The sequence below is a fragment of the Nicotiana tabacum genome, chromosome 22, assembly GCF_000715075.1.
Source record: "Nicotiana tabacum cultivar K326 chromosome 22, ASM71507v2, whole genome shotgun sequence".
Lineage (NCBI taxonomy): Eukaryota > Viridiplantae > Streptophyta > Magnoliopsida > Solanales > Solanaceae > Nicotiana > Nicotiana tabacum.
Genome location: NC_134101.1, coordinates 57558233 through 57624157, shown reverse-complemented (window position 1 = coordinate 57624157; position 65925 = coordinate 57558233). Strand labels below are relative to the sequence as shown.

Here is a 65925-nt window from a genome sequence, read left to right as displayed (position 1 = left end):
ACATTAAATCACCCCCTTTAAATATTTTTTATCATTCCCCCACCCACTTATTTACCCACCCTCCCCAATTCTTTTTACAACCATCTTTTAACCTAATCAAAACATTCGATTTCACCCAATTTTCTCTTCTAGGATTCTAAAATCGGCAACCAATCTTCTTCTACAGGGTTATTTTAAAAAGGCAAAACATTCTTATTTACATTTGTACTTGTTCGCACTTGTCATCTCGGTCCTTGTACTCAACGAAATTTCATCCACGCACTTATAATTGTTCAAAATTAATATTTTAAATCTCTCTGACTGTTGACTGAGTCTATGTGGCAGCTTGACAACTGAACTGGACAAAATACATGTATTTCACGCATATATGGAGCGTGAGTATAATTATTTAAACCATAAAATAATTAAAATGATAAAAAAGAAAAAGACAAAAAGCTAAATACAAAGAAAAGCCAATGAGTGTTTTCTCTTTACTTTTTTCCCCCCTCCCCCTTCCCCATTTTTCTCTCTCCTACTCCCTTCTTCAAGTTATTACCTCTTCCCTATTTTAACCCAAAATCCAACTACAATACAACTGTTTTCACCACCTCTCATCCACCACAAATGTTACTCGTCGCCCCAGATTCAAAAATATTCCCAAATTGATAACAACTTATGAAAAAAGTTCTTTCTAAATCCCCCATTTTTGTCCCAGATTCAAAAATATTCCCAAATTGGTAACAACTTATGAAGAAAGTTCTTTTCTAAATCCTCCATTTTCTCCCCCTCCCCCCACCCCCCAGCTTCTGATGCGAGTTTTTGCAAAAAAAAAAAAAAAAAAAAATAGAAAAAGTGCAAAAAGATCTCCGACGAGCCGTTTTTCGGTAGAGGAATCTTAAAAAAACTTAGGGTGAGTTTCCAGTGAGATGGTTTTTAGGAGTCGTTTCGGATCGATTCTTTTTTGTAGTTGATTGGCGGTGCTATGATACAGTATTGGATGTGAAAAAACTTTTTAGGTCAAGGGTGATTGGAGAGGAATTGCAAACTTGGTTGGGCGATTTTTAAAAGTTGAGTTGAAAAAGAAAAAGAAAAATGAAGATTAAAAAAGTGATTACCGATGAAAAACAAGAGTTAGATAAATCCTTTCTCTCGTTGTTTGTATCATAACATTGTAATGTTACTCAGTAGGCTATTTTGAAGGTGATGGTAAATGTGGTGAATTTTGAAAAATAAAGATGGTGAGTGAGGAGGAAGGTGATGAAGTGGATGGTGGAATGGAAAAAGAAAAAATATAATTTTTAAATAATATTAAAAAATAAATTAAATAAGAAAGAAAATCTGATGTGGATACTGATTTGGCATCCACATCAGGGTGTTTGAAGAACACATGCAATTAGAGGGTTTAAAATATTAATTTAGAATAATTATAAGTGTGGATGAAACTTCATTGAGTACAAGGACCAAGATGATAAACGCAAATAAGTATAAGTGTATATTAGGCTATTGTGCATTTTAAAATTTTTGCTTCTTCTTCAATTCCAAGTAAGATTAAATATGTCTGATTGTTCTAGTACTTCTGTTGGGTCGAAAATGAGGTGTTACTACGATCTCGCTTATACTCGTGATAATGCTGATAGGCATTTTTTTAAGTGCTCAAAACCTTATGTAATTTGGTTTCTTTGATTATTATTTTGACAGTTTGTTTATCTTGTCATGGAATGTTTATGTTAATTTTTTGTGTTTTTATCTTTGACTGGAGAAATCATGTGGTTATTTTGAATGGGAGGATGATGAATTACCTCAGAGAGTTAAAAATTTGATTAGCAGTCTTAAAAATAAATTGGATGTTGTTGTAGTTGAAAGAAATCGAAGAAGAAGAAGAAGGATGACTATGATGTTGTTGCTGCTATTGAGGCTCAAACTATAGCCAAATTGAGTCAAAAAGTAGTTGAAAGGAATATTTTGAAGAAGAAATTGGCTGATTATGAAGATGTTTCTGCTATTGATGCTAGAACTATAACAAACTTGAGGAAACAATAGCGCAACAATGAATTTTGATCTGTGACTTATGTGGTTGCTTGGTTGGACTCGTTGCATGGTTGTTGAAGTAAAGTATGAAGTTAGAAACGATTACTAGTTAGTTAATCTGTTTAGGGGATTTTGTTGTTAGTTGAAACAAAGTGTAATATGTGTTGTTGTAATGAAATTTTTATGGTTTAATGTAATAGTTTGCCTATCTCTGTTTTTTGAATTGGCTAATTAATCATTTTTCTGCTGCTACATGAATGTTGGAGTTAACATAGTATATAAAAAAGTACAGATAATAAATACCATTCAATTTGTAAATAGAATGAACAAGACTTAAAAATCTGGAATGATAATGTGGGATACAATTTGATATATTAAACAAGGCTTAAACAAGAATGTTATCATAAATAGTTGTCACAACCAACCGAATTGATAACCACAAATAGGTAATAAGTTTATAGTATCATAACTACCTTAAACCTATAGGTGGTTAACCGCAGAAAGGTACAATTAGTAGCCTACGAATATCACAAATATCACAAGTTATAGATATTAGTCTTTACAAAAATCACCGGGGACTGACATATTTACTGAATAAAAACTAGAATAAACTTCTAAATCATCTCCATTATGCAGGTGCTCCCTTCCCTTTTTTTTCCTTCATCTTGGTCCTTTTCATTTTCACTTCAACTAGTAGCTGACTTGTTGTTATTGCCTCATTTCCCTTCCAGGTGCATTTGATTGGTTTAAAAGGTAGAGAAGTTGGATTTTGTTGTACATGTGTTATCTCCCCTAAACTTGATCTTCCTTGATTCAACATTTTCACCAGCCTGCATTATTTTCCTTGGTTCCAATCTTGTTTGTGTCTCATACATAACCATTGGTCTCAAAGGAGGGTCTTCCTCTTCACCAACTTCTGGTTCATAAACCATGTAGTGTTGTGTTTCAGGCTGGCTCTCAAAGACAGACTGTTGTGATTGTTGAGTTACAACATCCAGATGATATTCATAAATTACTGAGCTTTGGCTGTCCGTTTGACTACAACCTACCCTTTTCTTATTTTGTTGGATTATTCCAGCTAAGTTTTCCTAACAGCCCAATAAAATTCTAACATTAATAATAGGCATACACACAAGAGAAAAGTAAACTTTAAATAATTGATTTACCTTGTGACATCCCCTTGCATTGTGGTTATGTTCACTACAATTGCTGCATGTAACTGGAAGTCCTCTCTTGGAAATACTCCACTCTCCCTTTATCTTCCTTGCCTCTTTTAGCTCACGGTTTCTCTTCACTTTGGGCCTTCCAACCATCTTCACAATTTTAGGTGGTTCTATATGTCGTGAATAATCAATTTTCTAGAACTTTTGCCCTCTCACAAGCATGAACTTGCGCTTATAGGTGAGTAAATAAGCTTCTCTACTGTACCACTAATTGATTTTAGTTAAGGGATCCAGCTTCTTGTGTTGTAATGCTTTGATAGCATGTGGGCATAGGATTCCACTAAAATCGCATAGTCTACATGTGCATCTTTTAGACTCCAAATTTACAGTATGGGTGTCATCACCCTCTCTCTCCCCATAGCCATAACCACCATTAAAAGTCATCACATAGAAATGTGCAATACCTAGGTAGTCATTATACAACTTCAAACATTATGGAATGAAATTACAAGTCCAAGTTAAAGCCTTTGATTCATTTGTTGCCAACATTTCCATGACCTTCACCTTATTTTCTCCAGCATTTTGATTATTGGTTTGTGCCTTTCCATGAGTTTAATGACTCTGTGAAGTTGTTGTCAACCGTTTGGTTCTTGCATTGAGTGTCAAATAAGCTCTGCACCATGCTTTAGGAGGGTATTTGACCAAATCCCTTGCACCATCAAAATAAAGCTCTCCAAACCTTACCAACTGATCATGAAATTCCTTTTCATAGGTGCTCCAGGCACACCACCATAATAGCTTATTCATTTCACCATTCCTCCACTTTTTGTACCAATTGGCTTCAATGTGCCTCACACAGAACCTCTACTTTTCTTCCAAGCCTATTAGTGGTCTCAAGCCATCGTTCTAACCATGCTTCATAGCTTGGAAGCATATGTACATCCTCAAGAACCTTCTCTTCCTTTCAGCCAATGCATCCTTTGATATGTTAATAATAACATCACTCCCAGGATTAGTTTTCTTAATCTCCTGCACATATTCCTTAAGCTTATCATATTTATCTACAAAGCTACCCTCCAGCTTCTCAAGAACCATTCCTTTTGCCCCTTTTAAGCAAAGGAGTTGTTGATATTCAAATTAAAATCATCCTCCATAACCCCTCTCATATCCTTTACCTTATACTTGGGATTATTCCGTAACTTCTTCTTGAAATATACAGTTGAAGTAGTTACACTAACTCTTTTGTTTTTGAAGCATGGATTACAATTGTGGTTTGGGTTCAAAGTTTTAATTTTGAACCCAACAGTCCCATCATCCTCTTATATAAGACATACAAAAGGGCAACCAATATCACAAAGAAGGCGTTATTCTTGTTGAGTTACTTTTTTAACCCACAACCCCTTCTTGGTTTCTATAGCATAGAAATTTACAAACTGTCTAACTTCCTTCATATCCTTAAATGTCATCCCAAGTTCTAATTCCTTGAAGTTGTCTAAACTATTATAACGACCCGACTTGTCGTTTTAAGAATTAACGCCCATTTAGTGACTTAAAGTCTCGAGCAGTTTCATAATATGTATTATGACCCGCGGGTGTGGTCGAGTTTGATTTTCGGAAGATTCGGAATTAAATTGAAAGAACAATTCCTATTTAGAAGCTTAAATGAAAAGAGTTGATCGGAGATTTGACTTATGTGTAAACAACCTTGAATTTCGAATTATGATGATTTCAATAGCTCCGTATGGTAATTTTGGTCGTAGGAGCTTGTCCGGAAAATTATTTGGAAGTCCGTAGTGGAATTTGACTTGAAATGACGAAAATTAAATTTTCAGAAAGTTTGACCGGGAAGTTGACTTTTTGATATCGGGGTCGAAATCCAGTTTCGAAAATTTTTATAGCTCAGTTATGTCATTTATGACTTGTGTACAAAATTTGAGGTCAATCAGACTTGATTTGATAGGTTTCGGCATCGAATATAGAAGTTGGAAATTCTTAAGTTTCATTAAGCTTGAATTGGGGTGTGATTTATGATTAAGCTCGAATATTTGACGTGATTTGAGATTTTGACCAAGTCCGTATAATGTTTTAGGACTTGTTGGTGTATTTGGTTGAGGTCTCGAGGGCCTCGGGTGAGTTTCGGATGGTTAACGGATCAATTTTGGACTTGGCATTCCAGCTGAAGAATGCTGGTTTTCTGTCACTGGTTTCCTTCTACGCGATCGCATAAGAATGTCCGCGATCGCGTAGGCTTGTTTGAGGCAGTGATGATTTTGTTCTTCGCGATTGCGTGAAGAGGGCCGCGATCGCGTAGCTGTGGGAGTTTGTTATTCGCGAACGCGTGAAGAAGGTCGCGTTCGCGTAGAGTAAGTGGAGCAGAAGTAGAGGTCACGCGTTTTGTGCTTCGCGATCGCGTGGGCGAGTCCGCGATCGCGTAGGCTTGTGAGTTTGAGCTTCGCGATCACGTGGAAAAGTGCGCGATCACGTAGGGTTAATTTGGGCAGTGGGAGAATTGTGCTTCGCGATCGCGTGGACAAGTCCGCGATCGCATAGAGCAAATGTCTGGGCAGAGAGTTAAAGTTCTGAAAATGGGACTTCGTCCCATTTTTCATTTTTGACGAATTGGAGCTCGGGGAGAGGCGATTTTCGGGAGATTTTCAAGGAAAACATTAGGGTAAGTGTTCTTAACTCAATTTTGGTTAGATTACCCGAATCCATCGTTGTTCTTAACATTTAATTGGTGATTTAAGTTTAAAAAAATTGAAAACCCTCTTGGATAGATTTGAGGATTTGAGGGTCGAATTGTTATCGGAATTTAGTCATTTTGGTATGGTTGAACTCGTATCAGAATGTGTGTTCGAATTTCATGGAAATTATGTCGGGCTCCGAGAGGCGAGCCCCGCGTTGACTTTTGTTAACTTTTAGAATAAATTTTTAAGTCGACGTTTTATTATCCAGAATTGTTTCCGATGAATTTTAATGAAGTTATACAATTAATTTGGATAGATTCGAGCGGTCCAGAGGTTAATTCAAACAAGAAGGCGATTTTGGAATATCGGCATAACTTCAAAAAGGTAAGTATCTTGCCTAACCTTGAGTGGAAAAAATTTCCCTTAGGCATTGAGTCTTATGTGCAATTTGTGTAATTGAAAACTATGTACGCGAGGTGACGAGTACATACTTGGTTTATATGTGCAATTTATATTGGTTAAGATTCTTAGACGCCCTTATGTATTAAATATAAAATTATTGGCACTTATTAAATCCTTTAATTGTCTTGCCTAAATCCTTATTTTGTTGGATTTATTTTTATATGATGATTTGGTGTGATTGCCACCTTGATTTTTATGTAAAATATTATTTTGTTGAGTTGTTCACTCCCGGATATATTTGTTAAGATTTTGTGCATATTATGGTCGAGCCATGGGCTCCTTATTGTGGAAAATAATATATTGTTGAATCTGGTGGCGAATTGTAATATTTGAGCACTTGATGTGCAATATGTGATAAATTATAAGATTTGAGTAGTTGATGTGTAATTTGTGATAAATTATAATATTTGAGCACTTGATGTGCAAATCTGTGATATGTTGTAATATTTGAGCACTTGAGGTGCAATTTATGAGATGTGATATTGACATGTTATATTGTTGGGAAGTTTTATTCGGGTGTTTGCACGAGGTTTCTGCCGTGCTATTATTACTATTGATTTATGCACATGCGGCGTGACAAGGCGGGCTATATATATATATATATATATATGGGCTTGCGCATGTGGCAAGACAAGGTGAGAATATTATTATGCGTGTGTAGCGAGACAAGGCGGGCATTTACTTTATTATTGCACATGTGGCGAGACAAGGTGGGCTATGTCAGGAATTGAATTGTGATAACTTGTGACAGTCTGGGGGCATTGTTGTTGTTGCATATTTACTTTGGGACTACGAGGCGGTACCTCGGGAGATCCCTTTGTCTTGCATATTTACTTTTGGGACTATGAGATGGTACCTCGGGAGATCCCTTGTTGAGCATTTACTTTTGGGACTACGAGACGGTATCTCGGGAGTGCCCCTTTTGTTGACATCTCTCTATGGTTGCACTTATCTTTGGTTATTTTGTATTTTCGTGATAAGTCAATCCTTGTGATCTGCCGTGATGTATTATTTGATTTTACTATGTGTTTATTTTCTTTGTTGTATTGTGTTGGCTTGGGCTTTTTAGTACGAGACTCTGACGATTTATATTCCTGGTTTTTACCGATTTTTGATGACTGAGTTATTTTATATAAAATAAGTTACTATTATGTTTTAAACTAATAAGTTTTACATCCGAAGTAATAGATTATCTGATATTTTATTTAAATTGAAATGTCATTTTTCTTTACTTAAACTATTTCTAAAATAAGCTCATTTCTTTGTTGAATTCTTACTTGGTTTTAAAAATTATAACCTTACTTTATTGAAAATAAATTAATCGTGCGGATCTTATGTATTGAAATATTTGGTACGAGAGTTGTTCGTGCGGTTGTGATTAGAGATATGGGCACGAGGTGCCGTGAGAATATGAAAGGGGGTAAAGAACCGTATTTTATGATTATGATATGAGATATTTATTTGGAAGAGTTTTATATTCGAAGGATACTTATTTGAAGAAATATATTTGGAGGGTATTTATTTGAAGAGATTATATGTGAAAGACTTGTTTAATTGGTTGTTCTTGTGTTTCTTATTCGTCTGAGTTATAATTATAGTGTTCTTGCTGCCTTACTGTTTATAGCACTAGGGGATTATTGTTACTATCACTGCTATTTATTTTCGATTATTTTAGTATGGCACAGGTTATTTGACTAGTAAGTGTCTTGATTGTACCTCGTCACTACTCCACTGATGTTAGTCTTGATACTTACTGGGTACCGACTGTGGTGTACTCATACTACACTTCTGCACAGAGCCAGGTAAATTGGAGTCAGTTGATCGCTAGCTAGCTGTACAAATCTTGCTGTGGAGACTCAAGGTAAACCTGTTGCTGCGTTCGCAGGCTTCGGAGTCACCTTCCAATATTGTTCTTGCAATGTTTTATCTCTACTTTAAAATAATTATATTTATAGGTTTTCTAGTAACTCAATAGAGCTTATGACTTGTACTACCGGTTTTGGGATTGTAAGTATTGTATAGAGATTTATATTTCGTATTTGTCATTTGTTATTTAATATTGTTATTATTTCAGTAAATGTTAGGCTTACCTAGTCCCTAAGACTAGGTGCCATCACGATACATAACGGAGGAAAAATTGGGTCGTGACAATTATCTGTCACTACTCTCTTCTTTTGAATATTACTACTCTCAAGATGTTCACAGCCATAGTCATGATCAGATTCAGAAAAACCATAAGAACCAATACTATGTTCACAATCACTGACTACTTCAACATCTACACCATAAGTTTCAGTGTGATATTTAATGTCTAGTGCATGGATTGTCAGATCAAACTCATCCACAACAAAAAAATGAATTTCTTTGAACTTCTAACATAAAAGACACTACAGACCCTAATACTATCATCATTTTTAACTATAAAATACCTACGAAAGGCATGTTACCAACAACTATTGAACACCAAAAAACCCTAATTTTGAAGTGAACTCCTAACAAATATTTCTAAACCGCATTAATTTCGAGTCAAACCCAGCCCACATATGCACCATATTCTTGTTATAAACCAACTTAGGATAAAGTATCCAATTACCCCATAATTGAAAACAATGTCGATTTTATCAATCATCGTTTAGTAGTAGGCCACATGCAAAAGAGGGGACAAAGACAAACAAAGTTGGACCACATTAGCCATTAAAGTAAAATATACATTGAAAAGGAGATGACATAAATCGAATAAAGGAATCACATAACACATAACTTAGGTACACCAACGACCCCAACAACATCATAGAAAAACACAACTTTACATCATTAAACTACCATTAAATATATCCTAATAGATACAGAAATTCAATCACATGTGTACTGCAAAGTAGACCAAACCGTACCCCAAAATAATTAATTATAGATGAAAGAATAAAATTGAACGTACCTTTTGGTGTTATATCAGAAATTGGATGGAGCTCTACTTCAATTTCCCCTTCAATCAACTAATCTTTTCCAGTGGAAAAAGCCCTAGTCGTCATTTCTTATTAAGAGAAAGGAAATTGGGAGAATGAAACTAACGAGTAGATTATATTATGTTAAAAGGGTTGGGGAGGTGTCACGACCCCAATTTTTTCCGTAGGATATCGTGACGGCACCGAGTCCCTAGCACTTACTGAATTAATAGAAGATTTCAACCATCAACTGATAAATATGAAATAGAACTCATACGCAACTTACAATCCCAAAACCAATAGTACACGTCATAAGCTCTACCGAGTTTACTAGAAAAATCCCTAAATACAACTATTCGGAAAAGGATTAAACAGTACGAGTACAATATCAGAAGGTGACTCCGAGGCCTACGAACGCTACGACATGTTTACCTTGAGTCTCCACAGCAATGCTCGACTAGCTAGCTAATAATCAACAATATCCGAGGCACCTGGATGTCACGACCCAAACTCCCTCTATATAACGTCGTGACGGTACCTAGTCTCTACGATTAGGTAAGCCTAACAAATTGCGAAAAATAACAAAACGAAAGTAAAACTTGGCAACTAACAGTAGTGGATAAATAAATAACTAGTAACAATGCCGCTCGACATGTACAATAACCAATACTCCATAAATACACAGTCTTCCCAAAATCCGGAGCATCATAAGTCACAAGCTATAGAAGGAAACTAGTATCTCTATACACCAGAGTCTAACAAAAGAAGTACGAAAGGTAAATGACATATGAGAGAATAGAGGGGGACTCCGAGGTCTGCGGACGCGGTAGATGTACCTTGAAGTCTCCGTACAACAACAAGCACTCTCAGCTAGTAGCGGGACTAATAAGAAGCACCTGGATCTGTTGATAAAAAATATGTGCAGAAGAGTAGCATGAGTACACCACAACGGTACCCAGTAAGTGCCAAGCCTAACCTCGGTCGAGTAGTGACGAGGTCAGGTCAGGCCCACTGGTATATAATAAATAAAGCAGGAGAATATACAGTATAATAAGAGACTAGAATTTAACAAAAGGAAACACAACAAGGCAACGGTGCAACACACAGGGGTAAACAACAGGGGATCTCCCGAGATACCGTCTTGTAGTCCCAAAATAAATATACAGGGAGAACTCCCAAGGTACCGCCTCGTAGTCTCAAAAGTAAATGTGCAGGGAGAACTCTCGAGGAACCGCCTCGTAGTCTCAAAAGTAAATATGCAGGGAGAACTCCCGAGGAACCGCCTCGTAGTCTCAAAAGTAAATGTGCAGGGAGAACTCCCGAAGAACCGCCTTGTAGTCTCAAAAGTAAATGTGCAGGGAGAACTCTCGAGGAACTTCCTCGTAGTCTCAAAAGTAAATGTGCAGGGAGAACTCCTGAGGAACCGCCTCGTAGTCTCAAAAGTAAATGTGCAGGGAGAACTCCCGAGGAACCGCCTCGTAGTCTCAAAAGTAAATGTATAGGGAGAACTCCCGAGGAACCGCCTCGTAGTCTCAAAGTAAACACACAGCTCAAACCGACAAATATAACAGTTAATAGCAAGATTTCTACAATTATACTGATAAAGAATAAAGAAAAGCAGAAAATCAACTAGGCATGCTTCACAGAGTTCAAATAAGCAGTTAAAGCACGTAGACATGCGATATTAGACTAAACAAGATAACTACACATATTGGAATAACTCAATTAAGAATGAAAACAGACTAATACTCATTTAAACGATATAACTCAAATTAAAGGAAAAACAGGTTGCTACTCAGTAAAAATAAATCGGGTTTTACAACAAATAGCCCTTGTACGTACTCGTCACCTCACGTACACAACGCTCACATATCACAACAGTTCCAAATCCTAAGGGGATTTCCCCCACACAAGGTTAGGCAAGCCACTTACCTCAAACCAAGCTCAATCAATCGGTAACAATGCCTTTTTCACGAATATTCGACTCCGAATGGCCCAAATCTAGCCAAAATCAATTACATACCATAAATACAACTATAAGAAACTAATCTAATTAATGAAATCAAAGTTAAAGAAAGAAATTAAAAAATTGCCCCAAAAGCCTCCCCGGGCCCACTTATCAGAATCGGGTAAAAGTCACAAAATGTGAACACCCCTTCACTCACGAGTTCACTTGTACCAAAATTATCCAAATCCGATGTCAAAATCCCAATCAAAACCTAAAATCTTGGTTGAAGAACTTCTTTCCATTTTTTCCAAATTTTCACCCCAAATCAGAAATTAAATGATGAAATTAATGATAGATTAGTGGGATATAACCAAAATAGAGTATAGAATCATTACCCAATCGATGTCTCTGAAAATCTCTCAAGATCTCGTCTAATTCCGAGCTCCCAAACTCAAGTTTTGATAAAAATGGCCAAACCCTCGTTTTGAAATGATATAAGTCTGCCCAGTGATTCCTTAATCGCGATAGCGGAAATAGCCACGCGATCGCGAAGAACAACTTTGTTGCCCCAAGATTTAACCCTACACGAACGCGCAAAACACCAAGCGAACGCGATGGGCTGGCTCTCAGACTTACGCGATCGCGACCTTGGCCACGCGTTCACGAAGCACCACTTCACACCACTATGCGTTCGCATCCTTATGCCCATGAACGCGAAGAACAAAACTTCCTCTGCCCAGCTGAGCCTATGCGATCGCGTATAAGGAAACCAGATGCACCAGATCACAGAACTTCAGCCATTTCTCTAAGTCCAAAATGCATCCGATAATGATTCGAAACACACCCGAGGCCCCCAGGACCTCAACCAAAGATACCAACAAGTCCTAAAACACCATACAAACTTAGTCGAGCCCTCAAATCACATCAAACAATACTAAAAACACAAATCACCCTCCGATTCAAGCTTAATGAACTTGAAACTTTAAATTTTTGAAACTGATGCCGAAACATATCAAATCACGTCCGATTGACCTCAAATTTTGCACACAAGTCATATTTGACATTACGAACTACTCCAACTTCCGAAATCGGAATCCGACCCCGATATCAAAAAGTTCACTTCCGGTCAAAATCTCTAAAAATTTGACTTTCGCCAATTCAAGCCTAAATCAACTACAGATCTCCAAAATATAATCCGCACATGCCCCTAAGTCCAAAATCACCCAACGGAGCTAACGGAACTGACGAAACTCCATTCCAGAATCGTCTTCACACTGTTCCGACTACAGTCAAAATCCTAAGGCTTAAGCTTCCGTTAGGGACTAAGTGTCCCAAAACACTCCGAAACCAAAAACAAAACCTCCCGACAAGTAACATAAGCAGAAAAAGATACGGGGAAGCAGTTAATAGGGGATTGGGGCTATTACTCTCAAAACGACCGTCCGGGCCGTTACACTGGATATGCACAAAAATGTGCAGAAGTATAGTATGAGTACACCACAGTGGTACCCAGTAAGTATTAAGACTAACCTCAGTGGAGTAGTGACAAGGGATAATCAAGACACCCACTGGACTAAACAATCTGAACATGTATATATGTAGAACTAGCGGAGAACAATATCAGTATAAGGCTAGGTATGATGACAATAATAATACAACATTTATAAAAGGGACTAAAAGCAACAAATAGCAACGAGACACAACAAGTAATAACACTGTAGAGCAAGCTGAGCACAGTCCAAATCCGGTGAAATCGAAGAAAAGAAGACAAGTGACAACTAGTAGGAACAACCGCTTTCACACCAGTTTTACCCAAGGATTTCCACGAGGTGGAAAACCTCAAAATCATAAATCACGGGTCCCAATTCGTGAACCCTAATCACTTGGCATCTTTTGCCCACATTACAACTCATAGCCGCACGGACGACTCACGTGCCAATAGAACATCCCTCACACAGAACTAAAAAGTCATCCCCCGATCCTGCACCTCGTAACCCGATAAAATTCACAAAAATCGAACACCCATTTTGATACGAGTTCAACCATACTAAAATTATCAAATTCCGATATCAATTCATCCTTCAAATCATCATTTTACATTTTTGAAAGTTTTTCTCAAAATTCTCATTTTCCCAACTCAAACCACTAATTAAAAGATAACAATAATGATGGAATCATGAAATATAATAAATTTCGGGTGAAGAACACTTACCCAGTGATTTTCTTGAAAAACTCACGAAACATCGCTCAAATCCGAGGTCTACAACTCAAGATATGATAAAAATGGCCAAACCCTCAATTTTGGAAAATATATTCTGCTGCCCATGTATTTGCACATTGCGGGGAGAAATACATGCGATCGCGAAAAGGAATAATGGCTGCCACAAAGATGCACTACACGATCGCGAACAAATGCATGCGACCGCGAAGAATGGAACAACTGCTGCCCCAAGAAGTGTACTACGTGATCGCGAACGAGTACATCCGATCGCGAAGGAGAAGAAAAATACCAGCTGTTAAGGCTGTGCTACGCGAACGCGAAACTATGAGCGCGAACGCGAAGAAGGAGGATACACACGTACGCAATCGCCGACTACATCATGCGAACACGAAGAGGAAAAGGACCAGCCCGTCAAACAGATTTTGCGATCGCGACTACACCTATGCGATCGCAGAGAAGGACACCAAACACCAGAAATGCAACATTCCGACACATAAGAAAATGGCCTGTAGCCCATCCGAAGCACACCGGGCCCCCATTCAAATATACCAACTAGTTCCATAACATAACGCGGGCCTACTTGAGTCTCAAATCACATCAAACAACGTCGAAACTACGAATCGCAGCTCGAATCGAACTTATAAACAATCAAATCTTCCAACTTTCAAAACTCGTGCCGAAACATATCAAATCAAACCAGAATGGCATCAAATTTTACATGCAAGTCCCAAATGATATAACAGAGCTAATCCAACTCTCAGAATCGCATTCCGACCAAGATATCACCAAAGTCAACTCTCGGTCAAACCTCTAAACCTTCCAAAACTTCAACTTTCCAATTTTCACTGAAATGCTTCAAATTACCCTACGGACCTCCAAATCTAAATCTGGACGCACGCCGAAGTCCGAAATCACCATACGAAGCTACTGGAATCATCAAAATGTCATTTCGGAGTCATCTACACAAAATTCAAAATTCCGGTCAACTCTTAACGCTTAAGCTTCTAAAACAAGAATCATTCTTCCAAATTGACCCCGAATCATCCGAAAACTGAACTCGGTCACACATGCAAGTCATAACACATAATACGAAGCTGCTTGAGACTTTAGGCCACCGAACGGGACGCAAATTCACAAAATGACCGTTCGGGTCATTACACTCTTCCCCTCTTAAATAAACGTTCGTCCTCGAACGTGCTAAGAACTATTCTGAAGTCGTCAAGTCACTGAGTGGACTTACCATACATACACCCGCGGGTGATACCCCGTCATCCCAATCCATATAGGCCCCACAACACCATCTCAACTAAAATTTATTCCTGCCACCAATACTAATAAGCCTTAGAACCAAATTCCTCACCATCCGATCATTTCCAAAAGACCCGATTCCTCCATCAACACACGGTATTAGCCTCAACCTACTGTAACAACTTATGTCTACACCCACAAGATACAAACACATGATGTAACACACTACACATATGTCCATAACAACATTTCTGATCACAATATCTGTCCATAATCAAACCCATCACCGATAATTAACCTCATATCCGCTTGAACCCTGTTCCAAACCTTCTCAACATTCACAACGATGCAAGAAACATGAATACCTCATAACTATACACCCGAATCAACAAGTCACATCTAACGCCACCTGGGCACACACCTCGTAATCTAAAACTAAGCACAACGCGAATACGACTAAATATGCAAGGAGAAACACATAAGAGAACTATCAAACAAGCCCGACAGGCACCACTCCATATCAGTATCATACTACAAGTCAATTTCACAAGGGAGAATCAAAACATATAAACTAATCGCAAGGATCTTATCCTGATATAACTCCACCGTGGCACGCAGCCGGGTTCAAACACATTGAATCATAAGAAACCATGAGGGTCTCACCCTCAACTCTGAATCACAAGTAGAATACACATCATACCAACCAAAAGCTTCCTCTAATTCAATTTCGCCAATAAAATCACAACACATACTGAACTCCCACACCGGTAGAGCATCTAAATCATAAGTCGTAACCCATCACCTAGAAATCACATCAAAACTACCGAAATGAGTAACATGAAGGCCACTGCTAGTCTCATTGCTCTTAATAATGAATAAAAATAAAATGATAGACACGGGCTACCACTATAGAATCTCCCAACATGGGCAAACACATAAGCAAAGTGCCAAATCACTAAGCTCACCCGTATGTGAAGTAACATATGAGGACTCACCCCAATAAGTAGAACCGAAACAAAATACGAATGATGATCTTCTATAGAAAATCGAAACCATACCCGCGAAACATCATCTGGTGCAGCGGTCTCAGTCCTGCAGTAGAAAACACATCAACGGGTTGGGCCTCCCCTTCTTGGGCGTCTTCTACTCGCCTGACCTGCACTCCAAGCTGGCGGTGTAAGGATATCAGTAAATGGAGAAGAACTCATAGCCTGAATACCCCACTGTGATAGAGTATGGTACAATCTCTCACCATGTGGATGGTATCTCCACATTCAAAGCAACCCCTCCGCTGGCGTGGCTATGGAAGTTGTCCGGTACGGGCACTCTGAGACCCATGGATATATGAAGCACCGTGCGAAGCCTCAAGAGCAAACTGAACTGGCTGACCCAAAAAACCTCTACCATGGCGTACCCTGTCTCCAAAAATAGGGACTAGTATATCCTCCTGGTCCACGAGGCTTGTTAGCCTCCCTGACCTCTCTCTCTTGACCCCGCATGCCCTCTAATCGGCGAGCGATCTCTACCACCTGCTGAAATGGAACATTTGTCTCCAACTCCCGAGCTGTGCCGAACCGGATATCCTAACTGTCACACCTCCTTTTTCCCGAGGGGATAAGGGATATGGGAGTTTTTCCAATTTAAGTGACATTATTCGAAATGAGATTATTTATTTAATTCAGAGTCGCCACTTGGAATAAGTTATGGTGTCCCAAGTCACCGATTTATTTTAAAATCCTAAATCAAGGAAATTGACTCTATTTATGGTTCGCGAACACAGAAGACCAGGTAAGGAATTCTGTTAAGCCGGGAGAAGGTGTGAGGCACTCCCGAGTTCCGTGGTTTTAGCACGGTCGCTCAACTATTAATGATTGGTCTAATTATCTGATTTAATACATGCTTAAAACCTATTGTGCATTTTTAACTTTTAACCGCTTTTAATTATTTATGGAACTTATTTGAACAAGTCGCGATGTCGCACACTCATTTTGTTTTTGTACATATTGCGAATCCCGTCACGTGAAACGCACCCGCGATTTACAACATGCTTATTTTTATTATTATTCAAAGTTGAAGTCAAGTCGCGTGAAACGCACACTTGAATTGGGGTTTACGTATCATGACTATGTCACGGGAACCGTACCCATAGTCACGATAATTTATTATTAATCGCGCCTAAATCAAGCTACGATGTTCGAATATTATTCAATTACTATTTTTTTTTTGACATTATTGTAAGGTCATGAGGTATGTATATTGTTATGGAGGAAATGAAGTAAATTAATTATGAAAAAAAGTTGGCTAGCTTGTGAATGTTTATTTGTTTTGGTTTAGCCCATAAATACGTTAGGGAAGTCCAATTAAAGTCTTACACCAATCATGGCCCAACCTAATCTCTTATAATTTTACTGTTAATCAATATTTGAAACTAGACTAAATTTATGGCTGGAATAGATAGATACAGGCAGGACCAATTTAATCACTAAGATAGGAGATCAAAATGAAACTAAAGTATGCTAAAAATGGAAAGTCATTACTTCATTGAATAAACAAGAAAAGTAACAAATTAATACATATTCATCAATAAAATTAACCATATGAACTACTAAAAAGAAAAATAAATTAATCATAACAAATACTCAACATGAGAACAAATTAATTTTAATACACTCAGATGCGAACTCGATCATATCATACTCAAAGTTAAATTAAAACAGAGTGACCCAAAACATTAATGAGAAAAAATAAAATAGAAAGAGAAGTGAACCTTTGTATTGATGATTGTGGATTTAAATTACAACCACTCAATGATCGGATAGCTCTCAACTGGACCCTTCGGACCACGAAAAACTCGAGCGGCAAATCTCAACTTGCAACCTCAATCGACCTTGCAAAACTGACGATTTAGTGGCTATTTTTGGAGCTTTTTTCTTCTTTTTTTTCTTTTTTCGGGGGGTTAATGATAGCTCAAAATGGCTAAAAAGTGGTCAAGGGCTGGTGGTTTTGGGGTGGTGTAGCTGCTGGATATTTCGAAAGAAAGCTGAAGAAAGAATAAAACGAGTAAAAATTTCTTTATCCTAGAAGAAGAAAAATAAAATTTTCTCAATTCCTTCCTCCCTATTTTTCCTTTCTCTTTCTCCTTTTTTTCATCACATTTCTCTTCTATTTATAGAAAATATTTTCGAAATTTTTAGATTTTTATTTTTTATTTTTTATTTTTTATTATTTGTTTTATTTTTTTATTTTTTAATTAAAAACAATTCCCACTTCTCATTTCTTTTTAAAAAAAAAATAATTCCCCACTTTCCTTTACTTTTATTTTTTAATTTCTCACTTTTTTTACTTTTAATATATTTAAAATCCCACTTTTTTTACTTTTTTTTTTTTATTTCCCACTTATTTTACTTTTCTTTTTTTATTTCCCACTTACTTTTATTTTCTTTTAAAAAACAAAATCAGATACCCTTACTTTTATTTTTTAATTCCAACTTTATTTTACTTTTTATTTTTTAAATTTCCACATTCTTTTACTTTTATTTTTTTAATTTTCCACTTTCTTTTACTTTTTTTATTAAATAATTTCTACCTACTTTTACTTTTACTTTTTAATTTTATATTTCTACTTTTCCTATTTTTTAATTCCCATCCGAAATTTGTTTTTTTAAAAAAATAATATTAAGTTTTATTTATTTTAGGTTTTTAATTCATTTTATTTAAAAATAAAGATAAAAATAATAATAAAAATAATACTAATAGTAATAATTTACCTTTTAGAAGGTATTATATATATATTATATTCTGAAAATATTTACATAGTAGAAGGTGATAAAAATTCAAATATAGTCAAAAATTAGGTGCTCACACTGACTGAGCCCCTCAATGAACCTGCAGACTCGCTCTCTAACTGTAGAAACCAAAACAGGTACATGTCTGGACAAATCGCTGAATCTAACGGCATACTCTGACACCGACATAGTGCCCTAGCGCAGCTGCTCAACTCCGCACGCCACACTTCCCAAAGGGTCTGGGGAACAAACTCTCTCAAGAACACCTCTGAAAACTGAGTCCATGAAAGTGAAGTTGCATCGGCCGGACTACCCAACTCATACACTCGCCACCACTGATATGCCGTTCCCTTAAGCTAGACCGTAGTAAAAGCAACCCCACTGGTCTCCACAATACCCATAGTGTGGAGAATACGGTAGCACTCCCCGAGGAACCCATGCGCATCCTCTGAAGACAAACCACTGAAAGTAGGAGGGTAATACTTCTTGAACCTCGCAAGCCTAAGCTGTTCTTCCTCAGATGCAGCTGCCCTAACCACGAGCCGAACTAGGATAACAGGCTGTGTCGGCATGACACCTGGAACCTGACCAACGTGGACTCGCTACTCCGGAGTACGGGCGGGGGAAGTCTGAGCTCCTTCCCTGATCTATGTAGTAGCTGGTGCAACCAGAATCAACCCCACATGAGCGAATGTACGAAACATGCTCAGGAACCGTGCTAAAGTCTCATGAAGTCCTGGGGTAACAATAGGCGCCTTCGGTACCTGTCCCCCAACAAAAGCTACTGGCGGCTCCTTAACTGCTGCTCTGACAGGTGCTCTAGCTAAAGAACGTGCTCTTCTTTGGCCTGTGCCTCTGCTTCGGCCCTTAGCAACACTGGCTCTGGGGGCAGCGTCGTCGGTAACTGCAGCCCGTGTCCTCACAATTTGTGAGAGAATAAAATGATAAAGGTTCAAACCCCGATATTAATAAACTCGCACGATAAGAATGAAAGAAGTGAAACTATCCTAATAGTTTCGTAGCCTCTCGAATATAAGTATAGACGTCTCCGTACCGATCCGCAAGACTCTACTAAACTCGCTTATGACTCGTAGCACCTATGAACCTAGAGCTCTAATACTAACTTGTCACAACCCCAATTTTCCTCCATAGAATGTCGTGACAGCACCTAGTCCCTATGACTAGGTAAGCTTAACACTTACTGAATTAATAGAAGAATTCAACCATCAACTAATAAATATAAAATAGAAATCTCATACACAACTTATAATCCCAAAATCGGTAGTACAAGTCATAAGTTCTACTGAGTTTACTAGAAAAATTCCTAAATACAAGTGTTCAGAAAAGGATTAAACAAGTACAAGTATATTATCATAGGGTGACTCTAAGGCCTGCGAACGCGACAACAGGTTTACCTTGAGTCTCCAAAGCAATGCTCGACCAACTAGCTAATAATCAACAATATCCGAGGCACCTGGATCTGCACAAAATATGCAGAAGCGTAGTATGAGTACACCATAGCAATACCCAGTAAGTATTAAGACTAACCTCAGTGGAGTAGTAACGAGGGACAGTCAAGACACCCACTGGACTAAACAATCTGAACATGTATACATGTAGAACTAGCGGGGAACAATATCAGTATACGCCTAGGTATGATGACAATAATAATACAACATTTATAAAAGGGACTAAAAGCAACAGATAGCAACGAGACACAACAGGTAATAAAACTGTAGAGTAAGCTGAGCGCAGTCCAAATCCGGTGAAACCGAAGAAAAGAAGACAAGTGATAACTAGCAGGAACAACCGCTTTCACACTAGTTTTACCCAAGGATTTCAACGAGGTGCCAAACCTCAAAGTCACAAATCACGGGTCCCAATTCGTGAACCCTAATCACTTGGCATCTTTTGCCCACATTACAACTCATAACCACACGGATGACTCACTTGCCAATAGAACATCCCTCACACAGAAGGCAAGTATACAAGAGTACGTGTAATGGTCAATGACGTCAGGATTCATCTTTTACAACCGATATGGGTGATTTAACTATGTGTATGCTTGTGTAAGTGTTCTACCACAATTCAAGTCAACAAATAAGAGTAGAGACAATGAATGGCACATAAGAAATGATCACCATGAAATGTATAGTATAATAAAGGCGGCAATGAAGTTTGGAGCAGCGACTAGCACAACAAGATTAGCTACATAGAACTGAGCAAATAGTGCAACACGGAGGGAAACCGTTAATAATATGCCAAGTAAAACAACAATCAAAGACAAATGCACAGAAAAGGGAAATGACAACAAGAGCCCTACCGAGGTACCGCTTCGTAGTCTCAAATCATAAAATGAATCATAACTTTCCTTATCACCGCGGGAACCTTTATATTTACTTTTGAAAATCATTTTTCCGAAATAGCATCCTGCGGTTTATCCCACCTTATCACACTGCATGGCTTCTAGTAGTTCCCCTACTAGCCATGCATTTCAAGCTCTCCTTATCTCACCGCATGCATTTCAACACACAGACCTTATACCAACGCATGCGTACCAATAATAACAATAGCAAGGCAGAAACCTCATGCAACACAATAACAACCGCATGACAGAAACCTCATGTAACAACATAACAATTCTCTCAACAATAACATGTGTTCCAAAACATAACAACTCCAATAAATGACTTTCACAATATGTGCCCACATGCCACAATATTTCATTAAAACAATTTCAATATCACAACCACACATAGCCCTCGGCTCAACGACACTGAATACAATAGCAATAACGATAATAACATGAGAATACGACAAGTAAATCAACTCAAGAACTTCAGAACACAAAGATACGGAAGAACGAGCTCACAAAGAAGGAAACAACAGGGAATAATAGTCTTAACAAGACTAGATCAACAAGGAAGAGATAACGTGTAGCATTGATTCCGCAAAAGTAAAATTCGACGATAAGAGAGATAACACGAATCAATAATTCTAAATAAGGATGAGTCAATAATGACAAGGGATAACAAAACTTCATTTTAGGTTGAGCAATTACGGAAGATATACAACAAATCAATTAAGGATAAGTAATTGCGGAAAAGATAATATAACTTCAATTAAGGATAGGAAATTAGGGAAGGATAGCATGGCAATAGAAGAGGCAACAACTTCAGTTAAGACACATAAAAGTTTAATCGGTAATAAGGGTGGAACATGAAGAAATTAATTTCAAATAAGACACGTAAAGGTGAAACTAGTAAATTGGGGATTTAACATGATAAAACAACTTCATATCTAATAAACATAAGAACCTAAGAGCCCTAAACGATCACATTTCCACAAATAAGCTCGAGCACATACTCGTCATCTCGCGTACACGGCCTTCACATGACACAATTAGCACAAATGACTCAAATCCTAAAGGGTGGTTCCTCCACCAAAGTTAGGCAAGATACTTACCTCAAAGAAGCTAGAACGTTACTCTAAAATGACCTTCTCGAGTAAAACAACCTCCGGACGGCTCAAATCTAGCCAAAATAACTTCAAATCATAAATAAAACTCATAGGAAATAATTTCGGATAATAAAGCTTTGATTTTTAATTAAAACTAAAAAGTCTTCCCCCGATCCCGCACCTCGGCATCCAATAAAATTCACAAAAACCGAACACCCATTCCGATACGAGTTCAACCATACTAAAATTATCAAATTCCGATATCAATTCGTCCTTCAAATCATCATTTTATATTTTTGAAAGTTTTTCTCAAAATCCTCATTTCCCCAACTCAAACCACTAATTAAAAGATAAAAATAAAGATGGAATTACGAAATATAATAAGTTCTGGGTGAAGAACACTTACCCTAATGATTTGCTTGAAAAACCCACAAAACATCGCTCAAATATGAGGTCTACAACTCAAGATATGATAAAAATGGCCAAACCCTCGATTTTGAAAAATATATTCTACTGCCCAGGTATTTGCACATCGCGATCGCGGAGAAACACATGCGATCGCGAAAAGGAATAATGGCTGCCACAAAAATGCACTACGCGATCAAGAACAAATGTATGCGATCGCGAAGAAGGGAACAACTGCTGCCCCAAGAAGTGTACTACGCGATTGCGAAGGAGAAGAAAAATACCAGCTGCTAAGGCTGCGCTACGCGAACGCGAAACTATGAGCGCGAATGCGAAGAAAGAGGATACACACATACGTGATCGCCGGCTACATCATGCGAACGCAAAAAGGGAAAAGGAACATCCCACCAAACAGCCTTCATGATTGCGGCTACACCTACACGATCGCAGAGAAGGACACTAGAAACTAGGAATGCAGCATTTCGAAACATAAGAAAATGGCTCGTAGCCCATCCAAAATACGCCCGGGCCCCCCGGGCCCCCGTCTAAATATACCAACTAGTTCCATAACATAACGCGAACCAACTCGAGGTCTCAAATCACATCAAACAATGTCGAAACTATGAATCATAGCTCGAATCGAACTTATGAACTTTCAAATCTTCCAACTTCCAAAACTCGTGCCGAAACATATCACATCAACCCGAAATGATGTCGAATTTTGCATGCAAGTACCAAATGACATAACGGAGCTGATCCAACTCTCGGAATGGCATTCCGACCCTGATATCATCAAGGTCAACTCTCGGTCAAACCTCTCAACCTTCCAAAACTTCAACCTTTTAATTTTCGCCGAAATGCTTCAAATTACCTTACGGAATTCGAAATCCAAATCCAGACGCACGCCTAAGTCCAAAATCACCATACGAAGCTATTGGAATCTTCAAAACACCATTTCGGAATCGTCTACACAAAAGTCAAAACTCCGGTCAACTCTTACTACTTAAGCTTCTAAAACAAGAATCCTTCTTCCAAATTGACCCTGAATCATCCGAAAACTAAACTCGGCCATAGGGGTGTTCGTCGGTCGGTACAGTACGGTATTTAGATATTTTGGTTTGGTATTTTCGGTATTCGATTTTGTAAAATGCTATACCAATACCGTACCTAATTAAATTCGGTATGGTTCAATTTTTTTCCTTTCGGTTTCGGTTTATTTGGTTCGGTAACTTCGGTTTATTCAGTTTGAATACTAACTAGTGCATAGAGTCATAGACGGTAATATTTTTAATTAAAGTACTCAAAAGTATAAAATAAAAATGTTTGTTGACAAAAGGTTTGTCCAAAATCAACATATACCAACCTAGAGAGAGAAAACTTAGAGAAATATCTTGTTACTTGCTTAGAGTTAATTGATGAACTTAGAGAATAAAGGAAAGTAAAATTTTAGATTTCTTATACTTATGTTATAATTAATAAAATGTGTATTGTGTAATATAATATATATTTCGGTACGATATCGATATTTCGGTATTTCATTTTAAAATACCAAAATACCATACCTAATACCAATATTTTTTAAAAACTTAAACCAAATACCATACCGAATACCAAAATTTTCGATTTCGGTACGGTAATTCGGTATTTACCAAGTTATGCACAGCCCTACTCGGCCACACACGCAAGCCATAACACATAATACGAAGCTGCTTGAGACTTTAAGCCGCCGAACGAGACGCAAATTCTCAACACGACCATTCGGGTCGTAATAGGAGGGTGGGTAAATAAGTGGGTGGGGGGCTGGTAAAAAATATTAAAAGCGGGGATGGTTTAATATTCTACGTGTCAAGTTGTGGAGTTTTCAAGAAAAGAAATGGCCTTCAAAAGACCTGTTAGTGCTAAAGGATAGTAATAAGCTAGTCATATAGTGGCAAGGGGACTGATAAGCTAGTTTGCAAACGGTGGTTACCAATGAGCCATTTCGATTACCATAAGGGTAGTATTGAGCCTTTTCTCTATAAATTATTGGGAACATTTTAAAAGTAAGGTCAAAACTAAACTTGAACTAATCGAAATATAACAAGTTTACCCTCCATTAAAAGTTGGTAGCATTAATACTCATGACGTGACCAAAAGAGCGCATTTTAACCTTTCTGACATAACAGACCCTTTTTAATTTTATTTTTTAAATTCAAATTTCCCCTTTTTAAATTGTCATGTGTCATAGCAAAGGGCATGACTATCCTATTTCGTATAATTCTGGGGCAATTTTGATCATTTTTTGTTTTCTTATTTTTTTAATTTTAAATCTTTTTTAAACCTTATTTAAAATATCATATGTCATAATTAGCACCAATCTTTTTTACTAGATTCCCTTTTCCTCTCTTACTGTTACAAGGATTTAATTCTACAAAATTCATATATCTACATTTTTTAGACTCTTTTTCTCTTTATTCAACCCCCTTTCTCCCCTCCTCCCCCCTTTCAGCCAATACCAATAGCGCTTTTGAAGAATTAGACGTGTCAACATAAAACAAGTGAATTTAACATCAAGTGGAAAAAATACGTCCCATAGAAATTACGGAGATGATAGTGTAGACATCGAAATTTTAACGGATCAAGCCATACAAAATTTGAGCTAAACCCCAAATTCAAGATATTAAAGACGATACTTGAAATTATAAGATTCTATTAGCGTGCTTGGAGGCTACTCGATCAAAACCTAACTTGGAGGCTAATCTACATTAACCCTAGATCACTCCTATAAAAAGGGTTGTGTATTTTCTCTAAAAGACATCTTGAAAATTGAGATCATCTCGAAATACCATAAATTTATGGAATATTCACAAAGATCAAAGACATCAAATATTATCTTTCTCAAAGCCCCCAAAATGATCAACAGTCGTTCTTTATTTTCATGGAGATTAAATACATCCCAAGGAAGTTTACATCATCCTACATTCGAGAAATATGCTGCTTAAACCTTCGAATCACGGAGAACGATCTAGAGAGAAGAATCAAAGGAGAAATAGAATTGTACTCACAATTGATTAGTAAGAATATTTTTCTCTTATTTTATTATTGCAGTTTATTTTTTATATCTTGAAAATTATTGCAAACAAATTGGCACGTCCAGCAGGACCAGTTTCCAACCTTTCATTTCATATATTATTCCAGTATGTAATACCTCTATGCCTTTTATCTCTTCCTCATCCAAATCAAAAACTACAACTTTAAAAATCATTTGTTGCGATGGTCAAGTACTTCAAGTCTCATCTTCAAGTTTCGGCAAGCCTACACCTCGTCAAACCTTGAAGTAGAGGATATTTGTAGACATCAAAAATTTGACGCATCAACTTCACACAAAATTTGGGCTAAATCCTAATTCAAGGCTACAACACGACTCTTGAAATCTTAGGAGTCTATTAGAGTTGCTTGGAGACTACTTTACAAAAACCCTAACTTGAAGACTACTCTACCCAAAACGTTAGCTCTCACATACAAAAGCGGTTACATATTCTCTTTGAAAACATCTTTAAAATGGAGATCATCTCGAAATCCCATAAACTCATGGGATACTCAGAAAGAGATTAAGATGTGGCCGAATAATTTTTGATAATCAAATACTTCAAGAAGATATGCTACATGTTTTCATGGATATCAAATAAATCCAAAAAAGTCCACGTCATCCTACGTTCGAGAAACACACTGCTCCAGCTCTTGAATCACGAAGATAATCTGGAGAGAAAAATCAAGAGAGAAACACAATTGTACTCACAATTGATTAATAAATTACTTTATTCTTTTGTGATTGCAGTTATTTTTGAATGTTGAAATTTTATTGCAAACAAATTGGCATGCCCAGTGGGACCAATTCTGCCTTTTATCTCTTCCTCATGCAAATCAAAAATTACAACTTTCAAAATCATCTATTGTGATGGTCGGATACTTCAAGTTTCATCTTCAAGTTTCAGCAAGCATACACCCCGTCAAACCTTGAAGTAGGGGCATTTGTAGACATCAAAATTTTAATAGATCAAGCCCATACAAAGTTTGGGCTAAATCCTAATTCAAGACTACAACACGACTCTTGAAATCCTAGGAGTCTATTAGGAGTGTTTGGAGGCTATTCTACAAAAACCCTAACTTGAAGACTACTCTGCTCGAAAAGGGCTTACATATTCTCTTTGAAAGCATTTTAAAAATGGAGATCATCTCAAAATCCCATAAACTCACGGGATGCTCAGAAAGAGATTAAGATGTGGCCGAATAATTCTTGATAATCAAATACTTCAAGAAGATCTGCAACATACTTTCGTGGATATTAAATAAATTCAAGGAAGTCCACGTCATCCTACATTCGATAAACATGATGCTCCATCACTCGAATAATGGAGATAATCAGGATAGAAGAATCAAGGGAGAAAACAATTATACTCACAGTTGATTAATAAATTTACTTTATTCTTTTGTGATTGTAGTTATTTTTTGTATGTTGAAAATTTATTGCAAACAAATTGGCACCCCTAGTAGGACCAGTTCTTCCCTTCATCTCTTCCTCCTATAAATCGAAAATTACAAGTTTCAAAGTTATCTGGTGCGACGGTCGAGTACTTCAAGTCTCGCCTTTAAGTTTCGGCAAGCCTATACCTCGACAAACCTTGAAGTAGGTGATAGTATCTAAATAAAGTAATATATGTGTTAATTTTTATTTATAATATTATATATTTTCATCTAAATAAATTTTTATTTGAACAGAATAATGCACATTTAAAAAAAATCAAGAAGCAAAGAAGCTGGCATAAGAAAAAAAATTACAAAGCAATTAAAGGCATCTCATCGCAACGGGACTTAAGCTACAAGTTGAGTGAGAAAAGAAAAGAAAAAGTAATATGTTGCAACGTGAACTCTTTGGCCAATTTACAGATCTATAAATTAAATCTAATGTGTAAAATTCAAGATCATCAGAGGAGAAGGCAAATAACTGTCAAAGTTATTCTCTTTCATCAACTGTGTATGAGCATTTTTATAAAGAAAGAGGTTCTGCTTGTCCTCTTTTTTAGCTTGTGTAAACATTGATATGTGTGGATTTTAACCACTCATAGTACCTTATTGCTTTAGTTTTAGTCCAAAAGTGTTGATTTCTGTTCTCAAAACTAATGAAATTATGCAAATTATAGGGATGTTGGAGAATTGGACTTTAATGAAGAAATTTAACTCAAAAAGGAGTGTTCCGGCTCATAAGGCAAGAAGGAGTGCAGCAGGCCAAAAGTGCGATCCGTAGAAGTAATTCTGTGACCGCAGAAGAATGCGCGAACCGCAGAATTCTCTCTACGGCCGCAGATATGGTGTTGAAGCTTAGATGATGGTGAATCAAAGTGCAGACCGCACATAAATTGTGCGGCCGTAAAATATGGTCGCACTGACAAGAATTCAAAAAATTCTGAGAGTGTGCAAAAACGACCAAGAGTGAAGCCTTGCCAAAAATTACAGCCACAAAAGGAAAAGTGCGGCCATAGAAGCTCAAGTGTAGATGCATACCAAGTTGTGCGGCTGCCGCTGTAACGACCCGATCGGTTATTTTGAGTTCTAGTGAATCATTTGGTGGTTTTAGGTCTTGAGTAGTTTCACTTCATGTTTTATAACTTGTACGCGAGGTTGGAATTAAATTTTGGAAAGTTCGGAGTTGACTCGGAAGGAAAATTCTCAATTCAGAAGCTTTAAGTTGTAAGAGTTTACCAAGGTTTGATTTTTGAGTAAACAACCTCGGAATAGAGATTTAAAGGTTCCAATAGGTTCTTATGATAATTTCGGACTTGGGTGTATGTTAGAGTTGAGTATCGGGTGGTCCGGGAGCATTTCAGTGCTTACTATGGAAAGTTGGCATTTTGAGGGTTTTAGAATTTTAAAAGTTTGGTTTGAATAGGACTTTGGTATTATCGATATCCTTTTGGGATTCCGAGCCTTGGAATAGGTCCGTATCATGATTTTTGACTTGTACGCAAAATTTGGCATCATTCCGAAATGTTTAAGCATGATTCGGACGCATTCATCGAAATTTGAATGTTTAAAAGTTAAAAGAAAGATTGTGATCGTAGATTCATATTTTTAATGTTATATGTGGCGTTTCGAGCCTTTGGACAAGTTTGGTTAAGGTATTGGGACTTGTTGCCATGATTGAATGGGGTCCAAGGGGCCTCGGGTGTGATTCGGGATGGTTTCAGACCATTTCATCTTCTCTTGAAGCTGCTGGTTGGTCGCGATGAAGGGCTCGCGATTGTGTAGTGTTGGTTGGGAGCTTGGTGAAGTTGTACTTTGCGATCACATATGGGGGCTCGCGATCGCGGTGCTTGGTCAGTTGGTTCATCACGTTCGTGTAGAATGAGCCGCGAACGCGAAGTGTTAGTTAGGTGGCCCGGGTTTGGAAGGTTGTTCTTTGTGATCGCAGGGATTAGTTCGCGATCGCGTAAGGTGTTGGTCTGAGGCAGGAAGGCTTGGCCTTTGCGTTCGCGGAACTAGGCTCGTGTTCGCGTAGGTTTTTCAGGCAAAGGTTCACGATCGCGTTTCATTGGTCGCGTTTGCATAGAAGAAATCTGGGGCAAGGCTGGCTTGGCCTTTGCGATCGTGAGGGTACTTCCGCGATCGCAAATAGGAAGGACCTGGGAAGACTTTATTTTTATACGAGATTTGGTTCATTTCTCTCTCATTTTCACTTGGTTGGGCAATTTTTGGAGCTCTTGGAGGGGAGATTTCATCATGTATTATGAGGTAAGTTATCCCCACTTGTTGTGAGCTATATACATGAGTTGTATAAGGATATTATCATTAAAATTTATAGAAATTGTGGGATTTTGGAAGAAATCTAGAATTTGGTATTTTTGGATTTTGACCACGAAATTGGACATGAGATTAGGAATAAACTATATATTCGAGTTCGGGATTTTATGGGTAATGTTTATATTCGAAAAGTTTGGGAATCCAGTCACGTGGGTCGGAGGTTGACTTTGTTGACTTTTCTAGCGGAGTTGGGTAATTGTTATAAATTGATTAATTATGAGTGTTAGAGTATATTTTTATTGGTTTTCATGATTGTTTGACTAGTTTCGGATTGATGGGCATTGGTTTGAGGCGCTAGAGAGATGTTGGAGCCGGTTATGGAACTTCGAAGCGAGGTAAGTCTCCTGTCTAACCTTGTGAGGGGGAATTTACACTGTAGGTGTTATTTTTATTATGTGCTACACGTTGTGGGCGCTACGCACGTATGAGGTGACGAGTGTCCATGCGTACGCTAGAATTCCTGATTATGTCCGGTTAGACTTAGATTCACGTTATGCTTTAATTGTACTATTTGAGTTATTCTTGCATGTTTAATTACTCGAATTTGCATTATGACCAGAGACTAGACTTGCTTTTTTAGCCATTTTGACGAGCTACTTGATTAGCCGTAGAAGTTGTTCCTCCTATATGAATCTCTCCTGCGTTGTGCATATTCATCGAAAAGTTTCCTTAAATTTCATAACTCACACGTATATTCATGGGGTCAAGGGCCCATTAAATCTTCTCATTCTAATGGGATCGGGCCGTTCGCCTCGGCAGGATTATATATCACACTCTTAAGGGATCGGTCCATTCGCTTCGGTAGGATTATGTATCACACTCTTATGGGATTGGGACGTTCGCCTCAGCAGGATATTGTAACACACTCTTATGGGATCGGATTGTTTGCCTCGGCAGGATATTGTAACACACTTTTATGGGATCGGGCCGTTCACACTGGTGAACCTGCAGAAAAATCCATCCGAGTTATTCCAAAAATATACACGCCGGTGGAGATCAGAAGCCGCCAGGGCACAACCTCCGTTGGACGACAGTGAATTAACCAATTATTTCATTAGGGCCCAAAAAGGGATATACTTTGAAAACTTTATGGGAATCATGGGACATAAATTCCCCGTGCTGGTCAAGATGGGAGATTTTTTAGAAGAAGGTATAAAATCTGGTAAAGTACAATCCATGGCTGCACTGCAAGAGGCCAGCAAGGCAATCTAATCAGGGTCAATCGGTAGCGGAAAGAAGAAGAAAGAAGAAGTCTTAACAATTTTTCCTTACTATCAACCCAACCCACATCACGGAAACACTTCCTATTCCCCAAACAACCATTCACCACCACCCGCTTACGCTCCAGTCTATAACACCCAACCATATTACCAACCCCAACCTCAATACAACCCTCCTCGAGCCCATAACAACCCAAACCCACAACGCCCATATACTCCTGTTCAAACCACTACCCACCAAAACCGACCCACTTATGCACCACACCCGCATCCTAATTTTGACGAGAGGGGTCCTAAATATTATACCCCGATTGCTGAGCCTCTGGTCCAATTGTTCAAGAGATTGAGAAGAGCAGGATTGATACATCCAGTGGAAGGAAGGGTTCCTGAGTATCCCTCTAAGTATTTTGATGCAACTAAAAGGTGTGTCTACCATTCCAATGTGCTTGGGCATGATACTGAAAATTGATTTATCAGCGACAACCTGCCATTGCTACAGGGGACTAAGAGAGTCGTGAATACAAAACTGTCCCATGGACATACCAACAAAAGGGGAAGGCCAAGATGACAGTCTTTTCCGCAGCCCACGATATGACTAGGTCAGGGAGATGTTACTCTCCTAAAGATGCAAATTGAGGGAATTTGGGAAGAGAGCAGATTCAAATAAGGAACATAACAGACCCAGAAGCCGCCGAATTCTAGAGGAGAATGTCGACCAAAGAGTACTCCGTGGAGGAGAAGCTGAAGAACACTCTGGCGCAAATATCAATTATGGATTTGCTAATATGGTCCGACAGTCATAAGGATGCCCTGATTAATGTACTAAGTGGGGTAAGTAGGCCAAATAATACCACCAGTGAGGCATTGGCCGCAACAATTGGGAAAATGGTCGAAGCAAATATGATCACTTTCAGAAGAGATGAACTTCTGTCGAAGGCGTAAGTCACAACAAAGCTCTTCATATCATTGTCAAATGTGGGGAAAAAGTGGTGTCCCTAGTGTTGGTTGATGGAGGGTCAGGAGTTAACATTTTTCTGCTCTCTACTCTGCGGAAGTTGGGAATCCATTTGAGGGAAGTCAAGGAAATCCATGTGAGGGTAATGGCTTTTGATGGTTCGTAGAAGGATGTTATCGGAGAAATTTATTTGGCTTTGCAGATTGGGCCGGTTGAATTTCCCATATTATTTCAAGTAATGGATATTTATTCTTCATACAACTTGCTGCTAGGAAGGCCCTGGATACACATGGCAGGGGCCATCCCATCCACTCTACGCCAATGCATGAAATTTGAGTGGGGATGTTAGGAGATCGTGGTCCATGGCGAATAGGGCCAATCAGGTTTTTGTAGCATGATGTCTCGTTTATTGAAGGGCTAGACGGAGTTGCTTTCCATGCAGTGGAAATCATGCAGACCACCGAAGTAGAAGAGATTGAATAAAATTTGGGAATGCAGTTGCCGTATAGATCCAAGATAGATATGAGGGAAATGATGAAATATGGATACAGACCGGGAACATGGTTGGGAGCCAGGTCAGATGAGATCACGTAGCCAATTGAACATAATTGGTAGAAGGGAAGGTCCAACATAGGATATCAGCCTCCGGTAGGGAAAGATCATACAGTTAGCTTTGAGAAAAAAGTTTATGTGCCAGAGCATGTTTCGGGTACGGGCCAGAGTTCAGCACCAGAAGATGATATCATCGATGTAATGGGAAGGTTGTTTGTGAATGTGATTGAAGAATGCTATGAAGGGACTAACATCAAGACACTGACCATCAGGGATGCCAAACCTGGGGAAGAGCTGCGGAATTGGACCGCCAGTCCATCTTTGGTTCGCCGGGGGTCTTGGTAGTGTGGAACTATAAAAGTTTTCTTTTGAAAAGCGCACGGTCAATTACGGTCTGCACCGTGTATGTACCTTTTTGTCATTTGCCTCTTTTGAACGTTTAGACGTTCCTCTTTTGATGAAATAAAAAGAATCATTTTCTTAAAAGTTTGCAACTTTATTTACCGCTTCATTTATACTTAGTTTTTATTTTCAGTAATCAAAATGATAAAAACCCGCGTTCCGCGATTGTGACATGTAACGAAACCGTCGAGCAAAACGACCCAGATTACGAGGAGTATGACGAGAGTATGATGCCAGATAATCTCCCACAAGAGATCGAACAACTTGGAGAGTCAGAAAAAGCCCAACCTCGAAGAAACAGTAGTGGTCAACCTCAAAAGTGAAGAAGACATGAAAGAAACCAGAATCAACATTCATTTAGAAGCCGAGCAGAGGGAAAACTGGTTGAACTCCTCCGACAATACATCGATGTGTTCTCATGGTCATGTGATGACATGCCAGGATTAAGTACTGACATTGTCTCGCATCGACTGCCCACCGATCCTGCCAGACCGTCGGTCAAGCGAAAACCCAGAAAGTTCAAGCCCGATTTTAGTTTGAGGATAAAAGAGGAAGTGACCAAGCAGATAGAGGCGAATATGGTAAGGGTCACCAATTATCCCAGCTGGTTGGCAAATATCATCCCAGTACCCAAGAAAGACGGAAAGATCAAGATATGCGTGGATTACCGAGATCTCAACAAAGCTAGTCCAAAGGACGACTTTCCTCTATAAAATATCCACATCCTCATCGACAACTGTGCGAAGCATGAACTACAGTCGTTTGTGGATTGTTTCGCTGTGTACCACCAGATCTTGATGCACGAGGAAGATGCAGAAAATATAGCCTTCACCACACCTTGGGGAGTTTACTGCTATAGAGTCATGTCATTCGGTCTCAAGAACGCCGGTGCCACCTACATGAGGGCCATGACGACCCTTTTTCATGACATGATTCATAAGGAGATCAAAGTATATATGGATAACGTCATCATCAAGTCTCGAAAAAGTTCAGAGCACTTGGACGATTTGAGGAAAGTTTTCAAGCACCTGCGGAGGTACAACTTGAAATTAAATCCAACAAAATACGCATTCGAGGTCCCTGCTAGAAAACTATTAAGCTTCATTGTAAGCAGGAAAGGGATAGAACTGGACCCATCAAAAATCAATGCCATTTAGGAATTGCCACCACCAATAGTAAGAAAGATGTGATGAGTTTCCTAGGTAGGCTAAATTACATCAGTCATTTCATAGCCCAGTCCACAGTAATATGTGAACCCATTTTCATGTTGCTGAAAAAGGATGCTGTCACAAAATGGACAGAATAGTGCCAGAAAGCCTTCGATAGATTTAAGGAATATTTGTCAAATCTACCAGTGCTGGTTCCCCCAAGCATAGGAAGCCATTATTACTATATCTTTTAGTCTTGGATAATGCCTTCGGCTGTGTATTGGGACAACATGATGAAACTGAGAGAAAAGAGCATGCCATCTACTACTTAAGTAAGAAGTTCACACCATGTGAGGCTAAATACACTTTGATAGAACGCACTTGCTGTACTCTGACTTGGATCGTCCAGAAACTAAGGCATTACGTGTCAGCATACACTATGTATCTGATATCTCGACTCGACCCGCTCAAGTATATCATCCAGAAGCCGATGCCGACCGGAAAGCTAGCTAAATGGAAAATTCTCCTCAGCAAATTTGACATTGTGTACATAACTCAGAAGGCCATCAAGGGGCCTACTTTAGCTGACCATCTCGCAGAGAAACCAGTGGACGGGTATTATGATCCACTCACTATGTATTTTCCCGACGAAGAGGTATTATTTGCTGCAGAAGATATTGCAGAGTCATACCCTAGATGGATAATGTTGTTCGATTGAGCAACAAACTTCAAAGGAGTTAGAATTGGGGCAGTCCTAATTTGGTAATCCGTACAACACTACCTAGCATCGGCAAAGATAAGATTCCCTTGTACCAATAATATGACCGAATACGAAGCATGCATACTTAGGATTAGAACAACAGTTGACGTGAACGCCAAAGAACTTTTGGTCATAGGGGATTCTGATCTATTGATACACCAAGTCCAAGGGGAATGGTCCACCAAAAATGTCAAGATACTTCCATACCTGCACTGCGTAAAAGAGCTATGCAAGAAGTTCACAAAGATTGTGTTCAAGCATGTCCCCAGGATTCAGAACGAGTTCGCCGATGCCCTTGCTACTCTATCATCCATGATTCAACATCCAGACAAGAACTACATCGACCCTATTGAGGTAGAGATTAGGGATCAACATGCCTATTGCTTCCATGTAGATGAAGAGACAGATGGTAAAACATGGTATCACGACATCAGGAGATTCCTTGCAACCAGAGAGTACCCGAAAAATGCTACTATTAGCCAGAAGTGAGCCCTCGGGAGGTTGGCGAATCATGTTTTCCTTAATGTGGAACTCCTGTACAGGAGGACCCCAGACTTGGGTTTGTTGAGATATGTAGATGCCGCTGAGGCAACAAGGTTATTGGAAGAAATTCATGTAGGAACATGTGGACCCCACATGAACGGGTTCACATTTGCGAAGCAAATCTTGAGATCTGGATACTTTTGGATGACTATGGAAAGAGATAGTATCCGCTACGTACAGAAGTGTCACCAGTGCCAGGTTCACGGGGATTTCATCTGGGTTCCGCCGAATGAGTTGATTGTGATGGGTTCATCGTAGCCGTTCACCGCTTGGGGCATGGACGTGATTGGACCTATAGAGCCCGCTGCGTCAAATGGGCACCGCTTCATCTTGGTAGCCATCGACTACTTCACTAAATGGGTTTATGAATCTACCTACAAGGCCTTCACAAAGAAGGTAGTGGCGGATTTCGTTCGAAAAAACATCGTCCGCCAATTTGGAATACCGAAATCGATCATCACTGACAATGCCGCTAACCTCAATAGCGACCTCATGTGAGAAATATGCGAGAAGTTTAGAATCTTCCACCACAATTCCACAGCCTACAAACCACAAATGAATAGGGCAGTTGAGGCAGCCAACAAGAATATCAAGAGGATTCTACGAAAGATAGTGGACAATCATAGGCAATGGCACGAGAGACTATCTTTCACCTTACTGGGTTATCGGACCACCATGAGAACATCCACTTAGGAAATGCCATACATATTAGTGTATGACAATGAAGATGTGATACCCGCAGAGGTCGAGATACCATCTTTAAGGGTCATTCAAGAGGCCAAGTTGGACGATGCAGAGTGGATACGGGTAAGACAGGAGCAACTCATGATCATTGACGAGAAGAGAATAAATGCAGTTTGACATGGTTAGCTATATCCGAACAGGATGGCTAGTGCATTTAACAAAAGGGTGAAGCCTCACCAGTTCACACTGGGGCAGTTGGTCCTGAAGAAATTCTTTCCCCGCTAGGAGGAAGCCAAAGGAAAGTTCGCACCAAATTGGCAAGGTCCTTACATGGTTCACCGAGTACTGTCGGGTGAAGATCTAATCTTGGAAGAAATGGATGGAAGAATTAATACGAAGCCCATCAACTCAGACGCAATCAAGAGATGTTATGGAGGGATACGTAGGCAACCCACGTAGGGTTCGGTTTCTCTCCCTCCTTTATTTTGTAATAGAAAATCCAAACATCATTTTTGTATGTTGCTCTGGAACTACATTAGCTTGATTTCCTCAGAAAGGAATATGTAGGCAATCCTCATCGGATTCAGTCGTCTTTTGTAATTGAACTATATTCTAGCCTGATTCCATTTGGATATGTAGGAAGTCTGATTCAGACTCGGCCATTTCATTCTTAATCCCATAATTTTGCATCTATTGTAATTGAACTATGTCTTGACCTGATTCCATTTGGATACATAGGCTGCTTGAGTCAGGCTCGGTCATCTTCATCATATTTTGTCTTCATCCACGAACTACGTTCGAACCTGATTTCATTTTGGATACGTAGGCAACCTAAAAGCGTTTGGCCATAACCTTAGGAAAAACCTTTGTAATGCATTAGTTCCAATTACGACGCAGTAGCAACGGCAAGCAACCACATTGTTAATCATCGCGAAGGATCGACATCAACAGGACAGAGTTTTCAAGAAGAAATGCTCGTGTGTGGAGAACTTTTCATAGCATGTCATAATTTGGAACGACGACACTTGTATTAAAACAAAGCTTTTCAAAATTGTTTTTCTAAAAAATACAGTAATTTGTTCCACTCGACGAACTTTGCGGCATAGCCATATCAAAGGCCGGGGCAAATCAACACTGTGGTCGACATAAACCAACTTCCCCGCTCCCACTTAGAATTTTACTTTGAGTGCATGGGTCAACAGGAAAACGAAACATTGAGACCATATTGGGGCAAACAACGGATCCACCACTTTCCCAAGATTATCATTCTTTCTCCTTTACTTAATTTTTTTCTGGTACAACAAAAGCTAATCTTTGAATCCTTTGCAGGTACCTCAGAGTCCGACCGCTGATACAGGAAAATCACACTGTATATAGCAAACTGCCTGCTCCATAATTGGAGCACCTTGTACAAAATGAACCGCTGGATTCACCCATTGAAGACCTACACATAGCAAACTATCTGCTTAATCAATCAGAGCACCTTGTACAAAACGAGCCATCGGCTTTACCAATTGAAGTCTTGTATATAGCAAATCACCAGCTCAACTGATCAGAGCGCCCTGTACAAATCAAATGTCGGCTTCGCGAATCGAAGCCTTGTATATAGCAAACTGTTCATTTTGCCAACGGAATAATCCGCACCGCCACTCTGTCATAACAGAGGTCAGAATAGACAGTCGCAAACCTCGTCACCGACATTCTACCAATCGATGGCTGCAACTTAGTTTTGCAGTCAAGAGTATCTCTTGGTCATGTTTTTCTTTCTTTTACTATTACGTTGAATGTTTTGACGTTTTGCTCGTGCAGCTTCTGGCATGATTACGATTTAATTCAATCACTCCCAAGCGGAGGTTATTTTTACATTTTAGTGCAAAGCTCTCCCAACAAGTGGAGACATTTTGTCAGTGCAAATCTCTCCAACAAGCAGAGATGCACTCTACAAGTCAAGCTCTCCAAACAAGCGAAGACACTTTTCAATGCTCCGACAGCTGCGGAACAGTACACATTCCGACTAATAAATTGAGTCGAGTTCAAGTATCCCATCATCTCGATCCCAAATAATGGCTCGCCGGCATCCAGGCATCATCATTCTTGCATCATTTACATCACATCATAATATATACTACATTGCAATACATGAGTATGTGTATATTTCATTTTTGCAGGAACAAATTGTAACGACACGACTGGTAGTTTTGAGCTCTAGCGTGTCGTTCGGTGGTTTGAAGCCTTGATTAGCTTCATATCATGTATTATAACTTGTACGAGTAGTGGAAATTAAATTTCTGGAAGTTCGGAGTTGATTCGGATGGAAATTCCCCATTCAGAAGCTTTAAGTTGGAAGAGTTGACTAAGTTTTAACTTTTGAGTAAACGACCTTGGAATTAGGATTTTAAGGTTCCAATAGGTTTGTATGATGATTTCGGACTTGGGCGTGTGTTCGGGTTGAGTATCGGGTGGTCCGGGAGCATTTCAGCGCTTATTATGAAAAGTTGGCATTTTGAAAGTTTAAGAATTTCTAAAGTTTAATTTGAGGTGAATTTTGGTGTTATCGATGTCTGTTTGGGGTTCCGAGCCTTGGAATAGGTTCGTATCGTGATTAGTGACTTGTATGTAAAGTTTGGCATCATTCCGGAATGTTTAAGTGTAATTCGGACGCGTTCGTCGAAGTTTGAATGTTTGAAACTTAAAAGGAGGATTTGATCATCGATTCATGGTTTTGATATTTTTTGGTGTTATTTGAGGCCTCGAGTAGGTTCATGTTATATTTTAGTAATGGTTTGTGTAATTGGACGGGATCCCGAGGGGCCTCGCGTGTGTTTCAGATATGTTTGGATTGTATCGCGCTCTTATTTGATGTTTCAACGTCGTTTCTTTGGACATAAAGGATACCATATTGAGAAAACTACATTTTATTTATGATTGATTTGAACCATTATATCCGTATCGCAATTACAAAACCATAAAAACAAGAATCGTCGAATTCCGAAGTCGTATGAGAGAGTTATGCCTATTTCTATGCCGGAAAAGATTGCTGGTTTCTGGTGCGAATTTTGTCCTTCGCGAACGCGAAGAAGGAAATTTGGGTTGACTGGTCAACGCGAAAAATTGCTCTTCGCGAACGTGAAAGTGTCCCGCGAAGGTGAAGAACAAAAATTGCCCGGACAGTGTTTTAAATGGACAGACCGAGCATTTTAGTATTTTGAGCATATCTTGAGTTCTAGAGCTCCGTTTGAGGTGATTTTCATGACGCTGTTCTCGTCTCAATAAGGGGGTAAATATTTGACCTTTATTTTGATGTTTTTCTATGATTATTTTCGTTGGTTATCATTTTATTCGTGTTTGGATTGTAGAAATTGAGGTTTTGAGCCCCAAAGTTATGAGATGGTAAGTCCTTTTATTTGAGGGTCAATTCATGGACGAAATTGGATGATTTTTGGAATATAAACTATATAAGTTATGGGTAATAATGGTTTTTGATAATTTTTGAAATCCGGATGGGTGGGCCTGGGGGTTGACTTTGTTGAATTTTCTTGACGATTTGGGAATTTATTTCTAATTGTTAAATTACGAGTATTGGAGTATATTTTGATTGGTTTGATCGTTATTTGACTAGTTTCGGAACGTTTGGCTATGAGTTGAGGTGTTAGAGAGGCGTTGTAGACGGTTATGAAACTTCGGAGCGAGGTAAGTCTCATGTCTAACCTTGTGAGGAGGAAACTACCCCCTAGGCGTTGTAGGTTTTGCAGAAGCGGCAGTGTCGACCGCTAAAGCGAGGTCGCAGAAGCAGACCTCTTGGCCGTAGAAGTGAAAGAAGCCACAGAGGTGGGGAGGACCTCGTATCTGCAAGACCGCAGGTGCGGTTAAGTTTCCGCAGAAGCGGTTAAGTTTCCGCAGAAGCGGAGGTGCTGGCAGAACACTTAAATACAAGGGCTCGCGATTTTGCTTCATTTTAAACATTTTGAGCTCGGGTCTTGGCGATATTTGACAGCATTTACGAGGGATTTCTTGAGGTAAGTCTCTTGTATTCATTTTTGATCAATAATCTTGTTTCCCCATTGAATTTCCCACCTAGTTTGTGTGTATTTAAGGTACGATTTGGGAGTTTGAGGCTCGGGATTTAGAGAGTTTAATTTGGGGTTTTGAGTGGCGACTTGGTGTCGAAATTTGGTAAAGTTGGTATGGTTGGAATCGTGGTCGAATAGGTGTTCATCTTTTGTGACTTTTACCCGATTCCGAGACGTGGGCTCGGATCGACTTTTTGGGCCGACTTTTCAATGCTTTGCTAAAGTCATAGTTTCATTATTTAAATTGGTTTTTTGTAGTTATATTTATAGTATGTAATTATTTTGGCTAGATTCGAGCCGAACGGAGTTGGAAAGTTGAGGGAAAGGCATCCTTATCGACTGATTGAGCGAGATTTGAGGTAAGTGACTTGTCTAACCTTGTGTTGGGGAACCTCCCCTTAGGATTTGGTACTGTTGTAACAATTTGTGATATGTGAGCTCCGTGTACGCGAGGTGACGAGTACCTACATGGGCTAGATGTGGAAATTCCGGTTCTTGCTGAGTAGTCTTCATTTAAATTCCTTAACTGAGTTGCCTTAGCATGTGTAGCTGTCATGTTTAGGTTAGTATCACATGTCTACGTGTCTTAACTTTTACTTGAAATTTGTGCAACATGCTTAGTTGAATTACTTGCGTCCATGATCTTGTGTTCAGTCTTTAACCGTATGATTCCTTACTGTAAATTCGTTGTTCTATATGTTACGACCTGTGTATTTACTTTTGGGACTACGAGGTGGTACCTCGGGAGATCCCCTTGTTGCATATTTACTTTTGGGACTATGAGGCGATACCTCGAGAGATCCCCCTACTGCATATTTACTTTTGGGACTCCGAGGCGGTACCTTGGGAGATCCCCCTGTTACATATTTACTTGTGGGACTACGAGGCTGTATCTCGAGAGATCCCCCTGTTGTGCATTTTTATTTAGGACTACAAGGCGATACCTCAGGAGCTCCACTGTTGTTTACCTCAATTTGCTGTGCTGTTACTTTTCTGAAATTTCTTGTTGTTTATTTCTCAATCATTTCATTGTATTATTATATTCTCTGCCTCATTTCCTTTTATTCCAGTAGGGCCCTGACCTGACCTCGTCACTACTCTACTGAGGTTAGGCTTGGCACTTACTGGGTACCGTTGTGGTGTACTCATACTACACTTTTGCACATCCTTTTGTGCAGATCCAGGTTCTTCCTACCAGGTTAGATACTAGTGAGCTGGACCGTACGTGGAGACTTTAAGGTATATCTGCCAGCGTTCGCAAACCTCGGAGTCCCCCTCTATCCTTAATATGTGGTTTTCCCTTATTCAAGGCTTTATATTCAGTTATTCCACAAATTGTTAGGCTTACCTAGTCTTAGAGACTAGGTGCCATCTCGACATCCTACGGAGAGAAATTGGGATCTTGAAAAGTTGGTATTAGAGCTTTAGGTTCATAGGTGTTATGAGTCATAAGCAGGTTTAGTAGAGTCTCGCAGATTAGTACGGAGACGTCTGCACTTATCTTCAGGAGGCTATGGAACTGTTAGTAATAGCTTCACTGCTTTGATTCCTTATCGTGCGAGATTTTGACTCCGAATTCTAAATTTCTGTTTTTCTATTCTCTCACAGATGGTGAGGACACATACAGCTGGATTGGATGACCAGACACCCGCACCCCTACTAGAGCTGTGAGAGGCCGGGGCCGGGGCCGGGGTATAGGCCGAGGACATCCACGTGGTGTAGCCAGAGCACTCATACAAGCTACTGCAGAGGAGCCACCGGTATCTCCAGTTGGGGGGCAGGCACCCAAGACGCCTGTTACTACATCAGCCCTCCAGGAGACCCTTGCCCAGCTTTTGATCATGTTCAACACCTAAGCTCAAGCAGGATTGATACCACTTGCTCCTGCCATATCTCAGGCCGGGGGAGGAGCACAGACCCCTGCCTCCCATACCCCAGAGTAGCATGTTCATGTCAACCAGGTTCCAGAGATCATACCGATGCAACCGGTAGCTCCAGTTCAGCCCAAGGTTAGGGCAATAGTTTCTGAGGCGGAAAAGCTCAGGCTCGAAAGGTACAAGAAGTATCACCCTCCTACTTTCAGTGGCTTGGATTCAGAGGATGCCCATGGTTTTCTTGAGGGGTGCTACTGTATCATCCGTAGTATGGGTGTTGCGGAGACTAGTGGAGTTTTTTTCACTACGTTCCAGCTTAGAGGAGCGACCTATCAGTGGTGGTGTGCATACACATTAGGTAGTCTGGCTGAGGAAGCTTCACTTACTTGGACTCAGTTCTCAGATATGTTCTTGAGGGAGTATGTCCCTCGGAGTCTCAGGGATGCATGGCGCGTAAAGTTTGAGCAGTTACGCCAGGGTTCTATGACCATGTTAGAGTATGCGGTCTGATTCAGTGATTTGGCTAGGCATACAATAGCCCTAGTTGATACTGTTTGAGAGCGCGTTCGTCGATTTATTGAAGGGCTCAACCCCAGTGTCAGATTTAGCGTGGCCCGAGAGTTGGAGATGGACATCGCATACCAGCAGGTGGTGAGGATCTCCTGGAGATTGGAGGGTATGTTGACTCGGGAGAGAGAGGAGAGGAAGGCCAAGAGGTCTCGAGAGTCTGGCACATATAATGGTACTCGTTCCCCAGCTAGAGCTCGTTAGGGCAGGGGTTATATGGGTCGCCCTGTTCATTCAGCACTTCCAGCTGCCAGCGGTGCTCCGGCCACTCATAGGCCCCAGAATCCCTATTATACACTGCTAGTGTCTAGTGTACCTCATGTACGGGGTGCTTTCAGTGGTCAGTCCAGCCGATCAGGCCCGAGCTAGTCGTAGCAGCCACGTCCTCCGATAGCTTGTTTTGAGTGTGGTGACACTCGTCATGTGTTGAGGGATTGCCCCAGACTCAGGAGGGATGAACCTCCACAGATGTCTCAGGCACCACGTGCTCCACCTGGTCCTCAGGCTATGGTTACAGTACTAGCTACCACCCCACCTGCACAGCCAGCTAGAGGTGGAGGTCAGACAGGTAGAGGTCGCCCTAGAAGGGGAGGCCAGGCCAAATATTATGCCCTTCCTGCTAGGACGGAGGCAGTTGCATCCGATTCTATCATCACAGGTATTGTTCCGGTCTGTCATAGAGATGCATCAGTCTTATTTGATCCAGGCTCCACTTATTCCTATGTGTCCTATTATTTTTCTCCGTATTTGGGTGTATCCCGTGATTCTCTGAGTTCACATGTCTATGTGTCTACACCTGTGGGTGATTCTATTGTTGTTGACCGTGTGTATCTGTCGTGTTTGATTGTTCTTAGTGGTTTTGATACCAGAGTCGATTTATTATGGCTCAGTATGGTGGATTTCGATATTATTTTGGGCATGGACTGGTTGTCACCCTATCATACTATCCTTGATTGTCACGCCAAGATGGTGACATTAGATATGCCAGGTCTACCGTGGCTAGAGTGGAGAGGTACCTTAGATCATGTTCCTAGCAGGGTTGTCTTATTTCTTAAGGCTCAGCGAATGGTTGAGAAGGGGTGTAATGCGTATCTGGCTTATGTGAGGGATTTTAGTGTTGATAATCCTACCGTCAAGTCAGTTCTGATAGTGAGGGACTATTCAGATGTATTTTCGGCGGATCTTCCGGGCATGTCGCCCGACAGGGATATCAACTTTGGCGGTTATTTATTACCGGGAACTCAGTCCATTTCTACCCCACCTTATCATATGGCCCCTGCAGAGTTGAAATAATTAAAGGAACAGTTGCAAGAGTTGCTCGATAAGGGCTTCATTCGGCCCAATGTGTCGCCTTGGGGTGCTCCTGTCTTGTTTGTAAAGAAGAAGGATGATTCTATGTGAATGTGTGTTAATTATCGCTAGTTGAACAAGGTTACAATGAAAAACAGGTATCCATTTCCACGTATTGATGACATATTTGATCAGCTTCAGGGTGCCAGAGTGTTCTCTAAGATCGACTTGCGTTCAGGCTATCATCAGTTGAAGATTCGAAATATCCCAAAGACTGCTTTTAGGACTCGATATGGTCATTACGAGTTCCTTGTGATGTCTTTTGGGCTGACCAACGCACAAGCAACAATTATGCACTTGATGAACAGTGTATTTCAACCCTATCTTGAATCTTTTGTAATTATGTTTATTGACAACATTCTGGTGTACTCCCAGAGTCGGGAGGATCATGAGCAGCACCTGAGGACCGTACTTCAGACCTTGAGAGAAAAGAAGTTGTATGCAAAATTTTCAAAGTGTGAGTTCTGGCGAGATTCAGTGGCATTTTTGGGTCATGTAGTATCGAGTGAGGGGATCAAGGTAGACCTGAAGAAGATTGAAGTAGAGCATAGTTGGCCCAGACCATCCTCAACCACGGAGATCCGGAGTTGTCTTGGCTTGGCGGGGTATTACCGTCGATTTGTAGAGGGTTTCTCGTCTATTGCGGCACCTATGACCAGATTGACCCAGAAGGGCGCTCCGTTCTGGTGGACCGAGGATTGTAAGGAGAGATTTCAAAAGCTCAAGACTACTTTGACTACAACTCCAGTGTTGGTGTTGCCGGCTGGTACGGGGTCATATACAGTGTATTGTGATGCGTCGCGCATTGGTCTCGGCACGGTATTGATGCAGGATGGTAAGGTGATTGCCTACGCGTCTAGAGAGATGAAGGTGCATGAGAAGAACTATCATGTCCACGATCTCGAGTTAGAAGCTATTGTTCATGCCTTGAAGATCTGGCGGCACTACTTGTATGGTGTCTTTTGTGAGGTTTTCACCGATCACCAGAGTCTACATCATATGTTTAAACAGAAGGATCTTAACTTGCGGCAGCGGTGATGGCTAGAGCTGCTTAAGGATTATGACATAACCATTCTCTATCATCCTAGGAAGGCCAATGTGGTGGCCGATGCCTTGAGTCGCAAGGCAGAGAGTTTGGGTAGTTAGCATATTTACCAGTAGCAGAGAGGCCTTTAGCCTTGGATGTTCAGGCCTTGGCCAACCAGTTTGTCAGATTGGATGTTTCTGAGCCGAGCAGAGTTTTGGCTTGTGTGGTTTCTCAGGCTTCTCTTTATAATCATATCAGAGAGCATCAGTATGATGGCCCCCATCTATTTGCCCTTATGGACACGGTTCAGCACGGGGATGCCAAGGAGGTCACCATTGGAGATGACGGTGTATTACAGATACAGGGCAGGCTATGTGTGCCCAATGTAGATGGATTACGTGAGTTGATTCTCCAGGAGGCTCACAATTTGCGGTACTCCATTCAACCAGGTGCCGTGAAGATGTATCAGGACTTGAGGTAGCACTATTGGTAGAGGCGGATGAAGAAGGACGTAGTGGAATATTTATCTCGGTGCCTAAATTGTCAACAGGTAAAGTATGAGCATCAACGACCAGGTGGATTGCTTCAGAAGTTAGAGATTCCAGAGTGGAAATGGGAGTGGATCACTATGGATTTCGTTGTTGGGCTCCCACAGATTCAGTGGAAGTTCGATGCAGTTTGGGTAATTGTGGATAGATTGACCAAGTCAGCTCATTTTATTCTTGTGGTTACTACTTGCTCATCGGAGCAGCTCGCTCAGGTTTACATTCGCGAGATTGTCAGGCTTCATGGTGTACCAGCATCTATCATCTCTGATCAGGATACGCAGTTTACATCACAGTTCTAGAGGGTCGAACAACATGAGTTGGGTACTCGGGTGGAGCTGAGTATAACATTTCACCCTCACACGGGCGGACAGTCCGAGCGCACTATTCAGATATTGGAGGATATGCTTCGTGCGTGTGTGATGGATTTTGGGGGTTCTTGGGATCAGTTCTTGCCACTTGCGGAGTTTGCCTACAACAATAGTTATCAGTTGAGCATTCCTCAGCTACGAAGATCCGGAGTTTTCTTGGCTTGGTAGGGTATTATCGTCGATTTATAGAGGGTTTCTCATCTAATGCAACACCTATGACCAGATTGACCCAGAAGGGCGCTCCGTTTAGGTGGACCGAGGATTATGAGGAGAGCTTTCAAAATCTCAAGACTACTTTGACTACAACCCCAGTGTTGATGTTGCCTGCTAGTTCGGGGTCCTATACAGTGTATTGTGATGCATCGAGCATTGGTCTCGGTGCGGTGTTGATGCAAGACGGTAAGGTGATTGCCTACGCATCTAGACAACTGAAGGTGCATGAGAAGAACTATCTTGTCCACGATCTCGAGTTAGCAACTATTGTTCATGCCTTGAAGATCTAGCTGCATTATTTGTATGGTGTCCCTTGTGAAATTTTCACCGATCACCGGAGTCTACAATATATGTTTAAATAGAAGGATCTTAACTTGCGGCAACAGTGATGGCTGGAGCTGCTTAAGGATTATGACATCACCATTCTCTATTATCCCGTGAAGGTCAATGTGGTGGCCGATGCCTTGAGTCGCAAGGCGGAGAGTTTGGGCAGTTTAGCATATCTACCAGTAGCAGAGAGGCCTTTAGCCTTGGATGTTCAGGCCTTGGCCAACTAGTTTGTCAGATTGGATGTTTTCGAGCCGAGCAGAGTTTTGGCTTGTGTGGTTTCTCAGTCTTCTCTTTATGATCGTATTAGAGAACGTCAGTATGATGACCCCCATTTGCTTGTCCTTATGGACACGGTTCAGCACGGGGATGCCAATGAGGTCACCATAAGAGAATACAGTGTATTACAGATGCAGGGCAGGCTATGTATTCCTAATGTAGATGGATTGCGTGAGTTGATTCTACAGGAGGCTCACAGTTTGCGATACTCCATTCATCCAGGTGCCACGAAGATGTATTAGGACTTAAGGCAACACTATTGGTAGAGGCGGATGAAGAAGGACGTAGTGGAATATGTAGCTCGGTGCCTAAATTGTCAACATGTGAAATATGAGCATCAGCGACCGGGTGGATTGCTTCATAAGTTAGAGACTCCAGAGTGGAAATGGGAGCGGATCACTATGGATTTCGTTGTTGGTCTCCCACAGACTCAGTAGAAGTTCGATGCAGTTTGGGTGATTGTGGATAGATTGACCAAGTCAGCTCGTTTCATTCATGTGGTTACTACTTACTCCTCGGAGCAGCTCGCTCACATTTACATTCGCGAGATTATCAGTCTTCACGGCGTACCGGTATCTATCATCTCTGATCGAGGTGCGCAGTTTATATCACGGTTTTGGAGGGCCGTACAACATGAGTTGGGTACTCGGGTGGAGTTGAGTACATTATTTCAACCTTAGACGGACGGACAGTCCGAGCGCACTATTCAGATATTGGAGGATATGCTCCGTGCGTGTGTTATGGATTTTGGGGGTGCTTGGGATCAGTTCTTGCCACTTGCAGAGTTTTCTTACCACAAAAGTTATCAATCGAGCATTCAGAGGGCTCCGTATGAGGCTTTGTATGGTAGGCGGTGCTGGTTTTCAGTGTGTTGGTTCAGGATGCTTTGGAAAAGGTTAAATTGATTCAGGATCGACTCCGTACAGCCCAGTCCAGACAGAAGTGTTATGCGGATCGGAAGGCTCGCGACGTTGCATTCATGGTTGGGGCGGGTCTTGCTCCGGGTTTCTCCCATGAAGGGTGTTATGAGGTTCGAAAAGAAGGGCAAGTTGAGCCCTAGGTATATTCGAGAGAGTTGGAGAGGTGGCTTACAGACTTACACTACCACCTAGTCTCACCGCAGTTCATCCATTATACCATGTTTCAATGCTCCAGAAGTATCACGGCGATCCATCTCATGTGTTAGACTTCAGCTCAGTCCAGTTGGACAAGGATCTATTCTATGTTGAGGAGCCGATGGCCATTTTGGACAGGCAGGTCCAAAAGTTTAGGTCAAAGAACATCGCGTTAGTGAAGGTGCAGTGAAGGGGTCATCCGGTCGAGGAGGCGACTTGGGAGACCGAGCATGATAAGTGCAGCCGTTATCCTCATATTTTCACCACTTCAAGTATGTCTCTATACTCGTTCGAGGACGAACGTTTGTTTTAAGAGGGGGAGGATGTAATGACCCGGCTGGTCGTTTTGAGAGTATTAGTCCCAAATCCCTATTTATTCCTCCCTCTATTTCATTTTGTGGTTACGTGACTTGCCGGTGGGATTTTGTTTTGGTTTTGGAGTGGAATGGGACACACAGTCCCTAAAACAGAAGTCTAAGTCATAGGAATTGACCGTAGTTTGAATTATGTGAAGACGACTCCGGAATGGAGTTTGGATGGTTCCAATAGCTCCGTAGGGTAATTTTGGTCTTAGGAGCATATTCAGATGTTGAATTGGAGGTCTATAGGTCATTTCAGCGTCAATTGGTGAAAGTGGAAAATTGGATGATTTTTGGGAAGTTTGACCGGGAGTGGACTTTTTGATATCGGGGTCGGTTTCAAATTACAGAAGTTGGAGTAGGTCCGTAATGTCAATTATGACTTGTGTGCAAAATTTGAGGCCAATCTGACTTGATTTGATAGGTTTTGACATCGGATATAGAAGTTTGAAGTTTTAAAGTTCATTAGGCTTGAATCAATGCACAATTCGTAGTTTTTAGCGTTGTTTGATGTGATTTAAAGGCTCGACTAAGTTAATATGATGTTTTAGGACTGGTTGGTATATTTGGTTGAGGTCTCGGGGGCCTCGGGTGAGTTTCGGATGGATAACGGATCGAAATCGGACTTAGAACAAAGCTGGGATTTCCTGCCTTCTGGTTCAATCGCACCTGCAGAACTATTCTCGCAGGTACGCTGCCGCATGTGCGACTGGCTAAGCACAGAAGCGGATTTGGGGGGCTTGGCTTGGGGCTGCGTCGTAGGTGCGTGAAAGTTTCCGCATCTTCGAGCCCGTAGGTGCGAGCCAGGTGCCGCAGAAGGGGTAGTGTCAACCACCAAAGTGAGGCCGCAGAAGCGAAAGAAACCACAGAGGTGGAGAGGATCTCGCATCTAGGAGACCGTTGGTGCGGTTAAGTTTCCGCAGTAGCGGAGGTGCTGACAGAACACTTAAATACAAGGGTTCGCGATTTTGCTTCATTTTAAACATTGTGAGCTCAGGTCTTGGCGCTTTTTAGAGCATTTTCGAGGGATTTATTGAGGTAAGTCTCTTGTACTCATTTTTGATCAATAATCTTATTTCCCATTGATTTTCCCACCTAGTTTGTGTGTATTTAAGGTGGAATTTGGGAGTTTGAGACTAGGAATTTGGAGAGTTTAATTTGGAGATTTGAGTGGTGACTTGGTGTCGGATTTTGGTTAAGTTGGTATGGTTGGACTCGTGGTCGAATGGGTGTTCTTATTTTTTGACTTTTACCCGATTCCGAGACGTGGTCCCGGGTCGACTGTTTGGCCCGAGTTTTCAATTCTTTGCTAAAGTCGTAGTTTCATTATTTAAATTAGTTTCTTATAGTTATATTTATAGTAACTAATTATTTTGGCTAGATTTGTGCCGATCGGAGTCGGAAAGTCGAGGGAAAGGCATCCTTATAGACTGATTGAGCGAGATTTGAGGTAAGTAATTTATCTAACCTTATGTGGGGGAACCTCCACTTAGGATTCGGTACTGTTGTAACTATTTGTGATATGTGAGCGCCATGTACGCGAAGTGACGAGTACGTACACGGGCTAGATGTGGAAATTCCGGTTCTTGCTGAGTAGTCTTCTTTTAAATTCCTTAACTGAGTTGCCTTAGCATGTGTAGCTATCATGTTTAGCTTAGTATCGCATGTCTACGTGTCTTAAATTTTATTTGAAATTTGTGCAATGATATTTGGCTTAATGTATGCATATTTTGATGTATATTGCCTCACATTGTGCTCATGTCTCGTAGATTTCGGATGTATAATTTAATGATTTGTGCTAATTTATGGTATTTCTATGTGTAGGAATCATTCGGTCGCGATTTGGGATGAAAGTGCGCAAATTGGAGCGAAAATGGGAAGAAAAAGCAAAAGTGCACATTTGAGGGCCACATGCAGCATGGGGCGCTGCTGTGGCGCACAAAACAGAAACTTGGGAAGTTGAGTGCCAGGCCAGCACCCTGCGCTGCCCTGGATGCTCAAAACGTGGAAAATGTCCTATTTCGACTAGGACTCGGTTATTTTGACCCCAAGATGCCCCAACTCATATAAAAGCCAACCTAAACCTATTTTGAGGGGGAGGACGCGACTTGGAGAGAAAAACAAAAGTACGAAACACTCAGGAGCACGGATTTGATCAATTCTTCCATCCTTCTTTCTAGTATTCATTGATTTTATGTTTGAAAACATTAGTTTTGATGATTGTATGAATATGAGTGGTTAAGAACCCTATTGTTTTGGGGTCATGGTTGCTACATGAATGTTGACGTTTGAAGTTTGAATTGACGAATTTGATTTTATCATATTGGGTTATTTATTTAATTCTGTTTTTAATTATTTTACTGAGTAGCTAACTATGAAATACTATCTACAAATCTAGAGTTGAACTCGAAGTGGGAATCCTTGATTGCACATAGAATTAAATAGAGCAGGTTCTTGAACCCGGGCATCGGGGCACGGATTCACAATTAGGATAGAAATATACCTGCTTGCCTTGCTTGGTTGAAATGCAGGAAGTGTAAATGCATTCTTGTTAATCTTAATTCCATAGACATATAAGCATTAGGTTAGCTTGAATAGGCGAGTAAGAACTCGACAGATTCTTATGAGTAATATCAACCCTGTCAATCAGCAATCCAGATAAATCAATTAGTCATTTTAAGACAAGAACGCAATATGATTGTTAGCTAGCCTGTGACCCTGGAATATCCTCTCCTACTGATTGTCATCCGAAATTGCTTAAGTGTTGTGGTTGATCTCTAGTTATTTCACTGCTTGATACTTTTTTAACTAGTAAATTAGTCTCTTACACATTTTGTGAGAAATCTCTTGAATCAATAAGTTGTTTGAGTATGAATCAGTCAAAAGTTAATCATAAGTCTTCGTGGGAACGACACTCTACTCACTACTCTATTACTTGACGACCACGTATACTTGCGTGAGTGTATTTGGTCGCAAAAAGTTTTTGGCGCCGTTGTCGGGGACTTAGAAATTAGCTACTTGACTGAGTTAAGCTTTTATTAGTTATTTGTTCAAGTTTTAATTTTTAGTTTGCCCCCTTTGTGTTAACGCAAGCTCTTCTCTTGAATGCGGAGGAGTAGAAGAGCAAACAACCTCCTTCCTCTTGATCTTGAAATTGTACGAACACTTCACAAAGTGGGGAGGGAAGTCGAAGCTAGAACTAGAATAGAAAGAGAGTTGGATATCGTAGTTCAACCACAACCAATAGAGATGGTAGGTAATGAAGAACGCTCGGTGATAGAAGCCGCAAGTCCCAATCTTGCTAATATGACTCAGGCTATTGTGAAGCCTGATATCACGGGGCATTTTGAACTCAAACAGTATATGGTACAACTGATTCAGTCCACATGACAATATGTGGGTCTATCTCATGAAGACCCGCAGAGGCACATTCAGAACTTCTTGGAAATTATGGACACTTACAATTATCCGAACGTTTCCAAGGACTATGTTAGTCTGACACTTTTTCCCTTTTCACTATTGGGGGAAGCTAAGGAATGGTTGCAAAAAGAGCTTGCAAACTCAATCCACACTTGGGATGATCTGGCAAGGAAATTCTTAATCAAGTTTTTCCCCACTAAGAAGACAAAGTCGCTGAGAAGCCAGATTCTTGGGTTCCAACAATGGGATGGCGAAACACTTTGTCAAGCTTGGGAAAGATACAAGAAGCTACTCAGAGACTACCCGCATCATTGTCAGACTGATGAGGTGTTGGGTCATACTTTTGTTGATGGGTTAGACGAGACATCAAAGATGAATCTTGATTCAGCTTGTGGGGGTAGTTTCATGGCAAGGCCGTATATTGAAATCCATCTCCTGCTAAATAACTTCACTACTAATGATCATAATTGGTAAGGAGTTGTCGACTCACAAAGAACAATTAAACAGAAAGCAGCTGACGTAATTGAGCTTGATGACTTCTCACCTATGAGAGCAAATATAGAAAAATTGGCAAATCAAATGAATAGAATGACAATGCACCAAAAAGAACAGATTCAACATGTACAACAGATGTCTAGTTGCTGCGAATTATGTGGTGACAGTCACACGAGTGACATGTGCCCCACGAATTCGGAATCTATCTACTATATAGGGCAACAGAGCAGAGGTCCGATGAATCAACATGCACAATATGGGAACACTTACAATCCAAATTGGAAGAATCATCCTAACTTCTCCTGGGGTGGAAATCAGCCGACTCAGAATCATTATAGGCCCCAAGGAAATTTCAATCAACCTCAAAAGCCACCCCGGCAAATAGAAAAGAGTACGAATGACTTATTGAAGAAGTTGTTGCTTGACAATCAACAACTCATGACCGATTTTAGAAATCTTGAGAGGCAAATGGGGCAGTTAGCGTCGAATCAAAATACTAGACCTGCAGGCGCTCTTGCCAGTGATACAGAAAAGAACCCTCAAGTTAATGTAGTTACACTCAGAAATGGGATGGAATTAGAAGAAGTGCCAAAGAAGAGAAAGGATAATCCTATACCTGAGGGGGAGTTGATTCCTAAAGCAGCACATGAGTCAAAGAAAGAAGATGTAAGTTTAGAGTCGGTGAATGTTGGAAGTCCACCACCACCTTTCCCCCAAAGATTGCAGAAGAGGAATGATGACCGCATGTTCAACAAATTTCTCTCTATGCCGAGCCAGGTTCAATTGAATATTCCATTGGTAGATGTACTTCATGAAATTCCAACGTATGCTAAGTACATCAAGGATATAGTGGCTCACAAGAGGAGATTGACTGAATTTGAGACAGTCGTACTTACTGAGGAGTGCACTTCACGGGTCCAAAACAAGCTTCCTCAAAAGCTTAAGGATCCTGGTAGCTTCACTATCCCTGTGCGAATTGGTAATATCGATGTAGGTCGTGCATTTTGTGATTTGGGGACAAGCATAAATCTGATGCCATTGTCCTTGTTCAAACAATTGCAACTAGCTGATAGGTCCATAGCCTACCCTGAAGGAGTGATTGAAGATATGTTGCTGCAAATTGGGAAATTCATCTTCCCAGCAGACTTCATTATCCTAGATTATGAGGTTGATGAAAAAGTTCCAATCATATTGGGACAACCTCTCTTGGCTACAGGTGATGCAATTATTAAAGTGAGAGAGGGAAAAATGATTATGAGGGTGGACAATGAGGAAGCAGTCTTTAATGTCTACAAGGCGATCCAACTTCCCCGCCATTATGAAGAGCTCTCTATAATATCTGTTGTGGAGGTGGATGAGCAACTTATTAACAGGATTGTATATCTAGACGACTCTCTAGAGAAAGCACTCATGGTGTTCGATAGCTTAGAGATTGATGATGAGTTTGAGGAGATGATGCATATCCTAGATGCATCCCGTGCTTACATGCAGGGATTAAACCACTTTGAGCCCCTAAATAGGCCAAGTGGTCCTCCTCCAAAGCTGTCGATTGAAGAAGCTCCAAATTTGGAGCTTAAACCCCTGTCCCCTCACCTTCAATATGATTATTTGGGTAGTTCTGACACTTTACCTGTTATTGTTTCTGTTGACTTGTCTAAATTGCAGGAAGAAAAGTTGTTGAGAGTACTACGTGAGCACAAGCGAGTAATTGGGTGGACGATGTCTGACATTAGAGGCATTAGTCTAGTTTTCTGCATGCATAAAATCCTCGTGGAGGATGGACACAAGCCAAGTGTAGAGCAACAATGCCGCCTAAATCCAATCATGAAAGAGGTGGTAAGAAAAGAAGTGATTAACTGGCTTGATACAGGTATTGTATTTCCAATATCTGATAGCAAATGGGTAAGCACCATCCAATGTGTGCCTAAGAAAGGGGGGATGACTGTAGTGGTTAATGAAAATAATGACCTGATTCCCACAAGAACTGTCACTGGGTGGAGAATTTGCATAGATTATAGAAAATTGAACAATGCCACCCGAAAGGACCACTTTCCCCTCCCCTTTATTGATAAAATGCTTGATAGATTAGTTGGACATGAATACTATTGTTTCCTAGATGGCTATTCGGGGTATAATCAGATTGATATAGCCTAGAGGACCAAGAGAAAACTACATTTACGTGTCCCTATGGCACATATGCGTTTAAGAGGATGCCGTTTGGTCTCTGTAATGCACCTGCGACTTTTCAAAGGTGTATGATGGCTATTTTTACTGACATGGTTGAAAGATTTGTGGAAGTGTTCATGGATGATTTTTCTGTGTTTAGATATTCTTTTGATACTTGTTTAATGAACCTTGATAAAGTGCTTGCTAGGTGTGAAGAGACAAACTTGGTGCTAATCTGGGAAAAGTGCCATTTCATGGTACGTGAAGGTATAGTCTTGGGGCACAAGATATCCAAAAATGGTTTACAGTTGGACAAAGCAAAGGTGGAAGCGATTGAAAAATTGCCCCCACCGACATCCGCCAAAGCCATTCACAGTTTCTTGGGCCATGCAGGTTTTTATCGTCATTTCATTAAAGATTTTTCAAAAATTTCTTCTCCTTTGTGCAGGCTCCTTGAGAAAGATATCCCCTTCAAGTTTGATGATGCATGTCTGAAAGCATATGAGGAGCTGAAGGGAATATTGGTGACTGCACCAATTATCATTGCCCCGGATTGGGCACATCCATTTGAGTTGATGTGCGATGCGAGTGACATAGCAATCAAAGTTGTTCTGGGGCAAAGGAGGGAGAAAAGTTTTCACTCCATGTATTACGCGAGAAAAACTTTGAATCCATCCCAGATGAACTACACTGTCACTGAAAAAAAGTTGCTTGCAGTGGTGTGGGCATTTGACAAGTTCATATCTTATCCAGTGGGAACCAAAGTCATCATTTACACTGATCACTCAGCTATAAGGTATTTATTTGAAAAGAGAGACGCCAAGCCAAGGCTAATTCGATGGGTCCTCCTTTTGGAAGAATTTAACTTAGAGATTCGAGATCGAAAAGGAACCATGTAGCTGAGGGGGAGTCGATCAAAGAAACATTTCCTGATGAGCAAGTATTAGCAATCACCTCGAGTGAAGCCTCGTAGTATGCAGATTATGTGGATTTTATTGCAAGTAGGGTGACGCCACCAGAATTGACACCCGATAATAGAAGAAGGTTTCTACATCTCTACATGTGGGATGAGCCATTCCTATATAAGCAGTGCGCAGATCAGTTGGTACGAAGGTGTGTCCCTGAGGAGGAGATGAATGCAATATTGCATGACTGTCATGCTTCTCCATATGGAGGTCACCATGGTGGGTACAGAACTGCCCAAAAAGTGCTGCAATCGGGTTTCTATTGGCCAAAATTATTTAAGGATGCACACAACTTTGTTTAAAGTATGACAGGTTCCAAAGAACCGGAACAGTCATGAAGAAGCACGAGATTCCCTTGCAAAATATTCTAGCAGTAGAGCTCTTTGATGTTTGGGGGATTGATTTCATGGGACCGTTCCCATACTCTAATGGTCATAGGTACATCTTGGTGGGGGTTGACTATGTGTCTAAGTGGGTGGAAGCCATTGCTCTTCCTACTAATGACGCAAAGGTAGTGGTAAACTTTGTAAAGAAGCACATTTTTACACGCTTTAAGACTCCAAGGGTGCTGATAAGTGACGAAGGAATTCACTTCTGTAACAAATTATTGAATAATGTTCTAGCAAAGTATGGAGTTAAGCACAAGGTTTACACCTCCTATCACCCCCAAACGAGTGGTCAAGTGGAAGTGTCAAACAGAGAGGTGAAGCAAATTCTAGAGAAAACTGTAAGTAGAAATAGGAAGGACTGGGTCGGAAAGTTGGACGACGCAGTATGGGGATATCGAACTACATACAAGACCCCTATAGGTACTTCTCAGTATAAGTTCGTTTATGAGAAGGCATGCCACATGCCCATCGGGCTTGAACACAAAGCCTATTGGGCGATTAAAAAGCTGAACATGGATATGGACTTAGCCGGCGAGAAGGGGTTGCTACAACTCAATGAGCTTGATGAGTTCGATTGCACACGTACAAAAATGCCAAATTGTATAAAGAATAGACCAAGAGGTGGCATGACAAACACATCCATCATCGAGAGTTTGAGCCAGGTCAAGAAGTTCTCTTTTTTAATTCGAGGTTGAAGCTTTTCCCCGAAAAGCTAAAGTCTCAATGGGCAGGTCCTTTCGTTGTGGTAAGTGTGAGGCCTCATGGAGCGGTGGAATTACGTGATACGAGCTCAAGTAGTACCTTCTTGGTAAATAGGTAGAGAGTAAAACTTTATTGGGGTGGTGACATTGCACGTCACAAGACCTCGGTGGACTTAGCCGAGGATTGAAAACGTGTTGAGTCGTGCCGCGACGTTAAATCAGGCGCTTGTTAGGAGGCAACCCAATTTTTAATGCTTTCGTAGCTTAGTTTTTTGTTTTCTTTTAGTTAGAATAGAATATTTTTGTTTTCTTTGTAGATATAGAAATCATAAACGGGAATGGTATTGGATGTGTATAGTGTATGTATTGAATGCTCGGGTAAGGGTTGTTTATGTTTAAAAAAAAAAATTAACGAACGAGTGCCCAGGGTAGCGCCTCACGCTGCATGGGGTGCACTTTCCAGAAGTTTCAAAATCCCTAGCGCTAGCCCTATCGTGGGGCGCTAGGCTGGGGGGTCAGGTAAGGTGTAATTTTTTTATTATTATTTTCGTTTAGTTTCTTTTAAATTTCTTTAGACCCAACACCCATCAACCCGACCCAACTACCCATATCTTTTCACACACTAACTCATACCCAATTATCCAAACCCACCCCCCCACCTAAATTAAAATAACTGAAACCCAAAACCCCTCTCTCTCTCTCTCACATAACGCCCCCCACCCCCGGCTATTCTTCGCTCTTCTTCTCCCCTTTTATCTCAAGTTCTCAAGCTCTCAAAATTTTGTTGCTCACTTTCATCTCAAGACTCAACGGTATGTTCTTCTTGTTATCTCTTTTCTTGTATTTTGAAATTTCTTAGTGTATTGTTAGCTCTCTTCTCCATCAACCCCCAATCACTTAGGTCTCTTTAACATGTTTTATTGTTATGGTGGGTGGTCCTAGTGTGCACGAAATTGGGTGCAAATATTGGTTGTGAAGTTGTCTTTGAAGTAGTAAACTACAATTCCCTTTACTTTATGTAAATTTGGGAGAGCCACCTTGCTCCACTATTGTTGAAATAAGTGAAGAAAAATTGGTGCCCACAAGGTGTTTGCTAAAATACCTAAAAGAGTGAATTAAACACCGATGAATTCTGAGTAGCCGAGTGTAGTTGTATATGATGCTGGGATAAGTGTGGGGTGTTTAGGAGTATTGTATCTTGTTTTAAACTCTTGTAAGTAGTAGTTAGTGTACTATATTAGTGTAGTAATCTGAACTTTAGCTTTGCTTGCTTGCACCACGGTTAAGTTACGACTATGTTAAACTACTTGAATTGTATGGCATGGGGAAGTCTTGAGTACCTGTGATGACACATTGGTGCATGCTAAACCACTATTGTGATTCGATTATACATAGCCTTCGGTTTTAAGGGTAGGGTCATCTTTGCATCTCACGATGACCGTGGGTGAAATTTCTTGATTCATTCTCATCTTTGTGTTTATCGTGTGTAGGTTGCTATGGCTCGTGATATTACCGCCAAAGGAAAAGGGGTGGGAAAGCCCTCCACTACTGCTCCCCTCCCAAAAAACGCAAGCAAGGTGAGGGTTCTTCCTGGCAAGCTAAGGGAAAGCAAGTTGCTAGCGGCTCGACGAGGCCACCACAGCCTCGGGTGGAACTAGTTCGAGATGACGCCATCAAATGGCATGCCCACTTTGTGCCATATGGGAAATATGTCTCCGAAATGGGGATTAATGTGAAGGCCCTAGAAAAGAACTTCCCGGAGGTGCTTGCCCGGTTGGTAGAAATAAAGATGGATCCAAGGAGATGTAGGGCATAGCACCAGGCAGTCCCATCCATCCGTCTGAGGATGACAACACTTACAAGGGATCTGATGATGAGGATACGGATGATGATGAAGTTACAGGGCCCATGGCTTTGGTGCCCTTAGGAGATGATGATGAGCCCTGAGCCGCGGCTGGTGGGCATCCTGAGGAGGAGGACTCCGACTAGCAGGGAGTTCTTTCTTTCCACCTTACTTTATTTTGAATTTGTTATGCATTAGGGGACTATGCATTGTTTAAGTGTTGGGTGAGGGAATACTTCTTGACTTGTAATTGTATAAAAGTTTTATTGATATTGTTTTGTTTATATGTTTTTTAGCTTAGTTTATAACTAACATAGTCTAATTAGCTAGTAAAAAAAATTCAGAAGAAGTTCAGACTTTTCCTGACGATGGATTTGTTAGACAATTTTCTTGAGGGATTAAAGTCCGATTAAAAATGCCAAAAAGATTTTCCTTTGTTCTTTTTAGGATCCCTTGGTTTTTCTTTGGACGCCGGTTCTTTCCCAAAGGTATAGCTCGAACCAGGTGTTTTTATTTTTTGTTTTTTTAGGAGTAAGATAGGGAGAAAACTGAGGTACCTATTGACATGTTTGGTGTTGGCACATTAAGCTATGGCATGCGATCTAACTTTCTGAATATTTGATTTGAATTGTAATGCCCAAGTAAAGTAAGAAGCCTACTCTTTGACGCCTTGTTCTCAGATAGTTGACTTGTATGCCACCTAGTGCATCATTGCTTAAAAATTCTCAACTCGCTGTGCTTGCTTGACTTGAGAGTCGAACAGAACCGTCTTGAGTGAGTCAAGTGCCATGTGTGTGTAAGGATTGTTGATATTTTGTGCTATCTTGTGTAGTTTAGAACTTGCCCCGTGTGTTAATCAAAGCAAAATCGTTAAGTTGTGCTAGTCTAGGAGATGGCATAGGCATTTTTTGCTTGACCATAGAGGTGCTTGTCACTCACAAATAAAATTTTTCCGTTGCTAGCCTCTTTGAGCCTATAGACCGTTTCTTTGGCACCCACATTACAAGCTGTACCCCTATTTTGTTCTTAATTCGAGATTGTTGAACCTTTACCTCCTAAGGCACTTAGTCACTAAAAGAAGTAGGGTGGGAGATTGGAGAGTGGATTTTGAGTGGAGCCATGGAAGGGCCCTTAAGGTGCACTAAAAATTGTGAAAGAAGGTCACTAGCCAATGCACCTTAATGTATGGAGTGTGTGGAGGAAAAGAAAATAAAATAAAATAAAAATTTTGCAAGAAAAAGAAAACAAGAGTTCAAATAATGTAGAAAGACACACACCTCCTAATCCTTCTAACTCGTGCTAGTGAAACCATATAGGTGCTTAATTGAAAAGAGAGCTATATTATATATGGTGTATGACAAATGAATGGGTTGAAAAGAAAATGTGCTCGATTTGTGAGTGTAGTGTATTAAAGTACTTAGGAGGTTAGTCACTATTCCTAAATGTATCCTATCTGTCACTTAGCCTACATTAGAACCTTAATGTCCTAATTGATCCTAGATTTAGCTAGCTTAGATTAGTAGAGATGTACACTATGGGCAAGCTTATGGTACGACCACGAGGTGCATATGAATTCTTTGCGAGAGTGAGTGAATTTTTTTCAATTGTGTGATGTCCTTAATTTATGTTCAATGACATATTTGAATGTATGGACTATTTTTATATTCACTCTTTTGTTTGTGGTGAGGGCACTTGGTCTCATGATGAATTGGTGATGTTATACACTTCTTTTGTTAGGTGAGTGCATGAGTTGAGGATGCTTAGTGGTAACGAGTCGTCTCTTGAGGTAAGGTAATTATGGAGAGGTTGCTTGAGTTGGTTCAATAGCATTGTGTATACTTGGGCTAGTTTAAAAACAGGAAGAACGTGAAATTCGTGTGTTCATGCTTAATTGCCGGTATTGATCATAGTCAAAAGGCAGGGTGTTTGATTGAATTAATTGTGAAGTGCTCTTTCATAGTGATAGGTACATTTTGGGGTGTTAATATAGTTCCATTGCTCGAGGACGAGCAAGAGTCTAAGTGTGGGGTGTTGATATTTGACTTAATGTATGCATATTTTGATGTATATTGCCTCACATTGTGCTCATGTCTCGTAGATTTTGGATGTATAATATAATGTTTGTGATAATTTGTGGTATTTCTATGTGTAGGAATCATTCGGTCGCGATTTGGGATGAAAGTGCGCAAATTGGAGCGAAAATGGGAAGAAAAAGCAAAAGTGCACATTTGAGGGCCACAGGCAGCGTAGGGCGCTGCCTGTGGCGCACAAAATAGAAACTTGGGAAGCTGAGCGCCAGGGCCAGCGCCCCATGCTGCCCTGGACGCTCAAAATGTGAACATGTCCTATTTCGACTATGACTCGGTTATTTCGATCCCAAGACACCCCCAACTCATATAAAAGCCAACCTAAATCTATTTTAAGGGGGAGGACGTGACTTGGAGAGAAAAACAAAAGTACGAAACACTCGGGAGCACGGATTTGATCAATTCTTCCATCCTTCTTCTAGTATTCATTGATTTTATGTTTGAAAATATTATTTTTGATGATTGTATAAATATGAGTGGCTAAGAACCCTATTGTTCTGGGGTCATGGGTGATACATGAATGTTGATGTTTGAAGTTTAAATTGACGAGTTTGATTTTATCATATTGGGTTGTTAATTTAATTCTATTTTTAATTATATTGCTGAGTAGCTAACAATGAACTACTTTCTACGATCTAGAGTTGAACTCGAAAGTGAGAATTCTAGATTGCACATAGAATTAAATAGAGCAGGTTCTTGAACCCGGGCATCGAGGAACGGATTCGCAATTAGGATAGAAATATACATAATTGCCTTGCTTGGTTGAAATACAGGAAGTGTAAATGCATTCTTGTTAATCTTAATTCCATAAACATGTATGCATTAAGTTAGCTTGAATAGGCGAGTAAGAATTCGACAGATTCTTATGAGTAATATCAACCCTGTCAATCAACAATCCAGATAAATCAATTAGTCATTTTAAGCCAAGAACGCAATATGATTGTTAGCTAGTCTGTGACCCTGGAATATCCTCTTCTACTGGTTGTCATCCGAAATTGCTTAAGTGTTGTGGTTGATCTATAGTTATTTCATTGCTTGATAGTTGTTTAGGTAGTAAATTAGTCACTTATACATATTTTGAGAAATCTCTTGAATTGATAAGTTGTTTGAGTTTGAATCAGTCAAAAGCTAACCATAAGTCTTTGTGGGAACGATACTCTACTCACTACTCTATTACTTGACGATCACGTATACTTGCGTGAGTGTATTTGGTCGTAACATGCACCATGCTTAGTTGAATTACATGCCTATGTGATCTTATATTCAGTCTTTAACCATATGATTCCTTGTTGTAAATTCGTTGTTCCATATGTTACGAGTTGTGTATTTACTTTTGGGACTACGAGGCGGTACCTCGGAAGATCCCCCTGTTGCATATTTACTTTTGGGACTACGAGGCGATACCTCAAGAGATCTCCTTGCTGCATATTTACTTTTGGGATTACGAGGCGGTATATCGGGAGATCCCCTTGTTACATATTTACTTTTGGGAATACGAGGCGGTACCTCGAGAGATCCTCCTGTTGTGTATTTATATTTGGGACTACAAGGCGATACCTCGGGAGCGCCCCTATTGTTTACATCTATTTGCTGTGCTGTTACCTTTTTGAAATTTCTTGTTGTTAATTTCTCAGTCATTTCATTGTAATTATTATATTCTCTACCTCATTTCCTTTTATTCCAGTAGGTCCCTGACCTGACCTCGTCACTACTCTACTGAGGTTAGGCTTGGCACTTACTGGGTACCGTTGTGGTGTACTCATACTACACTTCTGTACATCTTTTTGTGCAGATCCAGGTTCTTCCTACCAGGCCAGATACCAGTAAGTTGGACTGTACGTGGAGACTTCAAGGTATATCTGCTAGCATCCGCAGACCTCGTAGTCCCCCTCTATCTTTATTATGTTGTTTTCCCTTATTCTCTTAGACTCTAATGTATTTAGACACTTAGTATCTTCTCTTAGAAGTTTGTGACTTATTTCCACGGAGTTTTGGGAGTTATAATTATTTAAACCGCAATGTTTATTTATATATCATGTGTTGAGATTTGAGTTCAGTTTTATATTCAGTTATTCCGCAAATTTTTAGGCTTACCTAGTCTTAGAGACTAAATGCCATCACGACATCCTACGGAGGGAAATTTGGGTCGTGACAAGTTGGTATCAGAGCTCTAGGTTCATAGGTGTTATGAGTCACAAGCAGGTTTAGTAGAGTCCCGCGGATCGGTACGAAGATGTCTGTACTTATCTTTGGGAGGCTATGGAACTGTTAGGAAAAGCTTCACTTCTTTGATTCCTTATCGTGTGATATTTTGGCTTCGAATTCTAAATTTCTGTCTTTCGATTCTCTCACAGATGGTGAGGACACGCACAACTGTATCGGATGACCAGACACCCGCACCCCCTTCTAGAGCCGCAAGAGGCTAGGGCCGGGGTATAGGCCGAGGATGTCCACGTGGTGCAGCCAGAGCACTCGCACGAGCTGCTGCAGAGTAACCACCTATAGCTCCAGTTGAGGGGCAGGCACCTGAGATGCATGTTACTGCACCAGCCCTCTAGGAGACCCTAGCCTAGTTTCTGAGCATGTTCACCGCCTTAGCTCAAGCAGGATTGATACCACTTGCTCCTACCACATCTCAGGCCGGGGGAGGAGCATAAACTCCTGCCGCCCGTACCCCAGAGCAGCGGGTTCAGGTCGACCAGGTTCCAGAGATCATAACGATATAGCCGATAGCTCCAGTTCAGCCCGAGGTTAGGGCAGCAGTTTTTGAAGCAGAGCAGCTCAGGCTCGAGAGATACAAGAAGTATCACCCTCCTACTTTCAAGGGATTGGAGTCAGAGGATGCCCAGGGTTTTCTTGAGGAGTGCCACCGTATCCTCCGTACTATGGGTGTTGCGGAGACTAGTGGGGTTTCTTTCACTACATTCCAGCTTAGAGGAGCGGCCTCTAAGTGGTGGTGCGCATACGAGTTGGGTAGTTTGGCTGAGGCAGATTCACTCACTTGGACTCAGTTATCAGATATGTTCTTGAGGGAGTAAGTCCCTTGAAGTCTCAGGGATGCATGGCGCACAGAGTTTGATCAGTTGCGCCAGGGTTCTATGACCGTGTCAGAGTATGTGGTCCGATTCAGTGATTTGGCTAGGCATGCACTAGCCTTGGTTGCTACTATTCGAGAGCGGGTTCATCGATTTATTGAGGGGCTCAACCCCAGTATCAAATTTAGCATGGCCCGAGAGTTGGAGATGGACATCGCATACCAGCAGGTGGTGTGGATCGCCAAGAGATTGAAGGGTATGTTGACTAGGGAGAGAGAAGAGAGGGAGGCCAAGAGGTCTCGAGAGTCTGGCACATATAGTGGTACTCGTGCCCCAGCTGCAGCTCGTCAAGGCAGGGGTTATATGGGTCGCCCTGTTCATTCAGCACTTCCAGCAGCCAGCACTGCTCTTGCTACTCCTAGGCCCCAAGATCCCTATTATGCACCGCCAGTGTCTAGTGTACCTCTTGTACGGGGTACTTTCAGCATTCAGTCCAGCTGATCAGGCCCGAGCCAATCGCAACTGCCACATCCTCCGAGAACTTGTTTTGAGTGTGGTGACACTCGTCATGCGGTGAGGGATTGCCCCAAACTCAGGAGCGATGAACCTCCATAGCTTTCTTAGGCACCGCGTGCTCCACCGGTTCCTCAGGCTATGGTTACAACACTAACTACCACCCCACCTGCATAACCAGCTAGAGGTGGAGGTCGGACAGGTAAAGGTTGCCCTAGAGGGGGAGGCCAGCCCAGATATTATGCCCTTCCTACTAGGACGGAGGCAGTTGTATCGGATTCTGTCATCACATGTATTGTTCTGGTCTGTCTTAGAGTTGCATCAGTCTTATTTGATCCAGGCTCCACTTATTCCTATGCGTCCTCTTATTTTGCTCCGTATTTGGGTGTATCCCGTGATTCTCTGAGTTCACATGTCTATGTGTCTACACCTGTGGGTGATTATATTGTTATTGACCATGTTTATCAGTCGTGTTTGATAGTTCTTAGTGATTTTGAGACCTGAGCCGATTTATTATTTTTTAGTATGGTGGATTTCAAGTTTTTTTGGGCATGGACTGGTTGTTGCCCTTTCACGCTATCCTTGATTGTCATGCCAAGACGGTGACGTTGGCTATGCCAGGTCTACCGCGGCTAGAGTGGAGAGGTACCTTAGATCATGTTCGTAGTAGAGTTGTCTCATTTTTTAAGGCTCAGTGAATGGTTGAGAAGGGGTGTGATGCGTATCTGGCTTATGTGAGGGATGTTAGTATTAATACTCCTACCGTCGAGTCAGTTCCGATAGTGAGGGACTATTCAAATGTATTTCCTACGGATCTTCCGGGCATGCCGCCCGACAGGGATATCGACTTTGGCATTGGTTTGTTACCGGGCACTCAGCCCATTTTTATCCCACCTTATCGTATGCCCCCAGTTGAGTTAAAAGAATTAAAAGAACAGTTGCACGAGTTGCTTCATAGGGGCTTCATTCGGCCGAGTGTGTCGCCTTAGGGTGCTCCTGTCTTGTTTGTAAATAAGAAGGATGATTCTATGCGAATGTGTATTGATTATCACCAGTTGAACAAGGTTATAGTGAAGAACATGTATACATTGCCACGTATTGATGACCTATTTGATCAGCTTTAGGGTGCCAGAGTGTTCTCTAAGATCGACTTGCATTTAGGCTATCATCAGTTGAAGATTCGGGAGCCAGATATCCCGAAAACTACTTTCAGGACTTGGTATGGTCATTACGAGTTCCTTGTGATGTATTTTGGGCTGACCAATGCCCCAACAACATTTATGCACTTGACTAACAGTGTATTTCAGACCTATCTTGACTCTTTCGTCATTATGTTTATTGACGACATTCTGGTGTACTCCCGGAGTCGGGAGGATCATGAGCAGCACTTGAGGACTGTACTTCAGACCTTGCGAGAAAAGAAGTTGTATGCAAAATTTTTGAAGTGTGAGTTCTGGCTAGATTTAGTGGCATTTTTGTGTCATGTAGTATTAGGTGAGGGGATCAAGGTAGACCCGAAGAAGATTGAAGCAGTGTAGAGTTGCCCCAGACCATCCTCAGCTACGAAGATCCGGAGTTTTCTTGGCTTGGCAGGGTATTATCGTCGATTTATAAAGGGTTTCTCGTCTAATGCAACACCTATGACCAGATTGACCCAGAAGGGCACTCCGTTTAGGTGGACCGAGGATTATGAGGAGAGCTTTCAAAAGCTCAAGACTACTTTGACTACAGCCCCAGTGTTGGTGTTGTCTGCTGGTTCGGGGTCCTATACAGTGTATTGTGATGCATCGAGCATTGGTCTCAGCGCGGTGTTGATGCAGGATGGTAAGGTGATTGCCTACGCATCTAGACAACTGAAGGTGCATGAGAAGAACTATCTTGTCCACGATCTCAAGTTAGCAACTATTGTTCATGCCTTGAAGATCTGGCGGCATTATTTGTATGGTGTCCCTTGTGAAATTTTCACTGTTCACCGGAGTCTACAACATCTGTTTAAATAGAAGGATCTTAACTTGCGGCAGCAATGATTTCTAGAGCTGCTTAAGGATTATGACATCACCATTCTCTATCATCCCGGGAAGGCCAACGTGGTGGCCGATGACTTGAGTCGCAAGGCGGAGAGTTTGGGCAGTTTAGCATAACTACCAGTAGCAGAGAGGCCTTTAGCCTTGGATGTTCAGGCCTTGGCCAACCAGTTTGTCAGATTGGATGTTTTCGAGCCGAGCAGAGTTTTGGCTTGTGTGGTTTCTCAGTCATCTCTTTATGATCGTATCAGAGAATGTCAGTATGATGACCCCCATTTGCTTGTCCTTATGGACACGGTTCAGCACGGCGATGCCAATGAGGTCACCATTAGAGAATATAGTGTATTATGAATGCAGGGCAGGCTATGTGTGCCCAATGTAGATGGATTATATGAGTTGATTATACAGGAGGCTCACAGTTCACGGTACTCCATTCATCTAGGTGCCGCGAAGATGTATCAGGACTTAAGGCAACACTATTGGTAGAGGCGGATAAAGAAGGATGTAGTGGAATATGTAGCTCGGTGCCTAAATTGTCAACATGTGAAGTATGAGCATCAGCGACCGAGCGGATTGCTTCATAAGTTAGAGATTCCAGAGTGGAAATGGGAGCGGATCACTATGGATTTCGTTGTTGGGATCCCACAGACTCAGAAATAGTTCGATGCAGTTTGGGTGATTGTGGATAGATTGACCAAGTCAGCTTGTTTCATTCATGTGGTAACTACTTACTCCTCGGAGTAGCTCGCTCACGTTTACATT

The 65925-nt window shown here is 40.7% G+C and overlaps 1 protein-coding gene across 1 annotated transcript; it reads left to right on the top strand.

Annotated features, from left to right (window-relative positions):
* The first annotated feature begins 34261 nt into the window (after positions 1 to 34261).
* Positions 34262 to 35002, top strand: LOC142175872 (uncharacterized). Its single transcript, XM_075242877.1, has 2 exons — positions 34262 to 34620; positions 34744 to 35002. Exons 1-2 carry the CDS (start codon positions 34262 to 34264, stop codon positions 35000 to 35002), a joined length of 618 nt encoding a protein of 205 aa, XP_075098978.1.
* The last annotated feature ends 30923 nt before the right edge of the window (positions 35003 to 65925 follow it).

Excerpts from the sequence above, each read along its gene's own strand:
- LOC142175872 (XM_075242877.1), top strand. The coding sequence starts at position 34,262 with ATGACCGAATACGAAGCATGCATACTTAGGATTAGAACAACAGTTGAC. Across the intron at positions 34,621-34,743 it reads GAGACAGATGGTAAAACATG|GAGGACCCCAGACTTGGGTT; the intron begins GTATCACGACAT and ends ACTCCTGTACAG.